The sequence below is a fragment of the Anabrus simplex genome, chromosome 5, assembly GCF_040414725.1.
Source record: "Anabrus simplex isolate iqAnaSimp1 chromosome 5, ASM4041472v1, whole genome shotgun sequence".
Taxonomy (NCBI): domain Eukaryota; kingdom Metazoa; phylum Arthropoda; class Insecta; order Orthoptera; family Tettigoniidae; genus Anabrus; species Anabrus simplex.
This window is the reverse complement of record NC_090269.1, coordinates 317,621,736-317,693,824: the sequence shown is the minus strand read 5'-3', so window position 1 is coordinate 317,693,824 and position 72,089 is coordinate 317,621,736.

Sequence of the window (72,089 nt, the reverse complement as noted above, 5' to 3'; positions counted from 1 at the left end):
AAAATTTGTATGGCCACCAATTATATTTTCCATTATGTTATCCTTAGCTGACTTCTTTGCTAGATGCAATATCCTAGTAAGTTCCTTCAATTTCTCCTTACTTCCACAGCCATTTCTAACTTTACTCCTTTCCAACCCGCACCTTCTTCTTAGTCTCTTTACTTCCCTGTTATAATATAGTGGATCTTTAGCATTCCTTACCACCTTTAAAGGCACAAACATACACTGAAGAAAATGGAAATTGCAACACCCAGAAGGAGTGATGCCATATTGCAGCAATTGAACATGTGAGTGTTTGGTTGTGATTCGATGAATTCACTTTCAGGTCCCTCTGGCCGCAAGTTTGGACAAGAATCGATACAGGATGTGCCCACCACGAGCTGCAATACATTGATGAATTCGTCCAGGCATGGAGTCAGTAAAGCCCTAGATCGCTTCGTGAGGAATTGTGGCCCATGCTTGCTGCACTGCACGGGTCAGGTGTTCTAGAGTTGTGGGTGGCTGAGGACGGTTGGCCAGTTGTCGATCCATTATGTCCCACACATGCTCAATAGGACTGAGGTCCGGGGATCTGGCGGGCCATTCTAAGGTTGTGATGTCGTGGAGAGCTTCTCTGGAGATGCGTGCTGTGTGAACCCGGGCATTGTCCTACTGAAACATCCCATTACCAATGTTCGCCATCATAGGGACAACCACTGGATTGAGTACCCTATCAACGTACTGTCGAGCATTCATTGTGCCCTCAACAAGCACTAATTGTGATTTCACATTAAAGCCAATAGCTCCCCAGACCATAATGCTTGGTGTTGGCCCTGTGTGCCTCTCGACAATAAGATCTGGGTGGCTCCTCTCCTCGGTAAGTCGACGCACACGATTCCGGCGATCACTGCGGGCAAGACAGAAGCGCGATTCATCACTAAAGACGACCCTATGCTATTCGCCGACCCATGTCGATCTTTCTCGACACCAGGCTAGCCTTACACGTCGCTGTTGTGGGGTCAATGGAATACCATTTATTACTTGTGTTTCTCTATACAGCTCATATGGTTTTACCAGCACCACATCTAGAATAGTCTTCCCTCTAGTTGGTTCCATCACTTTCTGAATCAGGTGCCCTTCCCGTTTTAAATGATTTGCCATTTGTTGGTCATGCTTCCTGTGGTTCGCATTACCTTCCCAATTGACATTTGGTAAACTGAAATCACCCGCTACAATCACGTTCCTTTCCTTATCGTTTCCCACATACGATAGTTATGAGTGCGCCAAGGGGATCACTATAAGTGCGTTGTGTAAGGAATGGTATTCATTGGGGTAATCACATAAACGAGGTTGTAAAGAGATATTAAACATCTCTTTATATAGTCATGAGGAAATTTAGGGGAGGACCTATAAGCCTCTGGTAAGGCCCCAATTAGAATTTGGTTCCAGTGTGTGGGACCCAGCCCAGGACTCCTTGACGAGAATTGGAAAAGATCCAAAGGACAGCAGACGAATAATCTTGAGCGGAGCTTTTAAAAATAGTAAAGATTATATAATATGAAGATAAAGTTGGAACTCAAGGGGACAAATTGGGGTAAATATTCATCTATAGGACGAGGAGTGAGGGATTGGAATAATTTATCAAGGGAAATGTTTGATCAATTTTCAAGTCTTTTTTTAAATTTCTTAATAATGTGTAGATAAATAATTGGTAGGGAATCTGCCACGCGAGCGGTCATTGATGAATGATTGATTGATTTGATTATTAGTTACAGTTCTAATATATAACTTCGGTAAGTGATGGCGATGTGTAATTTCCAATATGGCAAGTTGGGGTAAGTCGGATCACCAATGACAGTTTGTCCGAGGAAGATATTGCATCTATTGACCTATGTGACGTTGACGAGAGCTGTAACACAGAGGCCACAATTTGCAGTGAGAAAGACATGTGATGATCAAGGCCAGGGCAAGGAACTGTGTGGTGGGTGTACTTTGTACTCAGATTGGGTCCGTGCAGTGTGCGGTGGGTATGAGACACCAAAACGTGTGATACTGCTCTAAGTGACCGATAAGTTTGTGCAGCTGATGAGTTGGCCTCTGAATATGGACCTTAAGAAGAGGTCAGTCGGCAAGTGTTCTGGATTGAGCGTTGCTCTTTATGGGTCTGGGACTTGGACTTCAAGAACGGAGGAAAGAAGAAGATTGAAATCTTTTGAAATATAGGAATGGAGAAAATGGAGATCGACAACTGACAAGACAAATTGAAGAATCAAGTAGTACTGGAAATAGTATGTGAAGGAAGGGCGACATTACTGGAAACCATTCAAAAGAGAAAGAAGAATTTGTTAGGTCAATCTTCACGAAGGAAACGTTTATTAACACAGACATTGGAAGGATAGCTTGCAGAGAGACGGTTGAGGTGAAGAAAGAGGTATCGGATGATGAACAGTGTGAAAATTAATGGAAGATACTGGAAGACTAAAAGGGTGGCAGAAAACAGATCGGCTCGGCAGAGAACCGTTGATGATGATGATGGTTCTGAATAGGTGATCCATCCATCAAGAATCAGAGTGCTTATATACATGCCCCACACGTTAGGGCAAATCCGCTCAATTGTAGCTATTGTAATAACCTCTATTCTCTCTGTTAAGGTTTTATTTTCTGTACTTCCATGTGTAATCATTAACATGCCAATATACAACCGTCCATTTTGTTTCATATCCTGAAAATAGCTGATTTCTCTTAGTCATGTCTTAAGAGATCGGAATTCCTCCACTCGGGCCTATGACGATATCAATACAATCTTTCTAAATAATTTTTAGAGTTCGACCATAATAAAGAATATGCTGATTGAACATTTAGAGGAGTAAGTATTCATTGAAGATAAGATCGACTTTAAGCTAAAGAGAAGGAGATGAAGCACGAGCATTTAACTCTACATTCAAGTATAAAGCTTCCTTGATATTCTAGAACACAAAAAAGAGGCGTATTTCTTACAAGTAATCCATACAACGGAGCAGGCATGAGAGCTTCAAGATACTTCTTGCCTTTCCACTCTTGTCTCTACTCTAGTGTCCTATATAGCTGGATTATATGGACGGGGCTCAATATTGTGCTGTAGCACTTAGAAAATTGTAGTACAAACCATAGCATAGTGGTTATTTGCGTTCGGCTTAATCGAGGCTTCACATTATCCGGGGCTTATCTCCAAGTCTAATGCACTACTTTCCTTGAAATTCATAAAAGCTTTCCCTTTAAGAATCAAAGTGCTCATATACATGTCGCTGAGAATGAATGATGCAGTTCCCTTCGATTACTGCGCCCTACATTTTGGTAATAGTATACAGGGTGTACCGGCTAGAATGATCGACAAATATAACAACTTGAAATATACATAATAGTTTTTTAACATAAATTTATATAGAAACTCTCCAAATTTAGGAGAATCATCAATTAAACTGGACGTACGTGCCTTGAGTTAACTGTTTTCGACCTCCCCCAAGTGTTCTGTGGCATTTGTAAGGAGACTAGCGTAGTTTATTTACTTTTTATTTATTTATTCACGAAGCATAAGTACACTGAGAAAATTTCACTTGCAATCTCAACAGATTAATTAACAAATGTAAACTTTCATAATAAAATATAACAAATATAACAAGATCAGGTACACAAACCACTAACAATTGTCCAAACTGAAAACCATGAGAATGTCCAATGCCCCAATTCTTGCGAAGTGTGAAATGTCTCCTAAAACACCATCCACGATGCCCCTGAAAAAATGTCCATGTTGGAGATCTGAGTGGCCAGGCAAAGGGGAACCCTTTCGCAAAATGTTTCATTCAGAGTGTCACGCAGTGCTCCATAGTAATGGGATGGAACCCATTCTTGCTAAAAACTGGATCCTGTGAGTACTTCGTTAACAATGATGTTCTACAATACGACCAAATACACATTGTCAAAAGTACGCAATTAAGAGCACGTTTCGGGTGTTTAATCCACTGTTGTATAAATTTTTAGAGTTTCTGCATCTTGCAAGATGAAAATCGCAACAATAGATTCCTCAATTTTTAGATTAAAAGCATGTATGTCTCGATCTCTCTATGCGGAAATAGTTTGCCCGTATGTGATATATTTGCTTAGAGAGATAGAAGCCTTATTCTTTTTACAAAGTAGCACTTTTCAAGAGGACATACTTTTCAATGTTGTATAATTCCAGTTAAGGGAAATTAAGTCACTAAATGATAAACATTGTCATTTTTAGATTTACATTGGTACATTATTTGTAAATAGGCCCAATATTTGTGGTTTAAATGTGTTCTTGTTTAATGAGTCATAGTTACAGTCACTTCACTCTTCAAATTGTTTTTGTTGAATCTCTATGCTTCCAAAACCAACCAAGGGAATAGTGTAACGGCTAGGCAAAAGAATACTAGCTCAGAAAATGTTTACGACAGGGCTGACGTGGGATTGACTTTTGTTATTGAACATCACAGCAAAAGATGAAAATGCTCTCATCTGAAGAAATGAAAAACTGAGGATCCAAAAGTCCTGAATTCACTTCACGCAGAAACCACCGGCAGAACTCAACATGCGAAGATTCGTCTGGACGCTTTAATGCATGTACGGCAGTAAGTTCGTAAGGATACAACGCAGGTCCTTTCTGATAATATTTCGACACGACGAGCTCCTAATTCCCACTTGCACAGATACACGGTATTGAAATTTCGTCGGACTTCGTTCCAGGCCTTCCTTCACTCGAACAATGTCTTTCGGTGTTCGAACTCTTTACGGATAGTTCTCGTTTTAAATCTCTACCGAGCCCGGTTTTCGCAATTTTGCAACTAAGTTTTGCAGTGCAGGCTTTGCTGGAGGTTTTGCAAAAACCCTTCCAGTCTTAAGCTTTTGTGCAAATAGTTTCGCACAGATTTTTAGAGAATCGTGCTTTTCATAACGCTGTTTTATCGTGAGCATCATTTTGTGTTGCATTAAACACGTCTGCTCCCCTCACTCACACGTAATGATACAGCGACGTACTCGGGAGATGTGCACGCGTAGGCATAGGGCAGCCACCGACTGGTGCATCGAAATAATCACGATATCCAGCATTTCCTGTGATGCACAGTTCTCTTGTTCATTAACAAGAATCAATTCCGCGTCAGTCTTATAAAAATTTTCAGGCCTTGTTTTATTTTCCCCACTCTGTAGTTCTCATTAATTTGAAGAGGAAAATCATCATTGCCTTTTGTGGCATTGATATAACAAATGTGACTGCCAGGACTGGGGTGCCTTGGTTTGCTATTCAGTGGTCTATTGTATGAGTTTTTTTTTTTTTTTTTTTTTTTTTTTTTTTTTTTTTTTTTTTTTTTTTTTTTTTTACAGAAGTTCGTCTTTTCATTTCTACGTAACTATTGCATCCTACATCTGCTCTAATCTGCTTATCATATTCATACCTTGGTCTACCCCTACCGTTCTTACCGCCTACACTTCTTTCAAAAACCAGATGAAAAAGTTCTGGGTGTCTTAAGATGTGTCCTACCATTCTATCTCTTCTTCTGGTCAAATTTAGCCAAATCGATCTCCTCTCACCAATTCGATTCAGTATCTCTTCATTCGTGATTCGATCTGTACATCTCACCTTCAGCATTCTTCTGTAACACCACATTTCAAAATCTTATATTCTATTTCTTTCTCAGCTAGTTATCGTCCATGTTTCACTTCCAAACAATGACATGCTCCAGAAGAAAGTCTTCAGAAACATCTTTCTAATTCCTATATCAATGTTTGAAGCGAGCAAATTTATTTTCTTTAGAATGCTCTTCCTTGCTTGTGCTGATCTGCATTTTATGTCGTCCTTACTTCTGCCATCGTTAGTTATTTCCAGTGACCGATCCGATGCAATATAAGAAACATCAACTAACTGTCCATGATTTTTCTCAGGATCATTCGATCCTTCAGTTCTAATTTTCATAGTTAACCCGTTCTGACTATGTTCAATCATTTCGAGGCGTTACATTGCCGATGATCTTACTACGGTGCTGTACTGTCATATTTCGAGGTTAAGGGGCAGAGTGATTTAGACCTGTATATGTTCCTACTGAAGTGGAAAGCTCTCTCCACTTTGGTGGTTCATGATCAAGTCCTCATTCATGTTTGGGATTACCTATTCTGAGAGGTATTTGAAGCAGTTAGTTCTTCATAATTACTGTGCCTCCCAGGGGGTTTGGAACACTTGTACAGAGTGACCTTTGCACGGAGTGGCACTTTGTTTCGGAGCCTTTCCCTCCATACTTGGGGACAAAACATGACGACATCTCCTCACACCACTACCTTCCAGCGGTATCCCGGTGTCTGTCAGTGGCTTATAGGATTTACCACGTCTCCTGTAACCGGATTTGCCAAATCTTCTACTGCACTCCTTACGAAGAAAGGGTAAAGATTGAAGAGAGTCTGAAGAACTCGTTAACTCAGCAGGGTGAAGAGTGTGATTAACTGCTGGCTTCCAGCTCGCTTCCAGGAACTTACGCAGTCATGTTTTATCCCCAAGTATACCTAATAGGACTTCGTGAGTCAGAAGTAGGATGGTGACATTTGCACAGAGCCGCGAATTTCATGTACTCCGGTATTAATAGTCACGTAGAGTACATCAAGTTTTTCTTTGTAATTATGTTACAGGTAAATTATAAGTAACTGTTAATTTTAGGAATAATAAGAGACATTTAGCTGACTTCGCACCGTTTCCAGGGAACACCAGAGAGACGCGTTCCCCACAGACATATATGAATCGTTCGGGTATTTTGTAGAGTCCATTCTATTCCATCCGGTGTGAAATAATGATTGTTTGGCACTCCTATCTGATGGCAGCTATGTCACAAGGTTGAAGAGCTGCCTAATTCTTCGATGTAAATTGTTGAAACATGCTGTCTCTTTCCCTTCCACGGTTTTTGCATCCCCTTGGTGGTCTAGGTAAACTCCATACCTGCAGAATAATTATCACCAGTCAACACGAAACACTATTTGTCATTAGGTATTAAACTCCTTTTACCGGGTGGTCCTTCCTCCCCCCTGCTTCCGGATTCCCACCCTCCTTGGGCCGACGTGCAAGAGACACTGTTTGAAATAACCCATGCTTAGTGATTTCCTGGAATGTTTGGCGTTCCGTGCAAATGACAACATATTCTGTCTCCATGCAAGTGTCACAACTTCCCTCCCAGTGGGGTCCAGTTGCATGCAACTCTGATGTTAGTGATAAACTTCCTTTTCCTTTTTTTATGGCGTTCCTTATCCTCCTTTGGCTGGTATGTGGTTTATATACTTGAATCACTTATTTCAGGAAAGCCCTATGTCCACCTCACCTAATTTTGAAAATTAGATACAGTATGTATTAGACTGCCGTAATGATTTGTGCTATGCTTACGGTAGGGATCTTAAAAATACCGTTATTAGCTGATAGTTTATAAAATTCAAGGAATATGCAGGGTGGTCGAAAAAATTGTGAACCATGTATATGAGGAAAAGACAAAAAAGGTGGGCATAGGACCTTTCTGAAGTGAGCGTACCACTTATTTGTTCACCTATATATTTATAGACGTAATTTATTTGAAAATTAGGCTAATATTAATAATTCTTATAAAATAATTTGTCATTTTATGTGGTGGTCTTAATTTATTATTATTATTATTATTATTATTATTATTATTATTATTAAATCCGTTTACAGTCCAGGGTTGGTTTTTCCCTCAGACTCAGCGAGGAATCCCACCTATACAGCCTCAGGGGCAGTGTCCCAGAGCGTGAGACTATGGGTCGGGGATACAACTGGGAATGAGGACCAGTACCTCGCCTAGGTGGCATCACCTCCTGTACTGGGTAGATATGAGAATATTGGAAGGTATAGACGAGAAGGAGGTACGGAAGCGGCCATGGCCTTATGTTAGGTACCATCCCGGCATTTGCCTGGAGGAGAAGTGGGAAACAACGGAAAAATATTTCGAGGATGGCTGAGGAGGGAATCGAACCCCACTCTACTCAGTTAACCTCCCGAAGCTGAGTGGACCACGTTCCAGTCTTCGTAGCACTTTTCAAATTGCGTGACAGAACTGCGAATGGAACCAGGACCTCCGGGGGTGGCAGCTAATCACACTAAACACTACACCGCAGAGGCGGACGTGGTCTTAATTTACTGACCAGTACTGTATGGTGAAGTTACCTATAATTAAATAAATAAGGAGGCGATTGCTGCATTTGATAATGTCTGTCAATGAAAGTGTCTTAGTGATTAACGATACACTGACTACTACGGAACAAGAGGCCTTCATATCGATGTTCAGAAGCTTATTCATTACCGAAGGGAGAAAACACCAGCTGTCAGACAAGTGTCCACTATGATGGATGGCTTCTCAAAACTGCAGGTTATCACCGTCTTCCAGACGTGATACCATGTTAAACGAGATGATGTGTTAATCACAAGGCATTCACGATTTACCGGGTGGTTTACCAGCCCCTTGTGAGTTAGTTTTATGCATCCCGCCGCTTTTATCACAATTCTGAAATACTGTACATCTATCCCTCTCCCTAAACCGGGGTAATATAACGAGATGTGCGTTTACGGGCTAGAAGGCAGTGGGAATCATCAAAGCCACTATTATATTCATTGTGGATACATCGAAAGAACTCATAAAACGAGCATTGATACAAAGAACACGTACTTTACCTTACAACAGGAGGTACACACACAGACCAGAAACAGGTACCGGTACTGTATAGGCTGGAAACTGCGCGCTGCATGCCAAGCCTAACAATAGCTCACTTGACAGGTGCGCGGTGGGTGTTGCAATATTGGACGGTGCTCGAAGGTTCGAATCTTACGGAAGTATTTTTTTTTACTTTATTTTCTCGTAATGCCTGGGATGTGCTAAGGTTTCTGCATACTTGATGGCTTCCACAGATTGATTTGTTTATTTGGCTCTGTAATGGGCTGTATGTATCGTGGTGTAAGGTACTGAGCTGGAATGAACGAGGATGAGGAGGTGATGGTCTGAGGCTAGGGCACAAGCAACCAATTAGCTACGTCATACACGTTACAAGCTTCGTAGACCACAGATTGAACGATAAGAACATGAGATGGCAGTTAGGTATGTAGCTGCGCAAGCTCCCTTTCTTCGAGGCAAGTCACAACACAACACAACACAACACAACACAACACAACACAACACAACACAACACAGCACAACACAACACAACACAACACAACACAAGACAACACAACACAAGACGACACAACACAAACCTTATTCACTGCCTCGTCATATTATATTCCTGCGACGAGTATGTGGATATTATTCATCTATGGAGAAAATAGACAGAATACGTATTTAATACTAGCGCAACGCCCATATAAAGAAGGTTACAACCGACAGGTACGACATTTCGGAGTGTGGAAAGAGGTCTGTGTGCTACTACGTCACAGGGAATGAGATGGCCTGTTCGATATCATCTCGTGACGTCTGTTCACAACGAAGAGGTTGCGTTGGAAGCTGTCCAGCATACCCCTCACACTAGCACACGCACCATTGCACAGAAGACGAACATCGGCCATGCATCTGTTACGCGGATATTGCATACCCATCGGTTATCACCCGCACCATCTGCACTTACACCAGGAGGTCCATGGACATGATTTCGAAGCATGGGTGGCGTTCTATCAACGGGCCCTACTGTAGACACTGAGCCTGCACTTTTAGCGACCATCTTATTTAGGAAGCGCGGTTACACAACAATGGAACAGTTCATCGACATGATATGCAATACTAGAGTTTGGATAATCCAAGTCGCTAGGAAGCTTTTCAGGTACAGTGGGGCGTGAACGCATGGTGTAGCATCGTGCGTGGTCAGCTCATTGATCCCCATTTCTTCGAGGGCCCTCTGAAAGGAGAATGCTATCTACGGTTTATCCAAGTTGACCTACCACCGTTGTTGGAATATGTGCCACTTCTTGATCGCTGCAGGATGTGGTTTGAAGATCATGGAGCTCCACCGCGTGCGGCGGTGGTCGTCCGAAACCATCTCTATGCGACCTGCCCTGATAAATGTATAGAAAGGGAAGGACCTGCCCCTGGTCCGTCAGATCGCCCGATCTTACGCCCCTGGATTTTTTCTGTGGGACCATGTAAAATCAACTGGTGTATGCAAAGGAGCTGAGCAATCCTGGTCACCTAAGAGCTCATCAAAGAGGCAACGTGCCAGACGGTCCTTACAACATCGCGCGCAGCTCTGTAGCGTCTATGGAGATCGTCATTTGGATCAGCTGCTGCGTAAAAAGACATAAGTCACATGTTTCCTAGACTCTTCCAACCCAGCTCCATACTACATCGCGACATAACGATGGCAGTTTTCAGGGCCAAATAAAAAAATCAGTCTGTGGAAGCAATTAAGTATGCAATCTTGCCACACCCCAGTCAACTGACCGTAAAAAGACTATCTCCGTGGCATTCGAACCTTCAAGCACTTCTATCAAAACTCCCTGCCAAGTGAGCTATTGCAATGCTTGACATGCAGCACGCAGTTTCCAGCTTATGTAATATCGGTTCCCAGTCTGTGTGTGCACCTCCTGTTGTAAGGTGCACATTCTTCGTATCTATGCTCGTTTTACGGGTTCATTCGAGGTACTCACAATGAATTAATAGTGGTTAGCCTTTAAAAAACATATTTATCTATTTATTTTTAAAGGTCAGAAAAACGTTCATTTTCGGCACTCTACGTCGTAAGGTGTGGGTACGTTAAAGAAAGTGATCCGCTTTACTCTGCCATCTGGTGGAGGTAAACGGAACGTCAAAATTGACGCGCAGACACCCTAGAGTGTGGCAAATTAAAATATCTGCACACGATAACTGAAACGACACGATTAATTCTTTCTTTCTCAATCTGTTTACCCTCCAGGTTTGGTTCTTCCCTCGGACTCGACGTGGGATCCTACCTCTACCGCCTCAAGGGCAGTGTCCTGAAGCTTGAGACATTAGGTCGGGGGATACAACCTGGGAGAATGATCAGTACCTCGCCCAGGTGGCCTCACCTGCTATGCTGAACAGGGACCTTGTGGGGGGATGGGAAGATTAGAAAGGATAAGCAAGGAAGGGGGATGGAAGTGGCCGCGGCCTTAAGTTAGGTGCCATCCCGGCATTTGCCTGGAGGAGAAGTCGGAAACCACGGAAAACCACTTCCAGGATGTCTTAGGTGGGGATCGAACCCACCTCTATTCAGTTGATCTCCGGAGGCTGAGTGGACCCCGTTCCAGCCCTCGTGCCACTTTTCAAATTTCGTGGCAGAGCCGGGAATCGAACCCGGGCCTCCGGGGATGGTAGTTAATCACACTAACCACTACACCACAGAGGCTGACCACGATTAATTAATTAATTAATTATATATATACATACGATTTCGTGCTCACTTAGCGTTTATGTCTCGAAATTACAGAAAAGAAAAGATAGTATTTTGGTATTTCATCAATGATATGGTGCAACAGAAATGATAATTCTGCAGTCCGGAATGCTCTGGGCAAGAGCCAATATCAATATCAGTAATAATATTTGAGGAATATGTACGTTCAGTCTGGACCCCATATTGACAGCAATTATAATATTCCCGAACGATGTAAATGTTTTCATTTACTGTTATGTTCAAATATTAGGAGTAACGTTTGGCGGATCACGTTACAACGACGCTCAAATATACAATTCTGCATGTGTACAAATTGTTGTTATTTAGGCCATCAGCTATATACTGTTTTGATGAGATCTCCGTTCCATTTGAAGCTATGCTAACCTCTGCGCCTCTTCAAATTCAATCTGTTCGTCACGTTCATGTGCTGGCATTCTCTTATGCTGACCACTCACAATATTGTCAATAACAAAATAATCCAGTCCCGTTACTTTTAAAGTGTAACTTACCAATCGATCTATTCCTCTGATAAAGAGGGATGGGAAAAGGGGAGTATCAGTATTCAAGACAGATAAAAAGGTGTGCGGTAATTACCGAGGAATCATCATCATCTCCCATGTTGCCAAGATAATGGAAAGGAAGGGGAACAATTTGGAATCAGAAGTGGAAGGTCACCAGGTGGAATCCATTTTCATTCTGAGAAAGATCATGGAAAAGAGCTGGGAATATGCTACGGATATGCTACGGCAGCTTCCTCAGAACAAACGTTTGGAAAAGCCTGATACACATGGGCATTGGCACTGAACTAATAACAACGATAAAAACAATACATGATAACTGTTACAGCTGCGTGAAGACAACAGTAGGTAGAAAAGAATGGTTTGGAATTGACAATGGAGTAAAACAGGGAGTGTGTTAACACCTTTACTGTTAATAATGTTGATGGATGACATCATAAAGTCAGCAAGGGAGGATTATAGAGGGAAAAGAATAAAAGCAACGATGTTTGCGGATGACGTTGTGATCTATGTAGAAGATGAAGAGGAGGTACAACAACAGATGGATGTACTGAATAGAAGGATTGAACAATGAATACTGAGGATCAACGTGGAGAAGAGCAAAACAATGACGATGAGTATAGGAGGTAAAGAGGGAAAAGGAGTTATCAAACTCGGATACAGGGAATTGGAAATTGTAGGACACTTCAAATACTTGGAAGGTGAACTGTCATCAAATGGAAGACTGGATATATAAATTAGTAGGATACAACTGGGGATTACATTTTACAACCGTGTGCTGGGATTGATACGGAATAAAGATGTACTAAGGAAGTACCAGTGAAGGCAAAGAAGTAATGTATAAGGGATATTACTTATCTACAACGACAAAAACCTGAACAATGTCAGAGAGATATGAGAGTAGAGTAGAGTAGAGGTAGCTGAAATGAAATTCCTGAGGAGTATGGTACAGAAAATAAGGTGAGATACAGTCAGAAATAAAGGCAAATGGAAACGGATAACTGTGCAAATACTAAATGACAAACTGTAACAGAACAGATTGAGGTGGTTTAGACATGTCAAGCTGATGAAATAAGAAAGGCTTCCAAGACAACCAATGGAAAGACAGATGACGGGAAATGATGATGATGATGATGACATACGAGTGTCATATGAGCAACAATCTTTCATGAACAAGGATTCATTACTGGGATACCAGTCGGACCGTCTTAACTTTCTAATTTGTCTTCATTTTCTACACAAATAAATTTATAATTTTGTGTGTACAGTTCAAAATCTTGCCTCATACTTCCATTTTAACTCAGATTAAGTACACAAAATTCAAAGGTATGTCCAGTTCAAATTTCACCTGTCTGTTCGTTACCACACAGCGCTAAACAGAATTTTCCTAAATTTCATTAGTACACAGGGGGGTTGAAATAAAGAAGGAAGCAGAACAGGAAATCTCGAACTTTCGTTCATTTTTTAATCTTTCCATATCTCTTTCCCAATGAATTGGGGTCAGAAATAATGAGGATCAAGCCCTGTTACTCTGATGGATACCCTTATTGACGCCAAACCTATTGGGAAGGTTTTATTCAATATTGGGTTATACCTGTGTTGACTAATAGTGTGATGGTTGTGGGTAAATGAAAATGTATGCTGACAAGATCTCAGACGGACGCTGAGTTGGCCCTCTCCAGCCCAAATTTATCTGACACATGGAAAAGAAAATTCTTGAACATACCTATCAAATAGGTATGAATAAAGTTTCTATGCAAAAATATTTAATACTTTCGGAATTAAGTAAAATAGACCAGTGATTCGAAATTGAAACATTGCGCAATATGAAATACGTATTTAACAATCTTACAGATTAGTAATTCCATCTGGAATCATTGGGTGAAGAGGGCTATAGTAATTAACCAAACACGGATAAAATCACAAACGCGGCTGGGTATCGAACCTGACGTTCCATGAACTAAATGCCAGTGTATTGACAAGCCGTTTATATCAGTGGTATCAAAATACTGTAAAAATGTTCAAAATATTACTGTTTTATATTTTACTGTACAGGGAATAGTATGTGACATATTTTCACGTAACAACCAAATATATTCGGAAATATTAGTTCTATCGGAAAAGTGCACTAGTTATTTCTTCTTTAAAGCAATAATATCACTTCTCTCTATGAGAAAACAACTACAGTATTGAGCCCATAATTCTACATTGCTGAAATGCCAACTAAAAGAAGGTAAAAACGGACATCCGTATTTTTATTGTACGCTCACCTCGTGTTCCGTGAAGTGCCAACTCACAGCGGGAGGCGACCACGTTAAACATCGAACGAGGTCGGAACATTTCAGAAGACTTCGGGTAATTAGTAATGAAATTCTGGCTAGTAACCGTCATTGTGAGAGATTCCGGCACTGTCATTTACAAAGTAATACGTAATTGAGAATTAATAATAATATCGTGTGGCTATTTCTAGCCGAATGCAGCCCTTGTAAGGCAGACCCTCCGATGATGGTGGGCAGCCATGTGTAGGTAACTGCGTGTTATTGTGGTGGAGGATAGTGTTATGTGTGGTGTGTGAGTTGCAGGGATGTTGGGGACAGCACAAACACCCAGCCCCCGGGACATTGGAATTAAACAATGAACGTTAAAATCCCCGACCCGGCCGGGAATCAAACTCGGGACCCTCTGAACTGAAGGCCAGTACGCTGACCATTCAGCCAACGAGTCGGACAAAAATAAACCCGTGTCCTCATCCCGAGGTGGTGCAGCTCTTTTCAGGCACACCCCCAATGGAGGTGAGCTGCATGTACCATTTCAACCACATACCAGCCCTCCTGATAATCTTATATTTCTGGCAGTACCAGGAATCGAACCCGGGCCCCCGAGGACGGCAGCTAATAACACTAACCGTTACGCTACGGAGGCGGATAATTAAGAATTTCGGGAAATATATCTTCGGAAATATTAGGCGGAAATGTATTTAATTATGCTCGGAGAGCAGTTGGCATCAGTCATGGCCGAGTGGAATACACGTGTGAAAGACTTACGGTCAAACTGCGCAAGAACCATCGCACACGAAGTTAATTAACAACATGCGTTAAAGAAACAGGAAAAATCAACGACCAACACCATCGTGACTGGAATAACAGGTGGAATATCTGGGGTGAGCCTCAAAGAAATCGGTCCAGCGGTCATCAAATAGAATGATTGCACAACAATAGATAACGCCACGCAGCGCTTCTCTAGAGAATGCATAAATAGCCCTTCCTCAAGCAAGAGAGTCAGTCATAATTCAGTTGTTCGAGAGTGTGAACCTACGTCGAGTGATATTAAGAAGAGGACTTCTAAAATAAAAGTGTGTGAAGTAGACTTGGGAATCTCAAAAGGATTGAGGGATGAATATTTTACAAAGTGGTAGTGGTGAGTGAAAACAACTTAGATATTGAAACATTGGATTTACGACATCCATCCTTGTCGGGGCAAATACCATACGTTAATAATTGCAGGATTCCTGAATTTCTGCGTAGGGAACAGCAGATTCCTAGATATCTCTTTTGAATTATTGCGGACAAGCTTATTTTGATAATCATTAAGGGAGGACTGTTGTAGTCTGGCAGAGATAAGCTTTTATCTCACGGTCATTCACATCTGCAGGACACCCGGAGGAAAAGGAGGTGGAAACTTTCCACAAACTGCATCAGTTGAATTATCGACACGAGGCTGAGCGGTTTAGTTGTTGTACATGTGTACAGAATAAATTTACTGTTGAGGTAAATATCACAAAGTAAATTAATGTGTGTTACTTCAAGAACAGTGCAGAATCAGTGTAATGATACGGCCGTATTTAAGCGAAGAATGTATCATACCATTATGAGGGGCTAAGTTCAGAGTTGGTTGGCGCAAAATGAAGCCAACATATTACCACACCAAGCGGCACAATTACAGGACTGTCTAATTCAAATATTATGTTTTGTAGTTAGAGATGTAAATGCTTGTCTCTTTAAATTAATTAATCATAACATCGCGTTGTATATGTGGCGTGTGCAGAATTAAGTATTTTGCGGTGACGATGACGTGTCTTGTCGTTATTCCATTGTGGAGGCGAATTGTTTTGTAATTTATGTCAGCGCGCGAGACGTTAAACAGTGTTTATATTTCTTTAAAAATAAAAGTAAAGTTAAATATTACATTGAAAATCAAAGAAATAGTGTTCGAGCCGGTAAAAGTTACAATAATGATAACGATAAAATAACCGTTATGAGTGTGATAAAGTCAAACAACAACGTATCCATATAATAATAATAACAATAATAATAATAATAATAATAATACTCACGTCAGGATTAAATTGAGATGATAATAAGAATAATGCGTTCAGCAGTTAGGTGAGCGAGATTTGCAGTTTATATCGAAATCCAGTGAAGAATATTAAGTTTGGCATTTTTGGGAAATTTCAATTTTGTGAGACCATGTATTTGTGATATAGAAAATCACGGCATGTTATTTTGCTCCTGAAGCCTGGAAAAAAATTCAAGGAGTTAATTGTGACATCATTATAAAGTTTTCTGTTCATGGGATCGCTTTTATTTAAGAAGTTTCAAGCAAGCAGAAATGGATTTTAATGAAAATGAAATATTATGAGAATAATTAGGAAGATATTAAAGGCAGAGTGAGCCTGTATTTTATGAGTGAAGTAGAACAAGTAAGATGCCTAGAATAAGAAGCTCTGTAGTTAGATGGAGATGAATTTTTGTGACATGGTGTATAAGTTGATGTGTAATATTTCTGAGACACGGTGTATAAGAGGAGCCATGTCCTGTAGGAATCCAGAACGATTGAAGAACGTAAGGGTTCTAAGATCCAAGTGAGTGCGTTGTAACTCCTATTTTAAGTGCAAGTTGATGTTCTCCCATCATTACCGTTTTATGCAAGACCGTACGTAACGGCAGTCAAGTCTAGGTGATGGTTCTATTTGATACCAGCGAAGTACATTTTGTGATAGCCGACCTCACGAACAAAATACATTCTGACACACGGTCAAGATAACACTTAATCATTGTAATTGAATTCTATTCTGTATTTTACGAGACGAAAACATTGTATATTGAATTCTATTCTGTATTTTACGAGACGAAAACATCGCTGACTGGAAACATTGCGGGTGCGAATTTTATTAGAATGAGAGTTTAGCCTACGTAGGTTGATGAGAAGTTATTTCACTGGACAAATTCACGATGATACATGTTTGGAGTGTTGTTGATATGGCAGGTCAGTTGGAGCCTCACACTCGAGTTATGCAGTGAATATCGAGATGGTTGTGATTATCGCTTTCAGTGATATTACGCCTAATGTGAAACAAGATTTGAGTTTACTTTTATTTAGCGACTACCCTGCATGTGTTTAAATTGTAATGCTTCTCAGGTTTATGTTTAGCGGACCAAGTTCGAGGGCTAACGATGAAAGACTGAACTGAGATTCTTGTGTGTATTTCCATTCTTGAGATGGTGGTGGTGGTGTTTACTGTTTTAAGATGAAGTACAATTAGGCAACCATCATCTATAGGCTACAACACTAATCAGACAGAAAGATGGAAGAATCCGACACTTCCAAAAGTGAAGGTATCGGCCAAAGAAAGACAAACACCGCGAAGGCCGTGAAAATGGAAGACTCCCTAGTCCTTGGAAACCTAGTACCATCGGGGTCGGAAAAGAACAAGAGTTAACCAAGGAAGGTCGGATAGGATAGATGAAAATGAGGAACCTAACACAAGTAAGTTTAAGTAATGTCAGGACGCAGATAAGTGCCCGGTGGTCGCCAACCCACGATCCAAAGTACAGAGCCCTTGAGGACCCCTTTAGTCGCCTCTTATGCGAAGTAGAGTCTAGCTTAGTTGTTATTGCACCGCCCCCACCCAGAGGAGTTCCATTCATGAGATCTTTAGCTCTCTTCTTGAGACTGCTAGTGTACGCGTATATGCACGTTGAAGTTTATCATGAATATTTGAATTTTAACAGTAGGAATTCCCTCTTTAATAACGATTTCAATGACAGCAGGTTCCCGGAATTAAATATAGCCTACTTTCAGAAGTCTACTGTGCCCTTCTCAAGGCAACAACTGCGGTGAACTTCTTCCTTCTTCTGTGCGCCGGCTGCTCCTGTAATAAATGACATTTAAATGATACTCACCGCTGCATGTAGACTCTTCTTCCTCAGTCGCGGACCGTCCGATGATATCCCCGAAGATAGGCCACACGTCGATCAGGGAGTGAGGAAATGAAAAGATGGGGTAAACTAACTAAAAATGACGGTACCCAAAGACTGAATTAAAATTTAAATAACAAACTGATTTATTGAACAAAGTGCAAAGTGCCAAAATTGAAAATAAACTGGTGAAAATTAAGCAAAGTGAAATGAAATTAAATTTAAAAGAAAGATCTGCCTTACAATAACTCAATTATCTGCCTAATAAATTGACTGAAAGTCGATCAAATTAATTATGTTCCAGGTTATGTTGACACTGTCTTCAAGACGATGATGTGAATAAATTCAAACTCTGGTCAGAAAATACCACCTCATTTGAAATACAGAATTGTACTACATGGAACAATGTCTCTCAAAATAAATTAGTGTTGTTGAATAATTAATTAATTAATTAGTTACCTCATCAAATCAACACTGACCCAGAGGTGTTTATCAAATATTTAAAACATGTGGCTTAGTTGGGAAACAACCAACTTTAAAATAATCGTGAACTGCACTAACCATGTGTAACAAATAAGGAGAAATTCAATGAAAACAGCCATGAACATCGTACTTCATTTACCACATAACCATTGTCACATTCAAACTACTCATGGTTGAAAAGGAAACTATTGAATCATGAACCTGAGTGTTACAATCACTCATTTCATTATTTAAACTTCACCTGCATGACTGTGATAGCCTGGACCTCTTTAAAATATAAATAATGATTAGGCCAAGTGCCTCATGTTTACATTTCAAATGAAAGCGATCCTTGTACATTAAAATTTTACTTAATTTGCCGCTGACTGCATTTCATTACGACCTCTTAATTTGTGGTACTATCACTAGATGGAGGCAGACCCCATCTTATTTACCTCATTCATTTGCGGCACTATGACACAACTGGTTTATTAAAGATCGCTTCATTTCCTAATTTAAAATGTAGTGGATTTTAAGGTTTGGTAATTACTGAATGCCTGGTATGAGCATACCACTACTATGGTTTTGACTATGACCTAATCGATGATCTCTTATCCTAACACATGAAACTTATTTACATAATTAAACTTGTTAATGGAGAAACATTGCTCCAACAAAAGAAAATACAGAAATCAAAACTAGCCTAACTACACCTATCTATTTACATCAAATCAAGTGCAAATAATTCACGTATGATCACATCCTATAAATAAACGGTAATAAAAGGTACATAAAGAAAGAGCAATAAACAAACAAAACTAGATCCCAACATCGCTGCCTGCTGAAAATTAATACGGATGAAATGCGCAAAATATCGGAGTCTACAGCAAATTTTCCCCGCTACGCGTATCAAAAGATATTGTGAATTTGACGGCAATCTCTAACCTCAGACGACAAATGTCTGGCCATGACACCATTTAACCTTTATGGACAATAATTACTGCTATTCCATGTCATCCATGACTCTACATGACTGTCAAAATGCACATTGATTCGTCGCTCTGCTCACATATACCTCGTGCTAATTAGCATATACTCCGAGCATCTACTTTCCCTGGAGCTATTAGAAACAAAATACAGGCTTCTGCCGACAATCATAACCCATGTCGTTACGTATTTAACACTCTTGGTTAAATTTTTCATCTCTCAATTCTATTTACTCATCATTATTCTCGACGTAGTACCTCATAATACGGCCTCGCTCGTATCCGGCGGGCGAAATATCTGTCGTGCACATCTCTATTTCTTACGACAGTTCATGACATGGTCCAAATATCACATTTCCATTATCAACGTAGATCATCAGGGATATTATTCACTTAGCTCGATCTCTAGATCATTCTCTGCTTCACTTGTTACAAAATATCAGAGCTGACTCATCAATGGCTTCCTGTCACTAACTGTTTACTAAAATGACGAGATTGCCTCTCAAAACACAGCTATTGAAAAGGTGTAACCGCAACTACACACAGAAATAAATACTCGCGTCCACCAAAAAATCGTCGCAAAATACACGGTATAAGAACTACCAGAAACGGTCATCTGAAGGATGATTCCACAACATAAAATAAGCTGAAAGCGCAAGTAGGAAAAAGCATTAAAAATCAACAAGGCGGTGTCTACAAAAATCACAACTCCAACAGAAATATCGCTCAAAACCAACGTTATAACAACATGATTATTATTATCATTATTATTATAAAAATCGGCATTACACTCATCGAGATCTAATGATAGATAGCATCCTAAAATGTCAAAGTGACTTACTACAAATGATCCACAATAATTATGCAAACACATCTACGTAAAGGAAATGCGCGAATAACCCTAGCTCAAAAGTGCAAAAAAATATTATTATTATTATTGTTATTATTATTATGTGAATTATTTACAATCCTATCTAACACTCTATGCTACATTTGATCATCGATTAGTCACAGTCCTACATATTTATTTACACATTATTTTTGTTGTTGCTCATACCTGGGTGCTGGAGGCATGTTGGATCACCCTCCGGGCTCCGTCATGATGAATTAGAATTCCATCTTGAAGCTGATGTGGTATTCCGAATTTTCACACACGCAAACTTGATACATTTTTATCATGGCGTTAAACACGCTCACATTTACATAACACACGCCTTTTTTGGCACTTCAGTGAAGATGATACAACAGCACTGCATAACATCTGACGTGAAGTCGAAAGTTTTCTCTCCGCTACCTGCCTGACGCCTCCTGCTGGTCTCCACACCGCTCTCAGTTTGTTTACTTACAGCTTACCGGTTATTCACCTCTTCGGAACATAACAGTCTGCTCAAGGTCTTTAACATTGCGGCCTTCCATTAATGAAAAGTCATTCTCCTCCCTGTCTGCTTTAACTAGTTTTTCCCCGAAACATCTCGCTTGCCATAACAGCTTATTGTAAGTGATGAAAAGCAAGCTAAAAGTACAGTTTCCAATGATGTGGGGAAATTTATACTGATCGTCCTCCCAAAGTGAAAGAGTAAAATAGCTTTCCAATAAATGTCAAACTACACGGGGATTAGAAAGGTTTTATGCAGTCGCAACATGTTCCATTGTCCCTCTCGGTTGGTAATGTGAGTTCATTTAAGGCAAGTGTTGAAAGTGTAGCTACTGCCTGTTATGTCTGCATAAGCTCAAAGTAAAGTAAAAGTTTGTTAAAGTGTTCATTTCTCCTGAAATATTACTCTCCCAAGTAAAATACATGGCTCACTCGGATGCCAATAAGTGTCTCTGATCGCGTTCCTACCAGACTCAGAATTCATACAGTAGAGTTCACACAAGAATGAAATTGAAAGCTGACTATCTGGAATAGCTGACACACTCTAAACACAGTGAACACACTGAACACAGTCACTGAAGATTCACCACTCTGCTCGCTGGTTTTGTAATGAGTTCTCCCCCACCTTGAAAATAGTTCTGTGGAAGGGATGTGGCGTAGTAATCTAGCACTTGGGAGCGCTTTATCATACATCCGTAGGTTAAAGCTTCAAAAATTATGTACAAAATCTTCCTAATTTCGGTCTGACTTACTTGTTGTATTGCGCCGTGGGAAACGATCACAGGATAATCTACACGACGGCGCGCGTCACTGGCGTTATTTTCTTTCTGCGAATGGCTTCTTCCCGCCATGACAGGGCGATACTACTCTTCCGTGTGAAGTTAAAATTTTCTTAATTAGCCAATAATTGACCACACCTTCGCACCGATAAATTTTCAAATATTATTAGGAAGTCAGGACACTGTTTTTCACCACTACTCCGGGCTCCAAATAGCGAAATACTGACTGTAGATTCCCGCTATGACAGGACATTCAAATTTGGAATTTTGTGATTGGCTGAGACTTTCGCGCTCTTCGCAGCATGGATGCTTCCATTTCCTCCCAAGGGTTGGTGGGTGCTATCGTTGTCTCTTTTGTCCTTCTAAGTAGGTCAAGCCTCAACGCGTGATTTTCTCGTCAGAACCAAGTAGAAAGTTGCCACTCCTAGGCGGTACCATAAAATTTATTGGATGTTAGCACTCAGGTCGGTCTACAAGTTGTTCGTGCTCTAAGACAAGTTTCGAGGATTTCCTTGCCGACTGACTGGCGCCAGAATGTTGCTTTGTGACTGCTAGCTTCACAGCCTACTGTAGTATTCCATATGCGAATTATTCAACTTTTAATTCATAAATTAATTACGTAAATTCGCTTATGGGTGCACTATTACTGCCTGTCCTCACGTGATCGAAGGTAATGATATCACGATACCTCCATACGCTGTGTTATATCTATAGATTCTGATGGTGTACTTGGTTATGCTAAATTGATGGTTCATATCCATTTTTTTAATTGTTGTCATTAATTGCAATATGGCCTCTGTATATATCAGAATCCGCCAGGACGTAAGCCATTAGTTGTATATGATGAAATCTTGTCGGTGTATTTTCTACGGTGCAGATGTCAATATACACTCGTTTACTCATTCACAGGGGAATAATCTGCTTTGAGTCTCGTTATCCTTTAGATTAAACTACAGGAAGATGCTCCAATATAGTTTTTTCATCGATCTTCCCTATAATACAGATTAACGATCGACGGGCAAATGTGAAAATACAAGGGGACGGGGATAATCTTCATATCTCTTCCATGTTAAAATGGATGGGTTCTCTACTCATAAATTACAATTCTATAGCCCCTTTTCTGTAAACTTAGTGGTTCTCGGTCTATAAATGTAGAAACAGAACTGTTGCAAATGTTTCCCTTCCTCATCAGGTTAACCACTCCTATATTCTACTCCAACTATTTGAAAGGTATGATTCTCCTACCGCATTTTCATCTTTGGGGCCTGTATTATTTTCTTCAGCATAATTCTTTCTAAAATATTTCATTTTCCAGGTTCATCAGGGCTTTAACCCACATCGAGGAGCCATCTTCACAGCTGGATGTAGAGTATTTGGGATTGTTGAGAGGATAGGCTATTTATTTGAAGGCGGTGGTGAATGATGTAAAGCCCAAGTGAGTTGGCCGTGCGGTTAGGTGTGGTCAGCTGTGAGCTTGCATTCGGGAGATAGTGGGTTCAAACTCAACTATCGGCAGCCCTGGAAATGATTCCTCGTAGTTTCCCATTTTCATACCCGGGCTGTACCTTTCCTTCGTCTGACCACACTAGCCTGTATTCGTGTTTGCCCACACATGTGATCGTTTCCATGTTTTATCTCCCTACCGTATACTTGTCTTAATTTTTGTCTTCATTTGGCACTTGTTTGCACCTCCACTTGTTCGTTTCTCTCTAGCTATTCAAAGATAGAGTAACGTGCAGCCACAATATGTCAGAACTCCACGCGTAGAGGGACGTGAAAGTGCAATTAGTTTCTGTACGGTCATCCTGGCTGACACGAACAGCATTGCAGTAAACCACAATCTGGTACACTGTTTAGTTCTTTGACCACTAAAGAGCGCGTGTATGTACTTGCAGGAGCTGCTGTGGTTAGACCCTCAGAGTGTTTGATTTTGAAACACTAGTGTCCCCAAGTTGCTACCACTATAACGGATCCTTATCAGGGCAATTTTAGGGCTTGTTTGCTTCTGTTTAACCGATACATGTCCAAGGAACTTCTATTATTATTATTATTATTATTATTATTATTATTATTATTATTATTATTATTATTATTATTCTTATTCTTTCTTTCTTTCTTTCTTTCTTTCTTTCTTTCTTTCTTTCTTTCTTTCTTTCTTGCAAACCGGCCAAACTTAGGACCACGCCAATACCACTTCACTTCCTTCTTATCATCCCATCTTCCTTCTTTCTGCACAGTGCCTTCATTCTTTCAGAATGTCATGCTCTTCTCTCTTCAGTCCATCTTCCCCCTCTGCGCTCTTCCTTTTCTTCAACAAGAACTTTTATGTTGGAAAGTCTTTTCCTGAATCGGTCCCTATCACGACATTCTTCATCTGCAATTCCTAACCTCTTGAGTTCTTCTTTCATCTGCTTGGCATATCGCCCCTGGCTCATCAAGTAGTATATTTTATCAAAAATTTGTTTATTTAACCTTGCTGGATCCATTCTGACCATGTGTCCATAGAATCGCAGCCCTTTTTTCCTTATAATTGTTTCCAGGTCTCTCAAAATTATTATTATTATTATTATTATTATTATTATTATTATTATTATTATTATTATTATTATTATATAAGTCCCGTCGACTTTGCTTCCACATTCTGTCAGTATACTTATATTCTGTCCTTCCATGTAGGATTGTCTCCCCTACACGAGTTCCTTTCATGTCTACTGGAAACCTTTGGACTCCTAGATGTATTGTCTAAATCTGTGTCCGGTATACGTGAGAATATGTGTTAAGACAAACAATAAATTCAACCCCACCTGCACTAGTCAAAAGAATTAACTAGACGCAGTTATAATCCTGGACCCGGTCGCAAATTGAACCCGAGCTCCTCTGAATGGAAGGCCACAGTCCTCACATTTTATCCAAGGGGCGTACGGATATAGTACTACGCTTCTGCATTCGGGAGACGGGACAGGGCTGGACCTCACGGCTGACCCCAAACGTCGTCTGTCCTGAGAATGGTTTTCTGTGGTTTTCCATTCTCCTTCACTGAGGCAAATCCCGAGGCAGTTCCTATTATAGGCCACGGCCGCCAACCCCTTCACCTTCTCCATGTATCTCCTCCCGGCCTGAGAGTCGGGGTCACCGTCTAAGAGGCCCGCCTCCCCCTTCAGAGGAGGAATGAAAACGTTTTTAGTACTAGTCGGATATATTCTTTGATAATATGAAAATATTTGGTTTCCCAAATTCCAGTTTTTTTAAATAGCCTATTACTGTTAGTATTCATAAAGAGGCCTCTAATTTGGGATAATCCTCAGTCCGACAAATTTAATCCACTCTTCAAGTGAAATGTCCCAAGATTTGCTGCTATTAATTAGTATGCCTTGAGCAGGGTTGCCTACGTCTAAATCTGGAAGTTTTTGATAGTCCTCGATGAGGAAAAATAGTGGCAGTGATAAGTCGAAAATTTTGGGGTTTCAAATTGTTTGGTGATTTTAACGGCGCTTTTGTACTATCTGACAATGAATTAGACGGTGTCGGAAAAATCACTACCTATGCTTCGGCTGTTGATTTTGACAGTGGTGGTAGTGATAATGACGGTGACGATAAGAATGATGAATCATCATTACTGTATTGAAAGTACAGTAATTATAAATTTATAATATGAATATTGCTACTTTGTTAATTTTCTTTTGTAGTGAAAATGATTTAGCAATTCGGATGCTACTTGGAATGTTAACAGGTCTTTCAGTGGGAAATTAATTGTATTTCGACCTTAGGTCGATGACGTTTCCTGCTGAAGTCTGCACAATGTAACTTTACTAGCAGTGGATCCTACAGCATTACTGTACAATGTGGTTTGATATCTGATATTTTCTGCATGTTGATAAGACAAGAAAATACCTCAACCGATGTGTTGCCGTTGTCGTTAGGGGTATTTTGTAGCCATAGTCATCTTTTTTAGGGCATTCCTGTCACCTAGTGGATACCGTTCTCAGCCACCGCTAACATTGATTACAGACACTGGCCAGTGAATTAGAGTTGCATTTCACCGGGCGAGTTGGCAGTGCGCCTAGAGGCGCGTGGCTGTGAGCTTGCATCCGGGAGATAGTAGGTTCGAATCCCACTAACGGCAGCCCTGAAGATGGTTTTCCGCGGTTTCCCATTTTCACACCAGGCAAATGCTGGGGCTGTACCTTAATTAAGGCCACGGCCGCTTCCTTCCAACTCCTAGGCCTTTCCTATCCCATCGTCGCCGTAAGACCTACCTGTGTCGGTGTGACGTAAAGCCCCTAGCAAAAAAAAAAGAGTCGCATTTCCTTCACTAACGGATCGCTACCCTCCCGGAACAGCTCCACCCGAAGTCATTGGCTCCTCCAGGTTTTAAAATTATTTGCCGCTGACAAACACTTTAAAATATATTTCGGTGCCAATCAAGGATCATCTCTGTCCCCATTGCTCTTCAAACTCTGCGTGAACGTCATTACTAGAGTCCGGATTATTAGGTACTGATAGGTAAGAATGCAAACTTACTTAAGCCAGTAACAAGTATACCCTACACTGTACAACGGTTATGCTATGCGATTTGCATAGATGATAAAGGTGCAACCTATAGAACCCCTTGAAGTTACTCTACTCTTCCTACACTAGGGTACAACGGGTTGCTTGACACTTCCTACAAACCAAATTACTTTGCATTCTAACCTATTACCACCTAAAAATCCGAGGTAGAGTCATTACAAATGACATCGTGAGGAAACATCCGAGAAAAAAAATATCGCCGAATTTCTTTTACAGAACTTCGTTAGCAAACACGCTCATGGGTTTACACAGCTTGTTGCACAATATAGTTTGGTTTTATCTGTTCCTTTGTAAATGAGTTCGCTGATCCTGTGCAGCTGATCAAACCAATCCTCTGGTTAACGCTATATTCTGCATTTAAGTTATACGCTTAATTCAACTCCAACGAAATAATTGATTTCACATTCACAAGGCTCTTAATATTACATGCCATTTCGATCTGATAAGCAGCAACAAAGCAACATCGACATTTAAAAATACCGTATCCTTCAATTTCCAGATAACTCAGATAGCAACCTCATAGCTGGTACTTCAACTATCACACAAGTGTTCATGGAGTGGGCTCCGCTCACACTGCATTCAATAAATTGGTTACATCTCTTATTATTCAAATCTGAATCATTTTCTTATTAATGTTTTACGTCGCACCGACAAATACAGGTCTTATGACGACGAAGGAGACGAAAGGGCTAGGGATGGCGAGGAAGCTACCATGGCTTTAATTAAGGTACCGGCATTCTTCTGGTGTAAAAAATCAAAAGTTCTAGCCGTTTAGACAAGCAACTCAATGTAGAAAACATCATAGGGATATGAGCTACGAATTTTATTTAAATAAAATAAAACTAGCAAATGTACCCGTGTTTTGCTACTGGGTAAGGATATCGAAGAAAATTACTGTTTTTAAATACATGTCTCTTAGAGTTATCAGAAAAACAGCATGGGGAAGTTCCCACATGTTGTTTCCAATCCATAGTGCGAGTTGCGATGATAATGGCAGGCTCACTTGCCTACTGCCATTCATAAACTAGTTGGGTTGTTTTAATTATAATAGAAGGCCCCTTGCCTACTTGTCACAATAGATTTGGGGAGTTTTCTTTACAATGGAAGGTCTCCTTTCCTACTCCCAGAAATAATCGGTTTTGGACAAAATTGCATGTTCCATTGCCTTCTGCTAATCAAATCGGGAAGGCAATTATTCATTAAAGTGATCGGCCAGCCTTACTAATGCTAGTTATACAGGAGTTAGAGAAAGAACCCATTCCTACTGCCTGTCAAAGTGGAAGTGGGGAGTATTGAATACAATAGCAGACGCCCTGCTGCTGACAGTCACTATCGATTTGTAAAGTATTAATCATAATCGCTACAAATCAACTTCAAGGAATAAGATATAGATCGACATATGAAAGTATATATATGCTTACATATTGAAGACTTTCATTTACAGATTAACTGATATTAAACGGTGAGTTATATGGACAAACGGATTGCACCATAAGACGCCTCCTTTGGGGACCTAATGGTTGATACTATGACATATTCTCGTATCTCCCCTATTTGTGGGTTAGACTGAGTTAGAAAGTGTGAATAAGGAGACATTTTGGTAAGGTTTTCACACACTTACATTCCGGATACATAAGTGACAGCTAGAATCATAGGATTTGGCTCACATATGGCTACTGGCAGAAAATATCAGAAACTCACCGATACAGCTGTCTGAAATACACTCAACTTATTAAAATTATGAACTAAAAATGAACACAAATGCTAATGTTCGTGCAGAATTTCATGATCCCGTCTTTCCTATAAGTGTGTCAAACTATGAATTATATGTGTAAAAGCTAAAAAATTCACGTACAATCGAGAAACACAGCCAAATATGACGCATAAGGGATAGAGATACGAAAAGAAGTAACAGGACTGAAGTTGTTGACCACTCCAAATTGATCGGAGATTGTGTCATCCGTTTTGTAATACGAAACGAAGGTCTGCACCCTCATTAAAATTGCCTCCAGAATTCGATATTTTCCGAGGGTAAAAAGTGACAAATTTAATAATCTTGGTATTTTTCCGTCGGTTACAGGCTAAAAGCTGTAATTTTACCAAATTTCTATTTTCTAGCTCGTCTGGCAGATTGTGCCACCAGTTTAATTCTGCGGAGAGGGGTAAAAATGATGACTTTCAGGAAACGAAAGCTAAAATATATGCAGGTGGTCATTATTACACCTGAAACGGATCACTGTACGTTAATTTCGCAAAAATAGTCAATGTACGAACACACGGTCGTTACTATTTTATTTATATTGATAAGTATCATAATAAAAATACTTCATCCCATACACCACTACTTTTCATGTGCCCTTAAGTGGATTTTCCGTAAAAATCGTGTTTCTTTATTTTTAATGATGATTCCAAATACCGATATTCACCCCTGTAACATCTTCAGTTTTTGAGATATTAGTACCCTAATAAAAAATAATTCAACCCCATTTTCAGTCCTTGTTACCACCTTAAGTGGTTTTACCGGAAACAAAAAATACTTGTTTCTTTATTTTTAAAGGATATTATTAATACAAATTTTCACGCATGTAACATGTTACATTTTTATATACTCTAGATATGCTCATTATAAAAATTCGCCACATTTTTCGCTTCCCCTTAAGTGGATTTTCCGAAAACTAATTATGCGTGTTTCTTTACTCTACAGGAGATTCCAAATACCAGTTTTCAAGTCTCTAGAATGCTACATTTTTAGATATACTCTTGATATAGTCATTTTGAAAATTCACCCATTTTTCACTCCTGTTCACCACCCCTTGAGTGGATTTCTCGAAAAAAAAAAAAAAAAAACGTGTTTCTTTACTTTAGTGGAGATTTCAAGTACCAATGTTCATGTATGTAACATCTTCAGTTGTTGAGATATAAGTATCCTCATAAAAGGTATTCAACCCACTTTTCACCACTTTTCACACTCCTTAAGGGAAGTTTCCGAAAACAAAAGAATATGTATATCTTAATTTTTAATGTAGATTCCAAATAGCAAATTATACGTCTGTAAACTGTTAAGGTTTTGAGATATAGATGTACTCACTTAAACAGTTCACCCCCTCCCCCTACTTTTTACCCCCTTAGCGACGGAATATCCAAAAATCCTCCCTTTTATGAGGTCCTGAACTGTATTATAAATGTATCCTCAAAATTTTATTTCTTTATGTCGTGTAGGTTTGGCTGGGCGTTGATTACAGCCAGTCGGTGTTAGCCTTTTATACAGAGAGATACAGTATGAGAATGTATTCTTAATTTATTCCTATAAATTACAATCCATTTCTTAATCATCGTTATCCGGGTGATTAGATTAACAGTTTGCATTTTTCTACCACTACGAGTGTGAGTCAATGCAGACTTTCACCTAAGCCCTTTTAACTACATTCGGTATAGATATTTTTCTAAAAAATTAAGAACTTCTAAGGGCATTAAACCAAGGAACTCATTACAGACAGAATTATGTAAATATGTGAATTTGGCTAGGATTTGAATAAAAAAGAAGACGAGTAAAGAAACAAGCAATTTTAGGCTTTTTCAGGAACTGCATTTAGGTCAGAAATGATTGTCGAAATTTTAGTTTATAGAGCTATACAAGACTCACAATTTGAAGCTTTCCTGGGCCCTTTAGCCCTTCAGTTTTTCGTACTGTGGAGACGGATACATTGTCTGCTATGAAATGTTTTCAAAATTAAAATGGGAAACCGCAGAAAACCATCCTCAGGGCTGCTAACACAGGGATTCGAACTCGCTATCTCCCAAGTGCAACCTGACAGCCATGTGACCTTTCCCGCGCAGCCACTCTCTCGGTATTTGAATCATTCATGAATCAGGGAGCATAATATATTTTTAGGCAGACGGCAACATTAACCAATGCGTCCTTATTGTGTTAGCAGATAATGGATATCGTAAAATGTTGAGATATTGCATATTCCGCCGTTACGTTGCTTCTTTGATGCTAATGGAATTACTCGTATACATCTCGTTCTTTGAAGTTGACTGTATATTGTGTTTCACATTATGAAAGGCTTAGTTCAAGAAAAGCTTTTACAACTATTGGATTATTTTCTTCAATAATATTAATGTTTCGGAAGGAGATGGAACTGCCGATATCCAGTACTCGTGGTTCCGTGATAAAGTTGTATGGTCTCTGAAGAACAGAAAGAAAATCAAATAAGACAGTCTTTCTTGCTATACAACCAATATTGCAAACGAAAATTGAATAACATTAAGTAAACAATGAAACTGCATTTAACTTTGTAATGTGAAAGGGGAAAAAGTGATGGCTGACGAACAACAGAATTTCAAACATTCCAATTCTCAAGACGTAATATTAGAGATACGAGAAAACATTCCTAAACTTTCCCTCTTCGCGATACCATAGGATCGTTTGTAATTGGTAATTCAGAGAGTATAAATTGTATCGATAAAAATGTATGCAGTGAGTTTTCATTATAATTATCCTGTTCAAACTCTCCACTTTACACACCTGCCAACTATTAGGAATAAAAAATAGGAAGATTTTAAATTCTTGTATTTCATCGCGTATATTGCGCCACGGTCTTGATGAAAAAAGGTCAACATAAAAGGCGTCCATAAGTATAGTACTTCTTCTTCTTCTTAATCTGCTTACCCTGCAGGGTTGGTTTTTCCCTCTGACACGCGAGGAATCCCACCTCTACCACCTCAAGCGCATGTGTCCTGGAGTTTCAGACTCTGGGTTGGGGATACAACTGGGGAGGATGACCAGTACATCGCGAGAGCGGTCTCACCTGCTATGCTGAACAGGGGCCTTGCGGGAGGGATGGGAAGATTGGAAGGGATAGACAAGGAAGAGGGAAGGAAGCGGCCCTGGCCTTATGTTAGGTACCATCCCGCCATTTGCCTGGAGGAGAAATGGGAAACCACGGAAAACCACTTCCAGGATGTCTGAGGTGGGGGTCAAACCCACCTCTATTCAGTTGATCTCCCGAGGCTGAGTGGACCCCGTTCCAGCCCTCGTACCACTTTTCAAATTTCGTGGCAGAGCCGGGAATCGAACCCGGGCCTCCGGGGGTGACAACTAATCATACTAACCACTACACCACAGAGGCGGACATATCTATAGTTACAAGGTGAATTGACCATTAAATTTAAAGTCTTAAGCTAAGAAAACATAAAAATAGTTACAAGAAAATGTAACAAACACTGAACAAACTGCATAGTAGTTTCGTTTATTAGGCGGTAACATGAAAGGAAATTCAATTTTATAGATATCTCTGAACGCTTGGAGATAGCGTTTGTTTTGTTTTGTGGCCATTATGTGAAGAGAAATTACCAGAAACTGTCACCGACACAGCTCTCTGAAATACACGCAACTCATTTAAGTTTATGAACTAAGAATGAACACAAATTCACTTTAATACGTAAAAAAAAAAAAACAGACCTTGCTTAGCAACAACTGTACACACGCTGCACCTCTCAAAATCAATCTTTCAACGAGTCATCCCTCAAGATTTTATGTTGGATCAAGCTTTTTATTTACCATCAATTCAACGTCTTTTTACGTCATTACAGCACAGCAGGAATATACAAGACTGTCACGTAACAAATGAACTTTAACTGAATTTACTTCTTCATAAAAACTTGTTGATATTTCTACGTACAGCCTTTTGTCTGTGAATAAAGTCTTATATTTGTTGTGTGTGTTTATAGTCGTTTATGATTTAGTCCTTTTGCCCTGTTCTCTTAATCGGCTGATGGTGACACTTTAAATGTGGCGAAACCGGTCCCAAAGTTAACATGAGACTTAATATTGGTACAACTTCAAATCAAATCAAATCAAATCAAATCAAATCAAATCAAATCAAATCAAATCAAATCAAATCAAATCAAATCAAATCAAATCAAATCAAATCAAATCAAATCAAATCAAATCAAATCAAATCAAATCAAATCAAATCAAATCAAATCAAATCAAATCAAATCAAATCAAATCAAATCAAATCAAATCAAATCAAATCAAATCAAATCAAATCAAATCAAATCAAATCAAATCAAATCAAATCAAATCAAATCAAATCAAATCAAATCAAATCAAATCAAATCAAATCAAATCAAATCAAATCAAATCAAATCAAATCAAATCAAATCAAATCAAATCAAATCAAATCAAATCAAATCAAATCAAATCAAATCAAATCAAATCAAATCAAATCAAATCAAATCAAATCAAATCAAATCAAATCAAATCAAATCAAATCAAATCAAATCAAATCAAATCAAATCAAATCAAATCAAATCAAATCAAATCAAATCAAATCAAATCAAATCAAATCAAATCAAATCAAATCAAATCAAATCAAATCAAATCAAATCAAATCAAATCAAATCAAATCAAATCAAATCAAATCAAATCAAATCAAATCAAATCAAATCAAATCAAATCAAATCAAATCAAATCAAATCAAATCAAATCAAATCAAATCAAATCAAATCAAATCAAATCAAATCAAATCAAATCAAATCAAATCAAATCAAATCAAATCAAATCAAATCAAATCAAATCAAATCAAATCAAAATCTCTTTATTTGCAAATGAGGTATCTACCTCGGTGGCAAATGGTACACTAAAATACATTATTGTCAAGCACTAAATACGAAATTAACAAGAGAATAAAATTTTGCTATAATACAATATTATATAATTTACGCTAACAATTTTTTTCCATTAAACACACAGCTCATCCTTAATAAATTTACATTGTTTACAAAATTCTACTGATAATATCTCCTGTACTACTTACAAATATAGTCAACTGATATGCAGTATGTGGAATTACATCAAATGATACTGTACATCTGGTATAAGATTAAAATTTACATTGCATTTATTTACTTTTTCTTTTCTTTACCCATTCTGGAACCTAAGTAGCATAACGACCTGCTGCGTCTTAACCAGAGCCCCTTTTGCCACCACTTTTCAGAGTTCCTGAAGGGCCTTCACAGCTACCGTAGCGGTCCCAGGTCCCTCGAAGTCCCCACTGTACTTCATCCCTACAGGCAGTCCCCTACTTTGGCTGTCCAAACTCCTTAGACCAGGGGATGGAATTAACTTATTCACACACATTTTTTATTTACATTAACCTAACATTTCATTTATTCTCTCTGTTGCTGTTTATTCTCTTCTTGAATATCTGTACATATTTTGGAAAAGGATCAAACACTACCCCTGGTAAACTGTTCCACTCCTTCACACCCTTCCCAATGAATGAAAATTTACCCCAATCGCTTCGGCTAAAATTCCTTCTAATTTTATATTTATGGTCAGTCCTGCCGATATAATTATTTTCCAACTGAAGCCTCTCACGGATATCTCCCCATGCTTCTTCTCCTGTATAGGCTCTACATAATCCTATAAGTCTAGTTTTCTCCCTTCTCTTACTTAAAGTTTCCCACCCTAGTTCCTTTAACATTTCTGATACACTCCTCTTTCTCCTGAAATCCCCTGTTACAAATCTTGCTGCTTTCCTCTGCACAGTATCTATTTCTTTTATTAGGTATTCTTGGTGAGGATCCCAAACTCTGTTTGCATATTCCAATAACTTAGTAACAGTGTATTGAAATCGTGGAACCTCTATACTTTCATTTTAGTATTTTAAGTCTCTAATATGCCTATGGAATTATTGAAACGAAATGTTTCGTCCCTGTAGTTCGGATTGTATTGGTAGCAACATAGTCGTAATGAATAGTCTGCTGACAATGAGTGTTCTCTTAATCAGTTTTGAAGTATTCGTTCAGTTAGAAGTATATTTACACCTATATTATATAGGTCAAGATGTGATATCAATGACGATCAGGTTAAGTTATAAAGAGCCAGCGAACACCTTCACTACTCTGATTCCGAACCGTAGTAATCTACCAAGTTACGTAACAGCCAACAACATTGCAAGAACTATCTAGAGTGCACAATCACTCTCTTATTGGTGAAGTATGCTGGAAATAACAGAGGACTCCGCGGAGGTTACATGGATAAAGTAATACAGAGGTACATTTTTCGTTAAAGGGGTGAAGAACAAGTTCTTCAGACAGTATCTTATTCAGAGAACGACGTACCAAGTACATCATGCCTCAAAACTTTCAGGTTCTTGGACGAGAAGACAATGTAAAACTGAAAATGTTTACACATAAGACTCAATACAGTGAATGATCACCAACATTTTGAATAAGGCAACAAGGCAAAAAATATCAAACATCACCCATTAACAACATTCCCAGACCAGGAGAAGCAAATAACTTATAAACAGAATTCTTCAAACCTCTTTATACATTAACAATATAATAAATGTTAACAGGTCATGCCTATATTTAAAATATTCTTTGATGAACACATCTTTCAGAGTTCAAGGAAAAGGAAATAAGAAGGAGGAGGAAGAGTAGGCGGTACCATGAGATCAGGAATCATCCTTAGAGACAGTTTTGCTAGCAGCTTGAACTCTATGTTAGAAGAATATAAAATCTAATCAGCGGAATAAGTTTATAAAATATAATTTTATGTAACATATTTCCAATGTCCAATGCACAACATTGTTTAAAGCAACTTCAGAAGATTGAGTGTTAAGCACTCGAGTAGACCGATGCTGAAGTCAGACTGTCTTACCGGGTTGTTAGTCGGGCAAGTGCACGAAACTCACTGTAGCACTGAGGATATGGCAGGGTCATCCGGAAGTTTGGAGAAGTGCGTGACGACAGAGGCGACGTAGACGGTCGTCTGAAGGAGTAGTAGTGCTGTCCAAAATGTGCTTGAGCTCGAAGAGCGCTGGTAGAATTTGGGAGTGATGTCATTGCACAGAAATTTGAAGATGATAATTTATACGGTTAGCTCTAATAGTTATAGGATCCACGTAGAATATACTGGAGTTCGTAGGGCTATAATCACTACGGAGTGTATCAGCAGCTACAGAGAACTACGTAATAGTTCTCTTTAACGTAGCCATACGTTCCTCGACAACGGGTACATGAAAATTAAATTTATAAAGCGCTTTTAGTGTTTGGATAGAACGCGTGGGCTATATCGCAGGGAGTATTTATTTACGATTATGTTTAATGTCTCATTTGGCAGATAAAAGGGAAGGCTAGCTGATGGAACAAAAATTGAAAATCTCAAACATAGTTTTCATGAAACAGTGCTTCAAAGTAAGGCAAAAATTGTGCTTAATTTGTGACGTCACATGCAAGCTCTGTTATAAAATGGCGGTGTTTTGACTCGCGCATTCAGTTGGAGGTTAGCTGTCGTTGTGAATATATCGTTGTCAGTTTCTGATACGTAAGTGTACGAAACCCTCAAAACCCTGGAGCCGTTACAATAGTGACAGCCTGCCGCCAATATTTTTGTAACACGTTCTTCTTCTACCACTTCTCCTTCCCTCTACTGGAATCGCGGGTGTAAACTTCCTACGGCCAGAAACCTCCGTGAAGTCAACCCTATGTGAAGAATCGTGTTCACAATCGAGGTCATGAGTAATAGTCTGTGTATGAAGAGGAGAGTGCTGGGAAAAACACAGACTGCTGGTGTCTGAGTCAGAGGAATTAACCAAACGCCATTGAAATCCCAAACACTGTCGGAAGTTGAAGCCTCGCCATTGACCTTTTTATTTCCTTTCATTCCGTAACTTTCTTTATATTGTTGTTCACATTATTCCGTACGGTATTTTTTGGACTATGGCGAATCAAACAAAGGTATTGTGTTTCACTGAGACTTTTAGGTTTCGTGTTAGCCCGTGCAAATATGCACTGCACAGAATGAACGGAAATTTTTCATCAATGATAAATCACTCATTGTGGCTTAAGTACAGTTTCCAGGAGTATTCTGAATTGGTTGGGTTCATAGTTTCCCTATCAGCTTGAAGAATTTTAGGTACCGTAAGCCAGTCTTTGCTATGATCGTCTTTATGGCACAAGAAACGTCTGTTATAAGGGGGCAAGTTGTGAGGATGACAAACTAAATAATGCTGACTGAGACACACTCTAGTCTTATACACACACCTTTGATTTGTAAGTTCACCCAGTTCACCCTTCCGCTCAAAAGATACTGTTTCAGATAACGCTACTCAGTATGAACACACTGGGCGATCATACTGCAATGGTGTCAGTTGCTATCATGAGCTCATCTGTAATGACATGAGATCTGGTGAGCGCGGATGCCACAAAGCACGCTAATTAGTTTACTGACTAAGTCTTCTTGAAGATTAGACACTACGTCCATCGCAATGAGGGCTATACATACCTCGTGTACACTCTTAAGTAGAGGTTAACGTTTCGAAGATCATCAATGGCGCATATAACATCTCCTTGCGCATCAGTTTCGAATGTCCTTTGTTGATTTCCTCCGTTGCTTTTCTTTTCAAGATGTTAGAGATGAACTTACTTACCTGCTCGGTTATGATTTCTAGTGAGGATAAACCTTCCTCGACTATCGAAAAAGAAATGAGCATTACATCTCATACACTTCATCATTTCTGACCTTGCTTGACGATCTCAGCAATACGACTCACAACTATTTACCTTTCTCACTGTTCAAATGGGCGGCTGCACGGAGCGTGAGTCATCAGCGCAACACTACGCGTGCTTTCACACGATTCACAGCCTTCCACGCCAGTCCACGCTACATCAACACAGGTGTAGAAAGGGGCCCGTTGTATTCCGACGAGACACCTCCCTCCACGCTCATCAAGAGCAAGCTTCTGTCAACTGGCCTGAAGTCCCTTCCACTGTTCGCCACAGCTACGTAGCTCACTCAGTTGGTGCCCTGACGCTGCAAACTTGCTTCAAGGATTGATAACAACTCATGAAACGAATACCCACTCTTACCAAAGTAATTAAATAACTTTTGAATCACTGGTAAGGTCATCTGGAATAAAACGATGAACTCCTCATTCTAGGCGATATGAATTCACTGCATGAACCCAATGAACCCTAGTACTCTTCTTTCACCTCAATCTTCTTTTCATTAAGTGCAAACTCAAAATGAGACGTAAGATATGTGGTGGGGACTAGAAGTTGCCGGCAAGTCGCCGGAAGTTATCAGCAAGGTAAATCAGAGTGTCTGAAAAGTGGAGTGGAGTGGCATGGAGTGGCGTGGCGTGGAAGACAGTGGACTGTGTGTAATAACCCTATAGCACACAGGTACGGCTATTAGACTGCAGCGCGGGTGGGGTGGGATGAGGGATGTGGGGAATGACCGTTGCTCTTTGTGTTCTTCCGTGCGTGATATATTCGTGCAACTATTTCCCGTAACCATATAAAATATAAAAGTAGCCAGAGAATATGCAATTATTGTTTGTGGATGAACACTTGGCATAGTGACATATTTTATGCAGGAATGAATTCACCTGAACTTTATCGTGATTTTATCAAGAAAGATTTCCCTGAAGCTCCATCGAGAAACAGGCAAGTGTTGGCCATGTTTGGGTTCATTTCTGTTTGCAAACGCACTAAATAAAAATGAGACCAAGATTGTGACCATGTCTCTAATTTGATGGAGGAAGGTTTGGCAGTCCAGGTCTCTATTCCGTAAAGCAATGCTGACCAAACGTAATATCTCAACATCTGAACAGCTTTTGCCTGAGTTTAAGGTTTAGATTTTTATCACGAAAGAATGAGCACTTCTTTTGGAAAGACGGTTTGTAAATCTTAATACGGCGTCATTTTACGGCCCATATTTTCTGTTACGACTCTATCAAGATATGTGAACTGAATTATTCGTTCATTTCACTTACTACCAATATTCTAAATTTCTCCCTTGCTGTCTGGAAACCTTGCTGTTGTTAGGTTGTGGTGATATACAGAGTCTTTCATTTTCTGGCCTTACTCAACTCTCACATTCATCGAAGTGTCAGAATTCTGTCCTTTCCCCATTCAATGAATGCTTTGAGGGCTGGTAAAGTGGATGCTTTGCATCTTAAAATACAGTAGCAACTACTGCTAAGATCAGTGTGTATTCCAACCACTAAATAACGAAACAACAACAACTATGTACGAATGTAAGTTAACCACCCTTCAGTTTTTCAGTTTCAACAGTGTTTACCGTACGTTGTGAAAACAAAAGGAAAATCAATATTAATAACAAATTAAAAACCACACACAACATCAAATACTGTGATATAATGTGGGCAATGTGAACCACAAAAGTTTGCAATTACGTGGCTTTGTAACACGCATCGAAATTGAAAACCAGCGGATGTAATTAATCGGCTGCATAGATTGTGGGACAAAACACGAAACGGCAGGTGACAAAAAATAAACAATGCCGAACATGTGACTTTTCAATATTAACAAAAGCCTCTGGTCAACATAATGGAGCAATATATGAACACTCATTGAATGACGAACACGCTATAGTGAAACAGAGAGTGTTTACGACTCATACGAAGTGAAAGGTGAACAGTTCCCTACGCTGGTGTCTGAGGAAGAATAGGTCAGCACCCTCTAACCCTTCATTTCCCCATTAGTACTCTCCTCTAAATTTTCACTCCTTGAACACATCCCCGGTATTTAGACATCCGCGCACACCTCCTCATTCCTTACTTCGAATTACCCTCCTCCTCGCACTATCGTTCCTTCCCCAACCAGCTGCAACTCCTGGCCAGGGTGAAGGCGTAACCTTCAAGGTGGCCTGCCCCTCACCTTCAGGGCGGGGAATGAAAACATAGGAAAGAATAGGTATGTTCGTAAATCTTTGGTAAGGCAAGGAAGCAGATGTAGGAAGTCAGGTTAGGCCTATATGTCGAAAATATGAAATCAATTTGAGGAGGAAGAGCCTCCGGAAAGACCTGGTGCAGGTCTTTCGAATTGACACTTTATAGGCGACCTGCGCGTCAACGAGGATGAGGCACTACCTATGGTTACTTATAATGGTGAAGAAGGCACACATATACCCAGTCCCTGTGCAGTCGGAATTAACCAAAGAAGGTAAAAACCACCGACCCAGTCGGTAATCTAGCCCGGGACTCTATGCACCAAAGACCAGCACGATAACCATTTAGCGTAAAACCAGGTTTAATAAATTACTAAATTTCACAGCAGTTTGCCTTCTTCCCGGAGTTCAACTTTAGCAAATACATTTCCGGCAAGATTAACAATAATTAACTAATTTTTTGCTGTTCTGAAATTTTGTTTTGTTCTGTTTTTATTTTATTTTCCTTTCTTTTGCTCTGTAACCATGGAAATATCCAGCACAAAATAAGCACACAAATTTCTTATGAATATCGGAGATCACAATACCTTTTCTTCATTGCTGTATCGTTTGGCCTATAGCCAAGGTGAAGAAAATTTAGACAAAATAAATGTATGAGAGGCTGTAGGCCTACAGGGCATGGCAATAAATTGACATGACGACTACACACATACAGAAGGGATAGTATTAATTGCAGATATTTTCATTCTGAACAGACATGTCAAATTGGTAAAATATAAATAAAGGTTGTAGTCGTTTAAATATAATTTTATGACTATAAATTCTCCACCATAAAGCCAACGAACCGTATCGTTATTTTATGAACGGGTGATGTTCATAGTTTAACACAAACTCATAAACTTGAAAAGTAAACAAAAATGTTTTGTTACAATTTATTGGTCGTATATTTTATAGAGAAACTATTCCTATAAATAACATTTTCATGTTAGTTTACATCTGATACGCTCGCTTCTCTCAGCAAAAATGACACCATTAGTAAAAAACTGCACTGCGTTCCACGTCTGAAGTCACGCCACACAAACTAGCGGTTGATTTGTGACTGACTGTCTAATTATACATTTGAGATGTTGAAATTGTCATCCATACAACTTCTAGGAAATAATAATAATAATAATAATAATAATAATAATAATAATAATAATAGTAATAATATTTTAACAATAGAAAAACCTCGGTCAAACAATTCAGGAAAACGAAATCAAAATAAAAGGCAACGAAACCAGATGCCGAATTATGGGTACAGCATACCTTCCTCTTTTTTCTTCTTCCTAGTCTTATTGCAAGTACTCTGGGTTGGCATTTTGTACGGATTTAGTCCAATTTTACGGCTGGATGCCCTCCCTGACGCAAATCGTATGGAGAGGGATGTATTAACTACTACGTGTCTCTGTAGTTGTTTGTAGTGTGATGTGTTGTATGTAAATGTGTATTAAGAGGAACACAAACACACAGTCCCCGAGCTAACGGAATGATCCACATAAAGTTAAAATCCCCAATTGGGTCGGGAATCGAACCATGGGACCTCCAAACCGAAGGCCAGTGCGCTGATAGTTCGGCTAGAGGGTGGGATAAAACGCTCTTCAGCTTATTCCAGCTAGAGTGAAATCTCCATATAACGATTACCGATACAACGATAATTCCCTCTGTAACGAAAACATGTCCCAATCCGAGCACTAATTCTATTAATTCAGTGTCGAATTCCTATCGATTTAACGCAATAATCTCATTCATGATAAATCACGATTGGCTTTTCAGACCCCGAATATATTCTTTTCTCCCAGTGTTACGATAATTCAAGCGCCAAAGTAATTAGCAACATCGGTTACTGCCGTTCGTAGATGGCGTTTTCCCGTATCTATCAGACAGCTACTTAAAACTAAAATAGTTCCTTCATTATATCGTTTTAACGCAGTGTTATACATTCCAAGGACTGTTGTAATTGTAGCAGTGAATCTCTACGCAATTAGGTCTTCGTGTGTTTCTCTGTCTGGTAAGATGAATGTGAAACAGTCAGTAATTTCAGATTTCTTTAACTACGGTATATTACAGTACTAGCTGATGTACCCGTGCTTCGGTACGGAATTCTACATTGTGTACAGAATTCTAGGTTAGGTAATGTACACGTTGTGAGCAAGACTGTATTAAATTGCATAGCTCTTAACGTCACCCTAGAAACGCAACGCGAAGGAGAAATCACCAAACGTCTTCTCTCATATGAAAACTGCGTTAGGGAATTTTCACTGTAATAGTAGACCCGCTTGCCTACCATGTCACAATCAGATTAGGGAATTGCATTATAATGGCCGACATTCAGTCTCCACCTACCTTTTTACATCCTCAGAAAGACTGTCTTAGTGATTCCCCCAACTGAAATGAACATTACAATCACGTCAATAGGAATGGCGCGAGTAAAAGCAATGATTTCACATGAAATAGTCAATCAAATAAAAAAAACACATATTTTCTCACCTTTAACGAACAGAACTACGCTGCCGATCTAACAGTACAATGTTCCAGAGCTGGAGTGACCAGGCCGCAGACAGCCGTGATCCGTCAACACTCTTTTTAGTCCTTTTTCGGGGGGGGGGGAATAGTGGAGAGTCCTAGGGCGAAAGCTGTGCCCTTTTACTAATCTGTTTCCTAGGAGTACCCGATGAGTCGGAAAATCTCAATTCACTATATTGGCGGCGAAAAAATCTATCTGACCTGGAGGCAATTTTTTCCTCCAAGTCAGAGGAGGAACCCCCTCTTCACTGCTAATTTTGGATAAAATGAATGTAGAATTTAATAAAACTGAAGAGGAAGAAGCTCTCTTTAAGAAACAGCTCTTTGCAGGGTTGAATTTTGAGTTATTTAGTTAATTGCGGTGCTATAATTTGGAATATGTCTAAATTGTAATTCTAGACCAGGTCATACTACTACTACTACTACTGCTACTGCTAAGTGAGCCTCTGCCTTAAGAGTGCACACTGCTCATTCAAAACAGCGCGTCAGAGTAGGGACCGAATAGCTCGAATACTATGATGAACTAGTAAGTTACGTACCAGCAGTACGGTATCAGAAAATATATGAACCAGAGGAATTATATGCTATTACCCGCCAATATTCAGTCAGGCTGTTATACTTGGTACGCAGCAGTAATCCCATCTATCGGAGTTGAGCGGCAGCATAAGAGACAAAGAACAATGGTCAATATAATGTTATTGTTGATCAATGTTATGCGCTTTCAATATTGTAGGCCTTCACATTTAGTTTTCTGCAGGCTCTGAAATACCACTCTTACCATAGTCGGTACGGTAAAATTGAATAAAACATAAATGGTCGGATATTGTATTCTCTATACTTTTGTTATGTAGTACTTTTCGATAGGACCAATAGCATAGGCTTTTAAATATAAAATTTTAGGCGCATTTTCCTAAAATAAAATTTCATACAGGGCGAATAAAATTGTTTATAACTTAGACCAGGGCCTCTCAAACGCCCAAAATCTCACGCGTGCAGATAGAGGCGCAAGAGCTCCGTGCACTCTGCATCGCTGCCGCTCGGCATGGCTCGGATCAACGCTTCGTCTCTGGGCTACTCGGCTAAGCTCGGCTCAAGTCAGCCTGGATTTGGAGCGCTACGGCGCAAGTGGGGCAGAGGGAGACAGGCGGAGCGAGCGAGACAGGCGTGAAGAAAGAGAGAGTAAGCGCTATTGCTCCAAATCGAGGAGTGGGGGGTCTGCACTCTGGTCAACCAAGCCAAGTCGTCTCTTGCACCGTGCACAGTGCATGCACCACGCGCATGCACCCTGAGAGGCCCTGACTTAGACTGTCGTTTTTTATTCCCCGACTCTATATACCGACTTTCATTAAATTCTGTTAACCCATTTTCTCGTGGATCGGCGTTGATATGGATTTGCCAACAAAAATACAAATTCATGAATATCTGTGTTATCAAAGCCGGTACGGTAACAATGTATGTCATAAATGATCGGAAATTTAATTCTAAATAACTTTAGTTATGTAATATTTATCTATAGGACCACTAATAATATAAAAATTCGAGAATTAAATTTTAGGCCTTCCCCTAAACTACCATTTCACTCAGTGTGAGTAAAATGATTTATAGCCTAGATTGTAGTGGTTCATCCCCCGACTTCACATAGGCCCTACCGATTTTCATTAAATTCTCCTCAGACGTTCTCTCGTGATGCGTGTACATACATACAGACAGGTAGACAGACAGAAATTACGGAAAAGTAAAAAGTGCATTTCCTTATTACTATGGACGTGACCGATACAGAAATGCCATTCTTTTCAAGTTCTCAGCAATGTACAGACAAAACACTTATGTTATTTACTGAACCCTTTTGGTCCAAGGTCATGGGTTCAATATATAGATTGCGTAGTGTGAACAACAATTATGTGAGAGAAATTAAAATCGCGAGGTCACTATGAATGCACTCCACTGGATCGAAGGATCCTGGAGTAAACAGGGGCCTAAGCCCGTACTAAACTGCCACATAAACAGACAACAAAAGATAAAAGGTTACATTCAAAAGACCGAGAATTAATTGAAAATGGATGTTGAAACACCATGCACTCCAAAATAAAGATCAAAATCACCTAATAGGGCACGAGGCCCGCTGACACAGTGGCTAAGCCACATTACTGAGTGACTAAGACGTAGTCCAAATTTCGAAAAAATATTGTTCATATTTCTGTCATCGGAAACCTCATATTAGTGGGAATTAAGTGATATTCTGTTGCAGGTAGTTCATGTAATTCAGTTCTCAGATGTCACTGTGTTCATCAACTGACATGAGAACCCGTTATTCTAAATCCCCCTTTATAACCGTTACGTTGACTTCCGTGGTCAAGAGAGGGGAAAAAGCGTAAAGAGTGAACGGCTAGGCAAAGCACGAACCAATGTTTATTATCTGCTAACAAATTCTATTAAAACTTACTTTTTTCCTTGCCTTAAGTGAATGTGAATGAACAGCAACAACAGATTTGCAAGGGACGTATCACCACCCAAAGCTGGGTAGCTCGAAACATATATATAAGAGCAACTCATAAGCGCTCAAGACTTTTCAATTAGGAGCTCTTAGGGTCAGAAAATTCACAGCACTGTAACTCGTAAGCTCAGAAAAAATTACAGTATTTCGGGATGAGAAATCCCATCACAGGAGTCTGCTGACCTGTAGGTCTCGTAATTACTTCAAATTCGGAAATAGTAGGCTAGCCTTTACGAATTGGGACACGTGCACTTCATCGGAAGAAGCCGTAGCTTCTAGAGCATCTTATATATGACGGGTCTCGAACCCCGGGTATTCAATTTACATTCATTTTACACATATGCCCACACTGGGGCAGGAAATTACACATGGAACAGTAATACCCACTGCAAGAATAATACACTTATTCAACTTGTACAATACATACTAAATAGGATCAAAGGATCCTAGAGTAAACAGGGCATAAGGCCCGTACTACACTGCCACATAAATAGGCAACAAAAGAGAAAAGGTTACATTCGAAGGTCCGAGAATTGAGACTGGAGGCTGAAACACCATGCACTCCAAAGTAAAGATGAAAATCCCCTAATAGGACATGAGGCCCGATGACATAGTAGCTCAGCCATACTACTGAGGGACTAAGGCGTAGTCCAAATTTTGAAAAATATATAAAACTTAGGCACTCGCAAGAAAATTGATGAGGGGAACGAGGGTACCCAACCGTGCGTCCTTACATTTTACAATTTAACATCTAGGTATATATTCCTAAGACCGAAGACCCCCTAGATGAACCTGCATTTGAAAGGAAAGCTATTATTTACATTTTAAAGAAAAACTGGACGGCCTAAAAGTTATATATTAACGGGGCAGACAGAATCTTCCCTAACGTCACACGAAGTTAGATATCACGTAGTTTGAAATTCTGCCATACCTTGTTAATTAGCGCCTTTTTATTCCCCGGAAGGAGATCACCCCAGTCCCCCGTCAAGTATTATTCACACACTATAGTACAGAAACGAACCATTTTATTCAGTAAATTTCGATATCAATTTTATTATTGGTGAATCAATTTGATTCACGAATAGGCGAATCTGATAGGCGAATTAATTATATAACATTTTTGGTAACTTCAGAATAATAAAAAACAATTGAATGTTGATAGGTTATCCGACTTCCAAATAGAAATATTCTCAATGATTTGTAATAGGCTTTGAACACAAGAATGCACCAAAAAATTGATGCTAGGGACATCAGGTCCCAAAAAGTAAAACTACTAGTATGTAGGTTAGTTCATGGAATAAAACACAGGTCACAGCATTGTCGAGTTTAAGAGGCAGTTTAAACCAATTAAGAGGCTTTACTCTGGGCACAATAACGATATCTCCCTCTGCAACAATTTATATTGTCTGTCCTCGCGGTATAGTCGTATCGAGATTTCACAGTATTTATGCGGTCGTTGGAGCCCCCAGATTCATTTTTTTGGTTTTGGCTTGGGTTTAAAGTCGGATGCACTTTATGGCGCCACGTAAATTCTGAAATGAAAATATCAACCCAGGATCGAATGGGATTCAATCCTCAGCCTTTTGGGTGTAAAGTCAGCAACTGAGTCACTGAGGTAATCATACCCACCCCTCTCCTGGAAACAGCACACCGATTCACCCAAAATAAATACAAAAAGTGCATTTCCAAAAATATATGACAATATAATAGAGTAATATCATGAAACTGTCTCTATAGAGTAGAAACCTTAATTTTGAACAAGCAAAAGGACATAAAAGCCTTTGAAGAAATGAACCCAAAATCATAACGAAATTTAGGGGCTCAGAACTCACAACTGAACAATACACACTCAGAAACGATGAGTAATACAAATAATAGGGGCAAAAGATCCACATGGGTCGACGCCCCGAGCAAATAGCATTAAAACATACAAATAATACTCATACTCCACAGAGACATTGGACAACGCAGATATGTTACACGGATACATTAAAAGAATGAACCCTGGTAAATTCACAAAACAAATAGTCTAATTCTATGAATATAAGGCTATAAAAATGGATTCAGAATGAACCCTGAAAAGACCAAGATCATGATAATAGGTACATGACAAAAAATTGGCACTGAGTAAAACAGTAAACAATCTTGGAGTTAGGTTTGATGACGGTCTCTCGTGTGTAGAGCACATGAAATGTACCTATTCAAGAATGTATCGATCCCTCCATCCGTTACGAAGAGTAAAGGCATTTCTACCAAGACGTATGCACAAGAGTTGTGTGTTCATGTGTATAGCAACGTGAAAGTGTAAAATTGTATGTTACATAAGGAGATTTTATGTACCTACCTTGCATTTCACCAACGGAGATGGGCACTTCTGCGTATAAAAGTTTTTCCCTTTTCCCTATCTGGCATCCACAAGTTGTAGCAAAACGTTTGGAAAATAAATAAAAATAAGACGTCAGCTACTGAATTTCAGGCTTCTTAATATAGTTCCAATTTGGAGGCCCGCCCTCATTCCGACATTCCCACGAAACTAGCAAGGAAGCAGAACATCAACTGTATGTTTCCTAAGGTTGAGAAAATTTCAACGGGTCACCGAGTGCACCACCAAAAGTCCTTAACTGGCCAGAATTTTGTGAAATTGAGCCCAGGATATTTTCTCACTCTTCAAAATTAAGTTATCGTTGCCGCGATCGAACTTAAGATTTCGGACTGAAAACTAAACCTCTTCCTTTGATCTACTGAGACAACTTCCTACTTGCTGACGGTATTATTTAGAAATATGGGAGCAGACTTATATGTAATTTGACTTCGAGTTCAGGCAAGAAAATCCTGGATTATTCACTGATGAACCTTTCCATTAAGTCCCTTTATTGTACTCAGGGTTTCTGATGAGTTTGGAGCCACTGTTCTAAGGTTATTCCAGCACCAGTATCTTGGTAGTCTTATCCATTATATAGCGTGATGGGGTGCATCTATTCAGCAAGTATCTCACGATGGTGGTTATCAGCAATATGGTTCATCGTCTCCTTGTGATTCACTTCACTAAAAGAAGGTTGTGTTTCATATATAGATCCGTGAAATACAAGCAATAAACTGCTATGCACATTTATGCCAGGCCCATGGTGTAGGTGTAGAGTATATTCATATTACCCGAAGGCTCCAGATTTGATTATCGATCAGTCCAGGGACTTTTAATTCTGGACTGAGGGCTGGAACGGGGAGGAGTTCTCTGATGTATGACACAGCAGATTTGGTCGCTGAAGTCAAGCAGTACGTCTGAAGGTGATGTCACGCTGGCAACGCTCCAATATTAACCAGTTATCTGGCTGGACAGCAGTCGTCTTGGCAGGCTAAGGGGCGTAAGAGGCTAATGCGCCGGGGATTTGTTTTTAGTCTTCGCCTAGGCCACGCACAGTTTCAAAGATATAAACAGACACAGAATACTACAAACATGTTTGCTGGATAACCTAATCCCTGATCTGCAGCGCTGTGCTGAAATCAAGAATGTTCTGTCTGAGAAGGCTTGTTTCGAGAGATATAGCATCCATGTATGAGATTGAAGCAGTATTTACTGACTTGAGCATGTCCCAGTCTCAACCCGTTTGTATATAACGTAAATGAAACAGTTACGTATTAATATCATTATGTGAGGACAATGGATGCACCAGGGCGAGCTATGGGATAATACCAGCTCCGGATATGGAATTAAGGTATTCACAGCCTAACTTCATTAACACGACAAAAGCTTTGAACGCGACGTGACGCGACGCTGCAAGCAGCTCAGTTCACCATGATACGATTGCTGACCGGCCCGTACAGTGATTTTACGATATATTATTACATTTATTAAATAGCATTCCATAGGGTCTGGAAAACGAAAACGAGGTGAATGGCAGATTAGTATGCACTAAAACACATTTCCATCCGCCGCATTGTATTCTTCTTCTTTTCTCATTATTATTATTATTATTATTATTATTATTATTATTATTATTATTATTATTATTCTCTCAATTTTTCTTCTTCCTTCTTGACTCTTTCCCAGTTATTTGAAACCGAGACTAATACGAACTGAACCCTCTGTTACGGCTGAATGCTCTATTTTACATGAACCTTATGTGGAAGATAGCGTGTTCCTATGGTGGCTGGAAGAGTGATTTGTCGTATGTAAGTGAATATGTACACTAAGACGATAACAAAAATACTCTGCCAGAAATCTATAAGAGTTAACTAGGTGGGGATAAAATTTCTCCTACGCTGGGAATTGAATCCAGGGCCGTCTGAACTGAGGCACACTACACTGGCCATTTAGAAAAGGTGTGAGGACTACTGTATATTATTATCAAACATGATATCTGGCAAAACAAACTGTATTGAAATTACAAACGTGCTCTAAAAATCAAGTTCCGTCATTATAATATACAAGACGAAGGAAACATGCATCGAACTGCGTCGGTACAGCATATATTCATAATGTGCACCCTGACGTCTCATGCATTGTTCATAACGGTTCTGGAGATTGTCGAACGTATTGGTGAACACAGGTTGTGACAAGGACACAAAAAATGACTAGCTATTCCCGTAATTCGCGTACACTCTCAAGTGGTTCATATGATCGGAAAACGGATGTCTTTACCATGTCCCATATGTAGATATATGGGGGCGCAATATACAAGGAGTGAGAAAGGTAGGGGAATTTAAACGTTCTCCAAAATGTTGTTCGAGAAGGGAAAGTGACTCCCTTGCAATGTGGGCAACTGATGGTGCTGTAAAATATTCTAAAAGTACGGAATGAACAAATTGAATTCCTTATAGCGTGCTTTTATTTGCGAACATTTACGGGAGCAGGACTAGTCAACGGATATACCAAAATAGTAATTATTTTTCAAGCAAACAAATATCTTCCTGAAATCTAGGCTCCATGGGTGTTGTTCACGGTTTTCTGGTATTCTTAAAACACTGCTCTTGCCATTCCAAGCCAAAACTTGACATCTTGTTCACAGGAGCCATGTTGCTCTTCCCAGATATTTGAAGCAAGATTCCGGTCCCAGTGTCCCACCGTGAATTGAAATATTGACGGCTTTCTTTGATATACTTAGCGGCATCGTATTTGTCTTTGTTGTTTTGATTTTCAACATATATTTATGATATACTTTGCATATATATATTTTTTTTTTGCTAGTTGCTTTACGTCGCACCGACTCAGATAGGTCTTATGGCGACGGTGGGACAGGGAAGGGCTAGGAGTGGGAAGGAAGCGGCCGTGGCCTTAATTAAGGTACAGCCCCAGCATTTGCCTGGTGTGAAAATGGGAAACCACGGAAAACCATTTTCAGGGCTGCCGACAGTGGGGTTCGAACCTACTATCTCCCGAATACTGGATACTGGCCGCACTTAAGCGACTGCAGCTATCGAGCTCGGTACTTTGCATATTTGTAGGATCATTCTTTTGAGGGCAATAGTGCTACCTGCCAGAATTGCTTGAACGTCTGCAAATTTCAGTGTGCGCACAACTCACCCACGTTTGGTCTTCGCAAGGTGTCATTTAGGAGTGTGTCAGAAGAAACATTAAAGACACATGGTTACAAAAAGCATCCTTCGTGAACGCCCTCGCAGATACTTGCTGGATCTGAATAGGTAATACCATTTATGAATACGACATTTTGTCCTCTGTATATACGCAGATCTTCTATCAAGATGATTTCTTTCCTTCGGCAACCAATCTACTCCAACAAAGGAAACAATTTTACCTAGGCTTCTCGTCAAAATGCTTTCCCATAATCAATAAAACAGGCGTATATTGTGCGGTTCAGAATGATTAACCGTTCTGTCCCTATGTGAAAAATAAGAACTGCCTTACACCACCTTATAAGGTTAAGATACCTCGACTGGTCGGAAATTAAAACCAGGTCATCCTGGTGAAAGGCAGACAAGTTACCATTGCACAACGGGGAAGGCTTTATGTAAATGACCACAAATTACTTACATTATGAAAATATTTTCTTTATAACTTGAAAGGGAAATCGAAAAATTACGCGAGGAATATTGCTGAATTTGTGCTGCTGTAAGTAGGAAGACAGTAAAATATTTTAAAACTTTTGAGACATTGTCGAATACGTTACGAACATCACTATCATAAATAATAATATCGTATGGCTTTTAGTGCCGGGATATCCCAGGACGGGTTCGGCTCGCCAGGTGCAGGTCTTTCAATTTGACTCCCGTAGGCGACCTGTGCGTCGTGATGAGGATGAAATGATGATGAAGACAACACTTACACCCAGCCCCCGTGCCATTGGAATTAACCAATTAAGTTTAAAATACCCGACCCGGTCGGGAATCGAACCCAGGACCCTCTGAACCGAAGGCCAGTACGCGGACCGTTCAGCCAACGAGTCGGACATCACTGTCATTATTTCGTGTCAGAGTGTTGATCTAATATGAAACGTACAAACTAATATGTACAAACCATAAATTGCAAGTTACTTTGCACTAACTACACGGCAAAAAAAAGGTACAGATATCGTTGCTTCAGTCATACTGAATCCAATCAATAATCAGTGACAGAAATTCCCCGTTCAGTCGTTTGAACGAGGTCTTGAAGCATACATTAGACAAGGCACAGTTGACAGTTATGCATGTGTGGGGTAGTTCATTTTATCCTCACAATCGCAAAGTTCTGTCTGATTTCCCAAATACCCCCATTTCTTGAGTTTATCCCTAGATTTGCCAGAACCATTCTTCAAACGATTAAGTGACCTCCAAGTAGTCCAGCTGAACTGATGTCCAGGGGGAGGAGATTCATGAGGTGCCATCTACTCCGAAAAGTGGTATATTCGACTTCGCCACAGGTCCCGGCGTGCTGTTGCTGGTGATTTGTTTAAAGTGATAGAGATGTTGAGGAAGCTCATTCTGTATTTTAATCTTTTAGGAGGAGTTCGAAGTCCGAACAGAGGCTGACTTGTGTTGTCCTCCTCCCATATCTTGTCACACCAAATGTTGCTAGGCAAAGTGGTACCAAAACATCTCAGTTTACACATTTGGTAATAGATACACTAGTCAAGACCTTGATATCTCTTAAAATAGAATTACGGCACTGTTTTCAAACAGGAAACACGAAATAAATGAGTTTTCTTCTACGGGCTTTACGTCGCACCGGCACATATAGGTCTTATGGCGACGATGGGATAGGAAAGGCCTAGGAGTTGGAAGGAAGCGGCCGTGGCCTTCATTCAGGTACAGCCTTAATTTGCCTGGTGTGAAAATGGCAAACCACGGAAAACCATCTTCAGGGCTGCTGACAGTGGGGTTCGAACCCACGATCTCCCGGATGCAAGCTCACAGCCGCGCGCCTCTACGCACACGGGCAACTCGCCCGTTTATAAATGAGTTAATACTGTATTAGCAGAGACATATATTCTCAATGTTGTATCCACTTCCACCACTACAATTCTCTGAATGTCGACCACAGGAAACACACACACATACTGACTGAAAAGTTACGACTGCTGAATACAGGCGAGTTGTTTACACATTCCTACAGAGAAGAGTTTGATTCTAGGTTTTCCTTCTTCTTTACTTTTTACCCTCCAGGATCCGTTTTTCCTTCGGAATCAGCGAGGGATCCCACCTCTACCGCCTCAAGGGCAGTGTCCTGTAGCTTTAGACTATGGGTCGGTGGATACAACTGGGGAGGATGACCAGTACCTCGTCCAGGCGGTCTCACCTGCTATGCTGAACAGGGGACTTGCGTGGGGATGGGAAGATTGGAAGGGATAGACAAGGAAGAGGGAAAGAAGCGGCCGTGGCCTTAAGTTAGGTACCATCCGGGCATTTGCCTGGAGGAGAAGTGGGAAACCACGGAAAACCACTTACAGGACGGCTGAGGTGGGAATCGAACCCACCTCTACTCAGTTGGCCTCCTGAGGCTGAGTGGACACCGTTCCAGCCCTCGTACAACTTTTCAAATTTCGAACCCGGGCCTTCAGGGGTGGCAGCTAATCGCACTAAGCACTACACCACAGAGGCGGACCATTTGTCTATTTACTCCGTTATTTATTTACTTACTGTATTCATATTTATCACATTCATTTCCATACTCTGTGTTGGGTGTCTCCCTGAACCAGCCACTTTTGTCAATTACAAGGTTACATCTAAACCTTGACTTCCTTACAAAAAAACTAGTGGATAGAAATAAGTGAAACGTTACGAATTTTAGAATTAGATATGTTTCTGGACATAGTTTTATTGAAGATACGTGTACCAAAACTATCTGAGGTAGACAAAAGCAAAGCAATGTCATCTCCGTACAGGCCATGAAGGCACTTGGAGTTGTGGAAGGTAAAGGCTTCCGCTATTCGTAACCTCGGCACTTGATGGGGGTAGAGTGGTTAGGTCTACGCCCGGCCGCCTTTGCCCCGAGGAATTAACCGGGTACTCATTTTTGGTGTAGACTGAGTGAACCTCAGGAGCATGTGCACCTCCGGATGTGGAAATCTCATTTCGTAAATTTTACGACTTCCTGACGGGGATTCGAACCCACGCCCTTCCGGGCGAACCGAGCACGCCTTTACCGTCTCGGCCAGGCAGCCGCAAGTGGTTTAACTATTTCAAATTATCTAAACTACAAATACAAACCCCATGACACAGCATCCTTGATTGGCTTTGGCCTGCCAAGCGACTGCCGCTCAACCCGAAGGCCTGCAGATGAATAGGATCCGCGTAAAACGATGATAAATCAAAGCTTCATTAATAAAAGTAGCACTCTTCATTTGGATGGTATGAATGGGAAATACGAGTGTAAGCAACTACTGTATTTCATTCAGTGTTCTAAAACATGTACGGAAGTGCTTGGCGCTCACTGTAGCGAACGTCAATCGACATATTTGGCTGTGAGTTTGGTAACATACCACTTACGTTACGATAATAACGTCATACAACTAAGGCCCGGTTTCACAGTATACGCTTAAGCCTTGGATGGGGCTTAAGCGGGAGCTTAAACTCTGCACGAGTTTCAGAGTGGGGAGTGCAAGTGGTAAGCCGAGCTTATCTGTGACTGGCTTAAGCTGTATGAAACTGAGGTTTAAGCTAAGGATTCAGATCAGATGGTAGAGCGCTGGCCCTCTTATAGCCCAACTTGGCAGGTTCGATCCTGTCTCAGTCCTGTGGTGAAGGTGCTCAAATTCATAGTTAGTGGGACGTAAAACCAATAACATTAATAAATAACTTATATTTCTGAATATATTTCGAGGCTCAAGAGACAAAAATGTCGGTCGGTCACTTGCTTTCTTGGCTTACGCTGCGTGAACCATCAACGATAGACCCCAAGTGTAAGTGTACGAATTGTAGAGCATAGAAACCTCTACAAAAGAGTCCGCGATGGTACATACCTATTTCCAACCGTTTGCCCTCTAGAAACGATGTATAACCTACAAGTCAATCAATCATAGGCTACAGATGTAAACAAAGATGAGAATTGAATCACTGCGCATGCGCAAGCATTACCAACTTCGGAGATCTTCAGCTTAGTAAAGCTGCACATGGTCCCCTACTGTGAAACTCGTAGTGTTTAAGCCAAAGAGTAAGCCTTGCTTAAGCGGCGTGCGTGGCTTACTAAAGCTTCGGCTTAAACTCAAACTGTGAAACCGGGCCTAAGCAATATGGGAGATACAGCTTCGTTTCTTACAGCATATTTCTTTCCATCTTTCTTAATCTGTTTACCCTCCAGGTTTGGTTATTCCCTCGGGCTCAGCGAAGGATCCCACCTCTACCGCCTCAAGGGCAGTGTTCTGGAGCGTGAGACATTGGTTCGGGGGATACAACTGGGGAGAATGACCAGTACCTCGCCCAGGCGGCCTCACCTACTATGCTGAACAGGGCCCTTGTGGGAGGATGGGAAGATTGGAAGGGATAGACAAGGAAGAGGGAAGGAAGCGGCCGTGGCCTAAAGTTAGGTACCATCCAGGCATTTGTCTGAAGGAGAAGTGGGAAACCACGGAAAACCACTTCCAGGATGAATGAGGTGGGAATCGAAACCGCCTCTGCTCAGCTGACCTCCCGTGGCTGCCTGGACCCCGTTCCAGCCCTCGTATTACTTTTCAAATGTCGTGGCAGTGCCGGGAATCGAACCCGGACCTCCGAGGGGGTGTGGCAGCTAATAATACTAACCACTACACCACAAAGGCAATCGTGAAGAACCTCAAGTCAGTAAAAATAGAGATACGATTCTCGACTTCTAAGGTACAGAATTAGGCTGCGTCACACTGCAAGTTTCCCTTTGATAAAAGGTCAAAATCTTCTCTCTCCCGTCTTGTCCAACTGGATGCGGCAATTCAAATGCCAACCCAGCGGCTTTGTCTGTTAATAATACTAATAATAATCATGTATGTAACCAAATATTATAGCAGTGTTAGAGTTTCAAGTGCTCTCTAAATAACTAGAATGAGAACTACGGACCTTGACTCAGACAAACAGAGTGAATAACGATACCGCTGCTGCTATTGCTCTGTTTATGTAGGAGTGAACCAGCGCCAAGGCTCATGTTGCACTAATTAATGGCACCCCCACTAAATATAGCATCATTAGTGGACGGCGTTAGTTTACTCTTCCAGTTTTCGCTGAATAATATTGTTTGTCCAGAAATGCTATTGATTATTATTTGTACTGCGGAAGATGAGTCGGCTTGTCAAGTATCATCACTGTCATCAAATTATTTTATGATCGTGAACGTTTTTCTCTGTTCCCAACAGCTGTACGTGTCTCTATCCAGAGTCCCTCAGAACGTTCTTATATTTCTTGTCTGATGATAAAAAGTAAAATAACAATAATTTTTTGTGGCTATTTCTGGCCGAGTGCAGCCCTTGTAAGGCAGACCTCTTGATGTGGGTGGGTGGCATCTGTCATGTGTTGGTAACTGCGTGTTATTGTGCTGGAGGATAGTGTTATGTGTGAGTTGCAGGGATGTTGGGGACAGCACAAACACCCAGTCTTCGGGTCAGGGGAATTAACCATTTAAGGTTAAAATCTCCAACTGGCCGGGAATCAAACCCGGGACCCACTGGACCGAAGGCCAGCACGCTAAACATTTAACCATGGAGCCGGACATACAATGTAGAGGAAAGAATGAAATTCCTCTGAACTCCATACACGATACGGGGTATATCAGAAGTAATGACACGCGTCAAAACGGTGGGACGAACACGGTAATAGAAGTAATATCACTTCAGTGAACATGGGACATCAATCAAACCATTACTTGTACGTATGGACATATCGCGTGGTTTATGTGTTTGTCAAGTGGCATCGTCCTAGTTAGTAGAAAATAACCGAATCACACTTTAGATATTGCTAACAACAGCTTTTATTAAATACGAAGTCTGGCGTATAGCTTTGAATAAAGAAGATATTATAGGATATGATAGAAATCCATACACTTGCATCTGTTACAAGAAGTGCTCAAACTGTCGTTCTTGCGCATGGAATTTTGTATCTCGTGACATTTCAACATTGTAGGGTATAATAACTCTTAACATCATTAAAGATCTGGAACAGAAACTTATAGACGCTAGTAAACAATTCCGTTATCTACCTGGTTCGTTCTAAGGGATTCGAAACGCAATGCGACGACGAATTCAGCATTCCGCACATGTGGAAGAACACCGCATGCAACAGATGCAAATGTACAGTCCATGTTCAAAGCTTTACTCCGAACACTGTGCTTAATAAATGCTATTGTTAACGAGGAGTGCTGCGTATTTCCTTGAAGTGCTATGAACTAGGATAACAGCACCAGATGTACAAACGCATGAAGTTCACGATGTGTCCATGTGTACAAACATTCAAGACAGTCAACATACGTTCACCATTATCTCGCGAATGGTTCGATTGCGACCCCATGTTCACAAAAGTGTTTTAACTTCTCTCATCATGTGTGTTTCACAGTTTCGGCCCGTACCTCCAGTTCTGATACATCTTGCATGTACTACCTGCCATGATATAATCACACGGTGAATTACATAGTGAAACTACTCAAATTGTCTATGTGAATTTAAAGCCTTATTGATCCCAATGAACTGGAGTTGATTGCCTTCTGATTTTCTTCAAGCATCTTTCTAATTCAGAAAGCTAGTTCTCTACCATAATGATGCACCCAGTCCGGTGGAAATAGGAAAATTAAGATAAACTCTGCCCACGCAGTTCTTAAGAGTCGATACCAAACTAACGGCAAATAATCATCAAGTATCAAAAAAAGATTTTCAGAACCTGTCATTTCACCACAGCTCTGTATTTGAGTCTAAATTAAAGGTGCCTCAGATGCTGAATGTGGTCACTGTTTAAACGTAAGGTCGCTCAAAAGTTGAGCCACCCCACTCTGCTTTAGTATAAGGCAGCACAATATTTGAGTCTTGCCGTTATACTTAAATATAAGATAGCACAGTAGTTGAGTCGTGCCATTGTGCTTGAACACAAGGTAGCACAGTGTTAATTCGTGCCATGGTGCTTGAATAAAAGTTGGCATAGTAGTTTACTTTCCTAATGCAGATCACTATAAGTACTTAGGTGTTAACAAAAGAAAGATCTTCCTTAGGGCAATCATATTAACAAGATCGTAAATAAAGGTTATGAGTGTATTTAGGGGTTGTAGTGAGGATGCAAAGGATAGGACGTATAAGTATCTGGTAAGACCCCAGTTAGAGTATGGATCTAGTGCATGGGACTCTCAACAGGATTACGTGTTACGAGAACTTGAAATTATTAAAAGAAAAGCAACACGATTTGTTCGGTGTGATTTCCACCGTGACTGTAAATTTAGGGCTCGGAAGACTTGTAAGTAACGAAAGAAGTTGCTCGACTAAGCAGGATGTTCCGAATTGTCAGCGAAGAGAAAGCCTGGAGTAATATTAGTAGACGAATAAGCCTGAATGGAGTTTCTAAAGGTATGAAAGATCAAAATATGAAGATAAAGCTGGAATTCAAGAGGTCACACTGGGGCATATATTCATTTATAGGAAGAGGAATTAGAGAATGGAATAATTAATGAAGGTAAATATTCGATAAATTTTGCAAGGTCTTTGAAATCATTTAAGAAAAGACCAGGTAAACAATTCATAGGAAATATGGCACTTGGGCGACAGTCCTAGGTGCAGGTCAATGATGATTGATAGGGTCGTGCCAAAATGCTTGTATATAAGGTAGAAGGGAAGTCAAGTCGAGTCTTGTCACTGTGGTTGTACAACAGGGATTAAAAAGGAATAAATGAGTGGTGCCACGTGTTTCACGATAATGAAGCAGAAGAAATTAGTCTTTCTATTGTATTTCAATTTAAGACAGCATAAATATTCAATCGGCTCACTGAATTTGAAAATGAGAATAGAATTATGTCAGGTGAACAACAACCTATATCGTTATCCTCCACTCCAGCGAATAAACTTTCTATAGTTCCTAAATAGGGGAGTGATAGCCGAGTGGTTTTGTCACTAGTTTCGCACTAAATGCTACTGGTTCGAATCCCAGACAATGTCCGGGGAATTTCTGAAATGAAAAGTCACGTACCCGTGGCTCAGAATCCATGCATACTTGGAAGTCATGATATCAACAATCATGTAAAACTATAAACTTCGTTTCTTTCCACAGATATTCAATTCATAATTCTATATTCAACCGTAAGCACTTCTCAGTCATTTCGCACATTATTGCCGAGGTGTTGTAATAATCTCTATGAAAGAGAAACACCAATATAGAAAGAAGTAAGGCAAGGCTGCAGATTCTCCTGTCTCCTTTTTAATGTTTATGTAGAAGGGGCGATAGTTGAAAACAAATATGAATTTGGAATAGGAATCACAATCTAAGGAGGGGAAATCAAAACTGAGATTTGCCGATGATATTGTTATTTTATCTGAGTTTACAGAATATCTGGAGAAATTGCTGATTAGTATCGACACAGGCTTGCAGAAGACGTACAAGATAAAATAAACAAATGCAAAACAAAAATAATGGAGTAAAGTCGAACTAAGTAGGTGACGCAAGAAATATTAGATGAGGAAATTCAGTCTTAACGGAAGCAGTAGTAGAATGCATAATGATGGTAGAAGTAAGGAGGATATAAAATGCAGACTAGCACAAGCAAGGAAGGTATTTCTTAAGAAATGACATTAGCTCACGTTGTACATTGATAGAGGAATTAGAAAGACTTTCGTCTGGACCGTGGCATTGTGTGGAAGTGAAACATGGACCATAACTAGCTCAGAAAGAATGATAATAGAAGATTTTGAAATGTGGTGTTACAGAAGAATGCTGAACGTGACATGGATAGATCGAATTACGAATGGAGAGGTACTAAGTCGAATTGGTGAGGGGAGATCTTGTGTAATTTGACCAGAAGAAGAGATAGGATGACGGTACACGTCTTAAGACACCCAAGACTTGTTTATTTGATTTTTGAAGGAAGTGTAGGCGGTAAGAACGGAAGTGGTAAATGAAGGTATGAAGGTATAGTAGATGTACTTGTTATGTAGAAATGAAAAGGTTAGGACAGGATAGGGTGGGATGGATGCTGCATCAAACCAGTCCATGGGCTACTTATCCAAACAACAGCAAATATCGTATTCTCATTTCCACAATAGCTGTATAAATAGCCTCGAATTGCAATCAAAGAAATACTTTATCAATCACTCACCACTGTACTGCATTTAAGTCTGTCGCCCAGGTAGCAGATTCCATACCAGCTGTTTGCCTAGAATTTTCTTAAAAGAAGTGGGAAATTTACCATATTCCTTCGTTAATTATTCCAGTCTCCAACTCCTCTTCCTATAACCTAACATTTGCCCAAATTTGTCCACTTAAATTCCGAATTTATTTTCATTTTACGATACTTCCTACTTTTAAGAGCACCACTCATCTATATTCGTCCACGAATATCATTTCACGTTTTTTGTTGTTTTGTTGTAGAAAGATACGATTGATATCTTCTTTCAAATAGTGTTTGATAAACCAATTAATTCTACAGCTCGAGGGTAAGTGTTTTTCATGTATTTGTCAGATTTTTCTTCAAACTTATTTGGATTAACATATTCTTGAATTGGAGCATTGACATAGGCAAATGTTGTTGATGAGGACAACCTAGATGATACTAGATTGTCTCCCTGGTCTCCTAGGGACTGGGATAAGGATGAGTATGACTCAGCGTTGTGGGTACAGCTGACGTGCTAAATTATGTTAGTGAAATTAAACGCAAACAATAATGATAATGGTTCTGACGGTAAAGTGTTGGAATACTGATCCTGAGAAAGCAGGTCCGATCCTGGCTCAGTACTGTGTTATTGTGAAAGTGATCAAACACGTCAGACTTGTGTCAGTAGAAAAAGTTACTGCACCTCGGCTGGAGATGTGAAACCAAAAACATTATTTAGGAACGAATGAGTTGGCTACGCCTAAGGCTCAAGTAGTGATTTTCAGTTTTCTCACCTGGAAAATATTGAGACCGTATTTCAACCAAAACCACGGCAGCTACTTACTTATTCCCTCGTTTTAAATAAGTAGCAGTTAACCCGGCCTCACGGTGATAGGGTAGTGTGCCTGCCTCTTGCCCGGAGGCTCAGGGTCCGATTCCCGGCCAGGTCATGGATTTTTACCTAGATCTGAGGTCTGGTTCAAGGTTCACTCAGCCTACGCGATCACAGTTGAGTAGCTATCTGACGGTGAGATGGTGGTCCTGGTCTAGGAAGCCAATAATAACGGCCGAGAGGATTCGTCGTGCTGACCACACAACACCTCATAATCTGCAGGCCTTCGGGCTGACCAGCGGTCACTTGGTAGGCCATGGTCCTTCGGGACTGTTGCGCCATGCGCTTTTGTTTCGTTTCGTTTGTAGTATTACATATATTCATACTTGTGCCGTATTGACTTCAACTATAGATACGAGTACATATATGAATTATTTTAGATCAGGGCCTCTCAAACGCCCAAAATCTCACGCGTGCAGATTGAGGCGCAAGAGCTCCGTGCACTGTGCATCGGAGCGGCTCGGTTCGACTCGGGCCAACGCTTCGTCTCTGGGCTACTCGGCTAAGCTCGGCTCTACTCGGCTCAACTCAGCTCGGATTTGGAGCGCTACGTAGCAAGGGTTGTAGAGGGAGACAGGGGGAGCGAGCGAGACAGGCGTGAGGAAAGAGAGAGTAAGCGCTATTGCTGCAAATCGAGGAGTGGGGGGTCTGCACTCTGGTCAACCAAGCGAAGTCATCTTTTGCACCGTGCACAGTGCATGCACCACGCGCATGCACCCTGAGAGGCCCTGTTTTAGATCCACGTATTCAGTACTTCATTTAATCAGTGAAGAGTCACTTGAAAAAAGTTACTTTCCTTATTGAATCCTCCCAAATTATTTTAGTTTAAATTCTTGATTTTCTTTATCTTTTGGACATTCCAAAAGTTTTGTACCCTACATCTAAGTTTGCTTTTTTCTAGGCAAGAATGATTCAGTTTCATATTTCCCTCTTGAAGTCCATTACAAACAAGAGAAAGTTCCCAGCTATGCGTATTGTTATTGCCCGTACCTCATGCATGTTTGGTTCGTGTATTGTTAAATGAAACAAGTTTCACTCGAACATTTTAATCCATCAAGATATAGTTCCGAAACAGATCGATGAACGTTTTTAAGATTCTTATGTGGATTTATGTTGCACCAGTGAACCAGTGAATTCCTTTTAGGCTTGATTAATCTACAATGTGTCTATCAGCTCAAGTGCTTGATGCCCAACAAGGAAGTTCGAATTTTCCCTCATTTAACCCTGTAATGTTTTAATTGGAAATGTTTTAATCTTTGATAATGTATGCCCAACATTTGGATGAGACATGTACTACTAACTTTTATCAGGTGACTCTTCACTGATTGAAAGAAGTATTGAACAGGTCGTACTAACACATGGGTGGTTTGTGATCAAGCACGGGTGGGGAAGCAGCGGACGAGTGTGGCCTTAATTTAAAATTAGAGTGAAAACTAGAAACCATGGAAAAACATCTTCTGATCTGCCGATTATGATATTGAAACCCACCATCTTCCGAATACAAGCTCACCAAAATAAGATCCGAAGTACGCAGCCGCTCACTCAACACTTTCTCATTCCTAGTAAGGAAATATTAAGAGGAACGATATACGGCCTATGTCGGGCTGAATATGTAACACTCGTTTTTGTCCCGAGTAGGTATCAGTCAATTACCGCTGTATCCTAGGAATATTGATATATGAATGGTTTATTTGTTTTTCTCTTTTTAGGAATGAGTTACCATGAAGATAAAAAATGTGGTTTGTTGGCTCTTAATGACAATTGAGAATGTTGGTAGTTCAACAAACTGACCACTAAATGTTGCACTAAGACATTATTGAAGAATAACTTATAGCTGCTACATTCTCCTGTAATCGTTTACTTGGAACCGCAAAACGTTTAGTGTAGACTCAACGGCCTCGCTGTGAGAGCCGTCTGTCATGATCTAAGTTTAACTCGGAGCCATTGACTGGAGAACAGGGGGGGGGGGAGGGTACGGTCGCCAAAAGAAACCGACTACACTATCTCCAGCAGATGTGTGGTGAATATTTCTATCATACTCATAATGTAAACAGGATAAGGAAAGCAGAATCTAATTGAGCTAAAAATTTATTTACTGAGAGTTCACTCGTAACACACTACAATAAGCAGAGATGACAGGGTAACTCCACACTACGGTTAATTCCGCAGTAATTAAAATGTAACAGCTGTGGCTATACACCAACGAGAGAGGAGAGAGGAAGGAACCGCTAAATATATTTTACTTTGATGGTATAATTTGTAAATTTTGCAGGGGATTCCTTTGGTGGTAGCATCAAGAAACATCAGTTTTTTAAAGTGAATACTTAAAGAGTAATTATTGATACTTTTAAGTAGTAATATTAGCAGTGTTAGCACTTAATTCATAGACTAGTGCGGAATTACCCGGCTGTTGTGGATTTTGTCGAAGAACTGGAATATTTTTAGTACCGAAGTTGGAGTCAGGAAGGGCATCTGATCGTAAAAATATGCCTTACAAATTAATATAATCTCATTACGAACCCCTTATCAAGAAATCAACAAACTATCAATCAAACAAACAAAACGAACGAACCACAATATGTTTACTATTCATCCCAAAGCCTGGTTGGATCCTGAAGAGGTCCACTATCAGCTGTCATGGATAGCCTAGGCATCACAGTAGGGATGTGCAAGAGAAATCAGCATTGAGGTAATTTCCCGTTACTTTCCTTACCGAGCCAAAAATTGACAATGCACGAACCAACCGACCCTACAAGTGACATTTCCATACCATTCATGAAAAGAACTGATTGCATCACTATCGAAGAAATGGCTAGGCATTTTGTGTCACGTAACTGTCAGCTTGCATTCGAGAGATAGTGGGTTCGAATCCCACTGTCGGCATCCCTGAAGTTAGTTTTTTGAGGTTTCCCATTTTCACACCAGTACCTACCCCAAGGCCAGGGCCTATTCCTTCTTACTCCTTGCCGTTTCCTGTCCCATTATCACAATAAGACCTATCTGTGTCGAGCGACGTAAAGCAAACTGCAATAATAATAATAGTAATAATAATTGTTCCGGAGATACTGTGGTGGACAGAGGTGAAAGAAGGTGAGGGCATGAATGGGTGGGTAGGGAGAAAATCGAATTTTAATTAAAAATTTTCAAATTAATAATTTTACTTCCTTATCCTTTTTCTCTTTTCTCAAATTTTAAACTTTGCTAAGCAATTAAAAATATTCAGGTACAAAATTCTAGCTCGTGAGAACGAAAAAGAATGTTAGAAACTCCTAGACCAATTAGACAAAATTCAATAACAACATGAGCTTGAAGCTCCCCAGTTACAAATTTGACAAGAGCACTACTGCTCCCTTCAATCAATACTCACGGAGACTGAGCTACAGAATTTGCAATAGTAGAAAGAACGTCTTTGCTCCACACAATTACTCTCTAGGAGACATTCTCCAAATTTTACAGGTTCGGGCCTCTTAAAGTCACAATCAACATTTTATCAAAACCTAACAGTATTCACTGTCTTATCTACTCAACAGTTTGATTTACTTTTAAAAGGAAATTAATCGGGCGAGTTGGCAGTGCGGTTAGGAGCGCGCGGCTGTGAGCTTACATCCGGGAGATAGTGGGTTCGAATCCCACTGTCAGCTGCCCTGAAGTCGGTTTCCCGTAGTTTCCCATTTTCACACCAGGCAAGTTCTGGGGCTGTACCTTAATTAAGGCTACGGCCGCTTCCTTCCAACTCCTAGGCCTTTCCTATCCCATCGTCGCTATAATCATAATAATAGCATCACTCATACCTCAGCCACTTTCATAATATCAAAGCCAAGGTTGAGACTGAGACAGTTCAATAAAATTAACGAATTTGTTCTATCTTATACAAGAGGACAGACTGCTTTGTAAACACAGCGTCACACCAGCAAAGTCACGTCCTACAATATGAAGACATGGATGGAAGAAGGGCGTAACTCAAAAAACCCTCTTTTGAGATAAATGAGTTTAAAGAATTACAACATCAAACACTTTTCTCAGAAATACAGAATTTTGGAATATTATACTTAACTACATTCTTTATTATTTCATAATATGTACATCAAAAATATTTATAAATTTTGTGGTTTGCTGTCAATTTTGTATTTTGGAGTTACGCCCTTATTCCATTTTCAAGAAATATTTTCATTGAAAATTAATGTTATTTACATTGTTGAAAGCATGTAGACAAGTTTTACAGGTCACAGCATATTATTAGGGGACTCACTATATCGAGAATTTACTCCCACAGATTCAGCTCCCCGGAAAATATTTTCAAACCATGCACGTGCACCTGCGCATAGAAAGCTTACTAAAACTTTAACATATTTTTAATTTCCCGGGCTCAGTACCTACATGAGGGACTGGAAACTACCCAAAGTATCTACAGACCTCATTACCTTCAATAACTGAAACTTATCATGAAACGTAATATTGTAAGTCTGGCTTCCTCATACAGTTCCTTCAGGAAAGTGACATAATATTACATACTTTGGAATAGAAAACTTAAGTCCTTTTGTTTGTGGTGTTGCAAATGACACTGGACTGAGAACGGCAGAACATTCGGATAGTAAGGATTTAGTATCCAAATCATCTGAGGTTTCACTTGGTATATATTCACTGTCATCTGCTGAAATATCACATGTTTCTCCTGCTGACATTACTCCTGCATCAGCCGTTTCGCTTCTGATGAGTGATGATTGCTGGCTCGCCGTAAGTCAGCATTGGAGTGTATTTAAAGTCGGCACGAGCAATATTTGGAAGAACGGCACAGCTCAATATAGCACATCACACGCCATCCATTGACACTACCGAGAAGCCATTTAGGTAGAATCTAGAACAGCCTCCAAGGAACATATATATGCAATTTACCGAATAACGCCACAACCTGACTTAAGCCCTTCTTCCACCCATGTCTTCAATTACAAGTAGCGTAGCCATTAACGCTACCAGCCTTCTTATTCTTACTACAATTTCCTTACGTTGCACCAACACAGATAGGTCGTATGGCGAAGATGGGTTAGGACTGGAAAGAAAGCGTTCGTGGCCGTAAATAACGTACAGATACCAAGTTTTGTCATTTACACCGTCCACCCACGCATACCTTGCAATAGAAAGCACAACAATTACAAACATAAACCTAGGAATGTATCTTGTATGACACAAAATGTCACCACAAGTAGAGCCAGAGAAAGAAATATGACGTATCATATATGAAACATAGGGTCACAGGAGGTTCCTCGACTCGGCGGCAGTCGAACACAGAGTCACAAGTATTGAAGGCCAGAGCGCTGACCATTTCGTCAAGGAGTTGATATTGAATCAATAAATATATTATAGCATAAGTAACAGTTGTTCCAGTGTAAAAAAAATATTATTTTGAAAATGATTCTTAAAACGCATCAAATTCCCATTTTTCCCGAATACCACGGATTCAGCTGAGTCGCCACTATCTATTTTCACTAGTAGGCTTCTTAATCGGTTCGTACGACGCCACATCATGACGATTTTCGGTAGTTCTCAGAGTATTTCTTAAATCCATTCAACGGTGTTCCCGTATATATGCTATGATGCTGCCAGGTTTCGAATAATGATTCTTCTTGTTATTATTAGAGATGAGGTATAGAAATGTTGGATACCTCGGTACTCAAGAGATATCGATATGAGTTCGACACTTTTTCCATACTATCTCAAGAGAATAAAACGTTTTTGAATTATTGTCAACTTGTTGCTTTTGCAGGCGAGGCGTAGTGTTTACAGTGGATAATATGGGCTAGCCATATTTACTACTTCCATTGATCTGTCTCAGTCTCATTCTTGGTTTTAACAATATGGAAGAGTGAGGTATGAGCAATTGTAGTAATTTCATTCCTTGTGCAACCAGTCCCAGTTTTGAATAGTGCTCAGAGGGTTGACTGGTGCGTGCTTTCAGTTGGCTTTGCAGTTTGATATATATTAACAACTTCTTGATCGATGAGGTAAGCAACGGGAAACTACCTCACTCCTCATTTCTGAAGTAAACCTCCTCAGTGATATTCGGGTTATCTATGAGAGGTGACGGCGGAGCTGCTGATGTTCCGACTAGGCTTAGGACTGAGTACCTAATATACCTTAACTTGCCAGAAGTTCAGATTTTAAAGTGATCGCACGGAGTATATATTTCAAAAGAGCAGCCAGCAGTTATAGCGAAAAATTGGGCACATTTATAGCTCTACTGATTCCATAAAATAAGGAACCTTCCTCCGAATTTTTACAGATGTTTTGGTACCAGTATATTTGATGTATACATTTCTTGAACAGACATGGACCAGGGCAAAATCATGCCGGATTGTAGCTGGAAGTTAAATTTCGGAGCATAATATTGAACTAATTTGTAGCATTATTTTCAATAGTGACGGCTATGGAAAATACCCTATTTCACAGTGTAACCAATAACAAGAGGCTTTCAGTTAACAAATCCTGTGGTCTATTTAAACAGCGAGTGGGCAATGACAGAGCCACGCTCCTTGAGCTAACGACATGGGCACGGGAAGAGTCGAGACTTCTAGTAGTTTGTGATGGATGGAGATATGGGTAATAAAGGCGCAAACAAAGCCACATCAGTGCGCCTGGCTGAGTATACTACGTTTGCGCAGTACAATCGTAGAGTTTCGTTTGTCGCTAATGCTACATTGCTAAAAAAGGTTTTATGTTGGCCTACAGTATTTCTATGAGTGCAGGCAGTAGCAGAAGGTGCATCTAGTTATCACATATCAAAATAACATTTCCTACGCATAACCCAATGAAATGAATAAAATTAGACTTATGTATTTACCACAAGGCGTTTGTATACAAAACGATTTATTTTATTTCCTCACCATAATCTAATGCACTGAATAGAACGAGACTTTAGGCACGATGAAACTGTTAAAAGTTTAAATCTGTTTAGATACGTGCCCCTTCACTAGTTGTGAATGACCGGGCGAGTTGGCCGTGCGCGTAGAGGCGCGCGGCTGTGAGCTTGCATCCGGGAGATAGTAGGTACGAATCCCACTTTCGGCAGCTCTGAAAATGGTTTTCCGTGGTTTCCCATTTTCACACCAGGCAAATGCTGGGGCTGTACCTTAATTAAGGCCACGGCCGCTTCCTTCCAACTCCTAGGCTTTTCCTATCCCATCGTCCCCATAAGACCTATCTGTGTCGGTGCGACGTAAAGCAACTAGCAAAAAAAAAAAAAAAAAAAAATAAAAGTTGTGAATGAGAGCACATACTCTGTTCCTATACCTGCCTGAGCCGGAGCGCTGCCCACTTATTTTTGCTAGTGGCTTTACGTCGCACCAACACAGACAGATCTTATGGCGACGATGGGATAGGAAAGGCCTAGGAGTTGGAAGGAAGCGGCCATGGCCTTAATTAACGTATAGCCACATTTGCCTGGTGTGAAAATGGGAAATCACGGAAAACCATCTTGAGGGCTTCGAACCCACTTATCTCCAGGATGAAAGCTCACAGCCGCGCGCCTCTAACCGCATGGCCAACTCGCCCGGTACGCGTGCTGCCCATTGAGCCGAATTGTGCACGCCTTCGAATTAATTTAATCATATTAAAGTAAGGAAGCAAGTTGATGTAAAAATGTCAGCACCTTTAGCATGAAGCCTGATTTTATGTTACTATTTTAACCCTCAAATGCACAGCATTGCATATCGTCTCTGCCGGGACAAAACCTCCTATGTGTAATATTGTAGCTCAGAAATTTGGCCGGTAAGGTTCTGTCATCTAAGGGTGAAATATTGTGTGAATATTTTCAAGGCATTCTCTCTCTTCATAATGTATGTGCTGCGGGTCAGATCATCTCCAAAAATATTATCACATAGGAGGTTTTGGCCTGGCAACGACGATATGTGCAAATTAGAATTTACTTGCTTTACGAGTTTAAAAGTCTGCATTCATTTCTACCTTGCAGACGAACTCGCGAGAAGTCACTAGCGTAGCAAAAAGTCAAACAATCTTTTATTTCATTAATTTTCTTGGTAATCAGCTGGAGTGGTGTAAACTTTAAACAGGTAAGGTAAAAGAATTAAAATGTTGTTTCCCCCAGATAATTCGTGAGCAAGGCCATACCTAAGCCTAAAATGTGGCAGGAGTTACAGTAATAGTACAGATTTGCATATACTAGTACGTAAAATATTTAACACTCTTACCGTTTTGACTATAGAGCCTCCGTGGCTCAGATGGCAGCGCGTCGGCCTCTCACCGCTGGATACCGTGGTTCAAACCCCGGTCACTCCATGTGAGATATGTGCCGGACAAAGCGGAGGCGAGACAGGTTTTTCTCCGGGTACTCCAGTTTTCCCTGTCATCTTTCATTCCAGCAACACTCTCCATTCTCATTCCATAGCATCTATCAGTCTTTAATAAATCACTTTCGGAGTGGCGACCCCATCGTACTAATAGCCTATATCTGCTTCATTCATTCCATCCCTGACCCGGTTAATGACTGGAAAACAGGTTGTAGGTTTCCATTTTTCAACGTTTTGACTGATCCAAACAAGTAAATGAAAGATTCATTTTGAGAAAAATAACTTTAAAAATATTTTTCTGATAATAATGTATTACTTTTCTAATGAAATATTATAACATTTGAAACAAGTAATTTAAGGGTTAACATGTCAAGTCGGTTGTAATTTTGAAGTGGCACAAGCCAGAGTGTTTCGTAATCTACCACTTTTGGATAGTATGAGTGAAGTGTAGAATTAGTTCCAATTAGACCCTGTCACTGATAACCGTGTCATTTTCCGCATGTGTAGAAAGAGTTTCTTGCGAGGAGGAGAATCTCACATCATCAGTAACATAAAGAAGAAACTCATCTGAGCTTTTAAAATTGATATTACTTTACATGAACAATCCAACAATAAAATTTGAAACATGCAAGTGTAATATGTGAAGAAAGGGCAGTGGAAGAGTCTGTGCCCACTCATTCAATTTCGAGGTCATTGTCCTCGCTATCATCGTTATATCAGCATCATCGAAGTACTCAAATACTAGTTAGCCTACTCTTGCATTTTCTCTGGGCAGTAAATCCCAATTCAAACGGGAGATAATCGATCGAAGGTATTTTTTTTACGAGTTGATTTACGTCGCACCGACACAGATAGGTCTTATGGCGACGCTGGGACAGGAAAGGGCAAGGAGTGGAAAGGAAGCAGCCGTAACTTTAATTAAGGAACAGACCCATCATTTGCCTGATGTGAAAATGGGAAACCACGGAAAACCATCTTCAGGGCTGCCGACAGTGGGGTTGGAATCCACTATCTCCCGAATACTGGGTACTGGCTGCACCTAAGCGACTGCAGCTATCGAGCTCAATCGAAGGTAATTTACTATGAAAATAGCTTACATGATATACAAAAACAACCAGCCATTTGGCATTGTAGAATATAAATAATTTAAACACTTGATTCAGCACGTTGAACTTAGATATACTATATCTACTCTTAAGCACATATCAATGGATATTCTTCCATAAATGTATCAACAACAACAGACGACTACCGAATTATCACCGTTCACATTGTAGACCAAGACTAGAAACTTCAGTATACATACCATTGAAGCGAAACCAATTCAAGAAATGAGATACGCAGTATAGCTTATACATTACAAATGGTTCTGAAAGAGGAACTTTTCAGTTCAGAAAATATTCAGAATCTCACTGCGGTACGTAGAAAATCAGCAGGATGTTTCAAATATTCCTCAAAAACCACAAAGATTCTCAAATTTTCAGATAAACAACTTTCGCTATCATAACACTGCCTGATTCAAGATAAACCTACACGATGAAAAGTCTTCATAATTTGCCAAGACTTCAATAAGGGAAGAGTGCCACTGCATTCGCATTTGCCGATCTCACCCTTAATGTACATCTGACAGTAGAGGAATATAACCATACTGATTTATCATATCAGTACATAAAACAATTTTAATCAAGCAACACTCGTAGTAGTTCTTCTACAATGGAAATTTCCGAAAAAATTCCCATTTCGCACTGTCGTGACCTACCTGTCCTGAGAGACGTTCTTGTAGGTTGGTCACCAGGCAGTTGGATGTTGAAGTATTACCTGTCCTGCAGAGCGGAAAGTAGGGAGGTAATTGTAGGTGCGATTCTGTCCCGCAACTCACGAAATGAAAGAATTGATAATCTCCACTGTCTTTTACTTCCTAAGACGACTGTCTACTATATACAAGTATTTACAAGTTGGATAGGTCGTTCTGAAGAAAGAGAGAGCTTGCTCCACGCGCCTACTGTACGACTACGCGTATATCTGAATTTTTCCCTGCGGCACGTATAACTTCCTGACACGAACAACTGCTCTAAAGAGCCTCGTTCTGAAAGTACGAATTACTGGTTGGGAAAGAGCCCCGCGCCATCATGGTTTAGGGTTATATCTCCTCTCTTAGAATCAAAGGTCGATCCCTTCTCACTACCTTAGGGGTTGGGTCTTATGGGCGTTACTTAGCTATTCACCTTGTCGGTGGCGCCCTCAACTAATTATTCTCAAATAATTATTCCAGTACGTGCTGCCCTCTGGGCACTACTGTCTCTGTCTTAATTTGCGCACATCTTTCCTTGTTTTTCTCTAAAGTGCAACTGTACTGGCTTTGTTTCTTTGCCGGCTCGCCGGCCGCCCGACTCACATACCAACTCTGTTTGTCCACATCAAACAAAAAAATAAATTTCCGTTGTGGTCAACAAGCTTTCGTAAGCGCATTTCACAAGCTGCTCTCCACTACATGTAACTTCTTGAAAAGTTCCTTCTTCCTTCTAAATATTAATTCTGACTATAATTATTATACAATTACTCTGATACTACAAGGTGTCTCATATCGATGATTATTATTCTAATACTAGTTCGTTTCCCTGGTCACCTTGAGTTCGAGTTTCGGCTGCGAATCCCGGCTGCCGTCCATCTGGCAGTCCGCCGGTTCGAATCCCTGGGGAGGTCGCTACACGACCGAACAGTGCCATATTTCATCATCAGAAGCCATCACACAGTGGACCAGGAATTGAAACTCTCTCAAGTCGGTCATTGCGGTACAAGTACGTTGAAGCAATGAAGTTCCACCGCAAGGCTGTTGGACCTCCACGTGAAAGAGGTTTCCACAGTTCCAGTGCTCACACTGCTGGTACAGACACACTGCTGCAACTTGCTAATCAACATGTGGGTCATCAACATACTCGTGAAGACGTAAGCTTTCAGCTCCATTTTAATATGCTCTATATGCAAATCTTCCGCAAAATTATAGGTTGCACTAAAATACTCGATAAAAATAGTACAGTAAAGATTTTTAAATCATGACATTTTATTTGGAACCAGAAAAATTGTCTGTTACGTGGTGATTGTACGGCATCATTATGCAAGAAATCACCGTATACCTCAAATAAGATATGTTATCCCCCCTCTCCTCAAGTGTTATTTATTCAAAACAAAAATGCAAAGTTTTCAAAGTCGTGAAAACTGGCTGTGGAATATTTATGTATAACAGCGGCAACAGTATTTTCTGAGGGACTGGTTAGTATAGACTGGTTTGTATAGGAGGATTCATATGTGACAAAAAAGAAGTAGGCTCGTCCCTGACTGAGTGAGAATACTTTCCTATTTAAAAAACTAACAATTCAATTAGTTACAGGTAACTATTTTATCATTTATTTGATTTTGATTTTTTTATATAGTGTCGAAAACTTTTTAAACATTTGGTTCGTGGAAAAATTCGTAACCAACTACTAAATAGAACTACATACAATAGTATATTTTTATTCAGTTTACAGTTTCACATGTTCTTCGTAGGACGCAATCTTCCTGCGAAGGTGGGCAATCAAATGGATTATGATTACTGGCGGAACAGCGGTTTGAAAGGTTTCAGTAGAAGTTCGTCCAAACTAGCGGCGCAAGTCTTTAAGCAAGGAACTTCTCTAGCTCCCTGCAGAACGTTCTCCCCCAATTTTCCCCCTCAGTGATGAGCTGGAGAGTTCACCTCTCATGATGTGACCGATATACCTTAGCTTTCGCTCCTCGATCGTTGTTAAAAGAATTTTTCCTCATGTAACCAGCTGAGGACTTCCTCATTGGTATTTCTTTTCACCTAGGATTTTCGAAGCATGCTTCTGCACAAGTACATTTCGAAAACTTCAATACGCTTTTTATCAAAGGGCTGAACATCTAACCTTCGAAACCATGGAAAAGGGCAGAAAAAACATAGTATCGCAACATCAGAACATGGTGCTGAAATTTGAGATCTGTACTGGTGAATAAGACCATCATACTGTTTAACAAATTTTTGGCTTGCCCGAACCTGGATAATATTTCAGCTTTGGGACCGCAATGTTCATTTAACAATGTCCCATGACACTTGAAGGATGACACTTGTTGAACAATTGTGTTGTTAATGTGCATAGAGG